The sequence below is a fragment of the Capsicum annuum genome, chromosome 9 (genome assembly GCF_002878395.1).
Source record: "Capsicum annuum cultivar UCD-10X-F1 chromosome 9, UCD10Xv1.1, whole genome shotgun sequence".
Taxonomy (NCBI): Eukaryota; Viridiplantae; Streptophyta; class Magnoliopsida; order Solanales; family Solanaceae; genus Capsicum; species Capsicum annuum.
In genome coordinates, this window is record NC_061119.1 from 5,898,783 (window position 1) to 5,961,291 (window position 62,509).

Sequence of the window (62,509 nt, forward strand, 5' to 3'; positions counted from 1 at the left end):
GGGAAAGAATATGGTGAACCTTATTTACAAACGTTGATCATAAGGGAGATCTAATCCCCTTTGTTGTCTCGTAATAGTTAGGTGCTTATTGATAGTCATTAAGGGAGGTTTAGGGTTTGAAACGCTCTTTGATTGACCTTTTGTTGTCAATTTTGTGTCTATCTTTCAATAGTCGTTATCCTATCCTTCTATCTTTACTTTTCTGCATCTAGATTCGAGCTTCGTGGCTTGGATTGTATGAGCTTTTGTATGTTTAAAGGGCCTATTTGTGAACTCACAAAGTTATAGGTCATAGTTAAAATTACATACCAAGTTAAAGGTCCTATTTATGCTTTATGCCAAAAAGATGGAAATCTTATCAACTGGATGTTAAGTCAGCTTTTCTCAGTGGTCTTCTCTGGGAGAAGATTAATGTTGACCAACCAGATTGTTTTGTCATCAATGGGCAAGAAAATAAGGTTTATTTGCTATAGAAAGATCTCCATGATTTAAAGCAAGCACCAAGAGCTTGGTATAACAGGTTAAATGATCATCTTTTAAGCTTGGGTTTTGAAAAAAGATTATTGGAATTCACTTTTTTTGTAAAACATAAAGGCAATGATATTCTTATCGTGTTTCTTTATATTGATGACCTTCTGGTAACAAGAAATAATACAGGGTTGGTTGAGGAGTTTAAAGAAGAAATAATGCAAGGTTTTCAAATGACAGATCTTAGTCTCATGGCCTATTTTCTTGGGATAGAGATCAAGCCAAGCAAAAGTTTACTGTTTATTTGCCAAAAGAAATACGTAAAGAAAATTACAAAAAAATTTTAAATGGAGGACTGCAAGCCGATGAGCACGCCAATCAATCACAAAGAGAACCTCTGTAAAGAAGATGGAGCCAATAAAGGTGATGAAGGGTATTATAGAAGCTTGATTGAATGCTTAATGTATCTCACTGCGACAAGGCCAGATATTCTATTCGTTTAAGTCCCTTATCTCATTTAATACATTATGCAAGTGAGATGCATTTAAGAGAAACAACAAGAATATTAAGATATATCAAAGGAACTATTTACTATGGTGTAAAGTTTGAGAAGTCTCAAAGCTTCAAGTTGCTTGGGTCCTCGGATAGTGATTGGGCTGGATCGCTGATGATATGAGAAGTACTTCTGAACATTGTTTCAGTCTAGGTTCAGGAATCATTCCATGGTCATCTAAGCAGAAGGAAATTGTTGCACAATCCACTGTAGAGGTTGAATTCATAGCAGCAACTTCAGCATTAAACCAAGACCTATGGCGTGGAAAGATCATGTGTGATTTACATATGGAATAGAAGGACAGTACTAAGATTCTAGTCAACAATCAGGCAGCCATTGCAATCTCAAACAATCCTGCATTTCATAGGAAGACGAAGTATTTCAACATCAAGTTCTATTTCATGAGAGAGAGAAGTGCCGTACACGGGAGAAGTGACTCCAATCTGACACAAGAAAACCAGCTAGCAGACCTATTTACTAAGACATTTCCAATCAGCAAGTTTGCGTTTCTAAGGCAAAGAGTGTTTGCATTTCATAAATCAAGGATGCTTTAAGAATGCATGACTTCTTTTTTCTCCGGTTTTTTTAATATGACTCCTAGTCAAATTGGGATTCCTATTTTTGGTTGGAAACGGTTAGTTTTTTCTATTATTTTTGGTGAAAAATAGGTGTTATTTAATAGCAAGTTTAACCTATTTTTAGTTTTAATAGGGACTATTTATGTTAGGAGCTGATTAATCAATAAATTATGCTGCGTTAACCAGAAAAGGAAAAAGGCTCTTTGTGTTTCTTTTTCTTCTAACTTCATATCTGTTTTCAACCACTAGTTTTTGGCTTTCTTGCTATTTATTTCCCTTAATGTTATAAAACCAACAGATTCATTATAAACATAGGTGCACCATTTAAAATGTGACACATACATGTCAAAATGATAAAATAGCATGTGGTATCATGTGTAACTATGAGCAATAAACACATGGTAATAGCAAAGAATGAAGGAGGAAGTTGTATCTGTTGCGCTATGTGCTTCAAAAGTATGTTTGGCAGAACTCAGCTCCGGTTCATTACCAAAGACATGTGATAAACATCATTGGGAAAAGGTGGGAGCTTGTGGTCGAAAGAAAAAGAAATAACCCGTATCCTGATAGTACAAAATGGAGAAGTATCATTAGATTTATTGCTTGTTTCTGCTGCTCTTTCAGTTTCTGCTGCAAATTATCAGAAGTTACAGACAATATCACTTATTGTCTTTTCACCAGTATCAAGATTCTCAAGCATTACAGCCACCACCATGGCCAAAGTATATAATCGCCGTTGAAATCTTCGGGATTCGTATCAATTTTACTAAAAAATTGATTTTGACATTTTCCCCAATTTCACCTAGTATCCTCCAGATATCCAATTGTACCATCCCTTTAAAAAGGAAGAGGGGGTTTCCACCGTACATAATGTGAATGATTCAAGTGTTAAATACAGTGAGGACATCGTTAAGTATCTTGACATATTAAGGCAATATAGAAGTAAAGGTGGGATTCATCCATTGAAACCACCTATTGTGGTGGATGTAGCCAAAGGATTTGTTGAAGTTGATCAGTGTTAAAGATCTTGGTGTCCAGGTAAAGTCAATTGGCTAAATGATCTAATAGATGAAATTTGTCCAATTTTTTATGAGTTAAAAGACGAAAATGAAGTGATTACAACTTATTGTTCGCAAACATTTGATATAAGTTGTCTCCTGCCATGGCTATCCAAGAACAACACTTGCACCACTTGTAGATCTATCTGTCCTTTGCATTATTCTCCCTCTTTGAATAGTCAATGTTGTAAGAAAAAACATACAATGATGGAGGCTAATGTCTGAACTATGAGATCGTGAGATCAGTACAAATTTGTTATTCGTTTTTGTAGTATCATATTGTATTGAAGTGATTTTTCATTTGTTGGCTTTTCTTGCTACTTATTTCCCTTAATGGTACAAAACTAACAGATTCATCAGAAACGTAGGTGTATTTTGTAAAATGTAAAACACACATGTCAAAATGATAGAAGAGCATGTGGTATCATGTGTAATTGTGGGCAACAAACACATGGTAATAGCAAAGAATGCAGTAGGAAGTTGGATCGGTGGCGCTATGTGCTTCAAAGGTAAGTTTGGTAGAACTCAGCTCCGATTAATTACCAAAGACATGTTATAATCATAATCGGGAAGAAGGATGGAGCTTGTGGCCCAATGATAAAGAAAAAACCCATGTCCCGATAGTACAACATTAATGACAAAAGGAAATACATATACACATGATATCGTTGTACATATACTGTAATCCCTTTGATGTTTCAAAACTACAATACGGAAAAGCATCACTAGTTTCATTGCTTGTTTTTGTTACCCTTCAGATTCTGCCGCAAAATATTAAAAGTTGGCGGACGATATCTCTTACTGAGTTTCAAGATTCTCAAGCTTTTCTGCCACCACCATGGCCGACGTATATCATTACTATTGAAATCTCCAGGATTCATATCAATTTTACTAATAAAATTGATTCTGACGTTTTTCTCAATTTAACATAGTATCCTCCCGATATTCCATTGTATCATCTGTTTGTAAAGAAAGAGGGGGTTTCCACCGTACTTAATGTGTACAATTCATGTGTTAAATACATGGAGGACATCCTCAAGTATCTTGACATATTAAAGGAATATACAAGTGATGGTGGGATTCATCAAACGAAACCACCTACTGTGGTAGATATAGCCAAAGGATTAGTCAAAGTTGAGTAATGTTACAGATGTTGGTGTCCAATTCCAGTTTGAAAAATCCTATCCTCATGAGCTAGATTTTGAGTTTGACTTAGGCCAAAATTCCATATCTTTACATGGTTTGAGTTTGAGTGACTGGTTCTGTCAGCATAGGAGGAGGCAGAGAAGGATTCTTTGGCCGGCGAACTCCATTTTCGTCAACTGCGTGAGCCTTCTGTAAGGGCAGAACTGATTGGTGTTTGTTCCTCCGGCATCACACCCTGTCAAATCCAGTTCATACATTTTAGTTATCTATTTGTGAAACACTGCTTGGAGGCAGTTGTTCACACCAGGTCTGAAATTCGATTCTTTCTCTGATTTGGGTCAAGTTCTTTTTGAATTCTGTGAATGCTGTAATTTGGTCTCTGTTTCACTTACTTTGCTTTGGTTATCCTTCTCAGAGTATTTTGTTTAGTCAACTGGATTAATGAGGTACTTTGGGTATTTTCTTTTTTTGGTATCCACTGTGGTGAATTGGGTTTCAACTTATTGAGAAGGTAATTTTCGTTCCTTTCTTACTTGGTATTTTGGGCTATTGGACTTTGGTCATGTGAACATCTATTGTGCTCTCGTTATGTCTTTTGTTGACCAAATATTTAAAGAAAATGTCTGAAATTGTGCTTCCATCATTGTGTTTTGATAAAATAGTTCTAGTTTCAGCAGCTGAATTTGCAAAATGCTCCCAATATCAAAACTTACTTGTGGTTCCCTTTCCAATCACTACTCTTGATTTAGGAAAAACATGTCTTATTACTTCTTCAAACAAATGGGTAATCGATTTAGGTGCCACAAATCACATGATCAGTAATCCTAATTTGTTTTCTAATTTTCAGTCACATAAAGTTCCTTCTCCTATGACAGTAGCTGATAGCTCAACCAGTAACATTATGGGATCTAGGACTGTAAAACCAAACCTCTCTACTACCCTGTCATCTATCCTAAGTCTACCAAAGTTGACTTTTAATTTTCTTTTTGTAAGCAAGTTACCAGAGATTTTAATTGTTGAATTTGATTCTTTCCCAATTATTGTTTGTTTCGTGATCTTAATACAAATGAGGTTATTGAAAGATGACATACAATTGGCTATCTTTACATCCTTGATGTATGGGAGCCTCACCTTCCCTAGTGCCGTGTCTCCATTTGAAGCAAATTATTGATTGGGACATCCTTCTCTAACTTCATTAAAAAAGCTTTATCCTTAGTTCTATGATATTTCTCCATTGGAAGGTGAGCCTAGTTGATTATCAAAACATCATTACAGCTCATCAAGTCCAACAGTTAATAAGCGGGCTAAGTTAGCTTTTGAGTTAGTTCATTCTGATAGTTTGGGACCGTGTCCCTTCATTTCCAAAATTGGGCATAACCATTTTGACACTTTTGTGGATGATTTCTGTCGAATGACTTGGATCTATTTTATGAAGAGTATCTCTAAAGTGTTTACTAACGTTTCTGCTTTCGGTGCTGAAGTCAAAATGTAATATCTCAAGTTTTTTTGTGCTGCGAATTGAGCTAAAAACAACTCCAAAAAAATTATTTTATTTACCTAATTTCACGAAAAGAATAACGACCACCAAATTGAGCATAAAATATTTAGGGTTTATTCAGACAGATTGGAGACACTTTTAGACAAGAATAGAAGTCAGGCGATGCAAGGGGCCTATTATACGGCCCTGCAACACGAGGGGAGCTGCGAGAGGCTACTACCTCAACTATGCGGAGGGCCCTACACTTTAAGGGGTGCAGCCCACAATGGTGGTCACGCTATGAGGCTTCCCCAGTGCGCTGGGGGTTGTGCCGCGCCCCACCCATGCTTCCCAATGGTTTTTTAACACCCCGTATTTTTGGGCTCGAACTTGAGTAATCGTTCCTATGTATATAAACCCGAACGTGATGATTTTCATTTATATACTAGTGTGAATAACAATTATTTGTCCTGGTAACATATTTGGAGATGATTATAAGTCATAAAAACCTCCTTGCTCAAAGTTAAGTTGAACACTTCCCTACCAGTTGAGTTTTAGTTGGCTATTTTTATTGGGCCAACATATAGCGACCATTACTCCTAGAATATGAGGAGTTATGTGGTCCATTTTAAATCAAATTAGAGCCCTTCGAGTCCTCTTTCAAAGAAACATACCGTTTATCAATTCGAGTGATGGATCAAAAGTTATAAGTGTTTTAGTGAGCCCCAATCTCAGGTCCACATTGGGTCCGCACCATGAACCTTGAGGTTCACTTTGGGTCCTCACTGCAAACCCTCAGGTTCGTAATGGGTCTGCACCGCAAACCCCTTTTTGTGTGTCAAAATGTATTTTGTTTGATTTATTTTAAGGACATTGAGGTCTTTTGACATACCCAAACTGTTCCCAACCCTTTATGGATGAATATAAGGTCTTAAATCATGTTATATCACCTCACAAAATCCCTAATCATCTTTCCTTAAGCAAGAGAGGGGAAACTACCTAGGGTTGAGGATTTTAAGCTTAAAGGGTCAATGTTTCTAACGTTCTCTTCGATTTCAAGGTATGTGGGGCTATCCTAACTCTCATGGGCATAAATTTATTATTTTAGCAAGATTTCAAGATGTATATGTAATGGGTTTTGGAAACTGTTTAAAGAGCATGCATCATGAACCCATTTTGATAAATGTATGATTTATCGTGGGGGTTTTCCATAAAATTGAGTTATAATCATGTACATATATGTTATGAGTTTCAAAAAGTGATATACAAGCAGGATTTATGAAATTCCCTCTCCTATGATGAAATTTATGGTATTAACATGTTATGAATTGTGAAATGGGTTTGAGAGCATGACCTATAAGTCCCCTTTTTTGAGCATGAGATTTATGTTTGACTAGTGTTGGGCTTGTTTTATGAATGATGGTAAATCTTGAGTTTTAAATTCCACTTTAACTATCATGCATTGTTATTTTTCACGTTTTCGAAGAGGTATTTCTAATGCTAAAGGCTCTTGTATCCTAATGAAGAAATTGCATATGATTAATGAAATAATCGGCCACCATGTGTTAAAGACTTGAAAAGAGAGTGTTTTGCATAAATTTTCATATGCTTTTGAAATAAGAACTCTCGTGTGATATGCAAATTTTTGGATGATCATTAACATGTTTTTGAATGAGAAGGGCATGGGTTTGACATAATATGATATGACTTGCATGTTTAGGTATGACGATACCTATTATGAAGTGCACTTAACATGAAAGAAATAAATGTTTTGAGAATAAAGCATGGTTTTAAGAGGTTAAAATTGGGATTTAAGAGTGTTTGATAGTTACCCAAAAATGGTATGAGTTTGGATAACTCATTGTCCTAAACCGTGCTTTGCCTATGTGGGAGTGATACCTGCCCTGAAATATGAATTATCATCGACTACTTGCTTCGCGCAGTTGTATACTCAGAACAGTAACTCCTATCTTTGCGGTAAACTCAGAGAGGGGTCTTGGCCGGCGAGTAAATACGGATCTCATATTGCCCATGGGACAATAGAATTGTAGGATGTACCATATAGCTCAGATGTAAAGCAAAGAGTTGAGTCCATGATTTACCAGAATGTATTGAAGATCTTTAATTATGCCCTTGTGTTTTTATATATATTATGATAAATGGTTTCCACAATGTTTTCAATTATTTTACATGAAATATTTGTTATTTTTGGATTATTCTGCATACCAATGCTTTTTCGAGTACTTACCCCGCATAATATAGGTTTTGAGGCATAGTCTCGTGGTTCATCACATCACAAGAACAATTGGACATAACAGAGTTGGTGAGCCATCCATCTTTCGAAATGCAATTTTATTCATATGTTGACTCTTTCAGTTAATGGTCCAGTCGGAGGCCTGGCCTGGACAGTTAGTTCTCAGTAGAGGCTTCGTAGATGAGATTTAAGTATTGTATTGTCACAACTTATTGACACAGTTGATTATATGTTTCCCTTGAATTTTATTATATCTTCCGCACTTGATTTACATATGGATTATGCTTATGATAGTATGCTAAGGGGACTCTCAAGCCTTTGTGATTTGGGATGCCCATTGTGGCCAGGGCCTCGACTCGGGTCATGAAAAGCTTGGTAGCATAGCACGTGTCACGACTCGAGCTAGAGCCCTAGAGGTGGAATGCACCTGATATAATAGCTAATACAAGCGAACGTTTTGGCGTATCACCCGAGCATACTTCTAATATAAATGGATAAAGCGGAAGTAATATAGAATTCAATAATAATTTTCTCATGAGATAAAGCCTCACCCAAGTTTATTAATATTGTATAATGTCCAACAGTACCAATAGTTGTGATAAATGAAGACTGGAAATTACAAAGTTTGCTTGACAAGTACACCATCTCATGAAGCCTCTATTAATTACCAATACTGAAAGGAAAGAAAATACAAAAGAAAAAATCATCATACTCATCCAGCCTCTTGGTAAGAAAGCGGCTCACTAATAGCAGAAGTTAGGAATCCTAATGAGGTTCCTGACCACGGACTTGAGAGCCAGAACCTACTTCATGAAATTATGTAGTGCCAAAGACAGTCAATACGTGAAATGTATTGGTATGTAAAACCATTGCAAAAGGGTAGTACAACAAGAGATTAGAAGTAACAACAAAATTCAAATATAAGTGATGACAACTAGAAAGGAAGAAGAATGTAATCCAAATTTATAATTGACCAAGTAAAGTAGATTTAATTCCTCTAATTATTTGTGAGAGAAAGTAGTGAACCGTCAAAAACCACCATGTGAGCACATGGAGTCTGATCTCATACCGATCCGCTAAGCTGTCCTATACCTTGCCAGGCATAGGACGTGACATGAAATAATTTTCTAGCAAGTATCCATGGTTAGCCCCTTTTCAGGACACATAAAAAGAAAGAGAATCATCCGACTTGCGAAATGTTCTCCACCCTATGTTGGCAAACATAGTTTCAGGCATTTGTCGTTTGGACCTACGCCATCATGGTTATCTAACCAACTACCTTATGCTTCTGACGTTATCTTATCTACTTAAGTTCGTAGTGTTAGCCATATTAGGCTCATGCTCTTGATTTAACCTTTTTAGGTTCATGCACATAATTTAGCCTTTTTGGATTTAAGTTGGGAATTCAAATACTCTGGGTTCATGAGGTTTCTATTTAATACCATTTCCTAATGTTCTGAATAACTAAAAAAAAACATTCTGTGAAGGTTTCATGAACATGACTCCTACAGCTCTTGAGAGAATATGTTTAGGAGTTAACTGGAAAGATGGTAATTTATAAATTGTATAATGGCTGAGATAACTAAATCTGTCCAGAAATAGTTCTTATATTAAATTGGATTCTAACTTTAAGTTTGGGAAAATCCCTAGAGCATCGCTGTAACTATTGAAGATATTATGAGTTCTTCGCAACTTTGTGGTACTCAACTGAAAAACCTTTACAAAGAGGGAATCATGCTTGCAAATGTTAATCCTTATTGGACCACTATAACCAACAGATGTATATCACAGATAAGAATAAAGAGCCAACATAGTTTCCTGTAGAGTGTCAACCAAACAACATATCACCAGTTTAAGATATGAAATAAAACAGAGCAACCTAAAAGCAATACCTATTAGTTCAATAGCCGTAACAAGATTGCATCTACGTTAGAGAGAAACCCAACATAAGACAAAATTAGTTAACATCAAGGTAGTTAGATTGCAACAACTAAGGACCTTCGAAATCGTAGCAACTACAGAAACTCAGTTTTATAGGGACTGCCCAACATGGGCTTTGACTCTACTGCCAAACTCAAATTTTCAGAATTTCACAAAATTACATAGACAACCAGGGAGAATTCTTTAATATACACAAACACCAAGTTCCTAATCCATGCAATAAATTAGCAGTACTAGACCATGTGGAAGAAGGCAGATTACCAAACATAAAAGAGAACATCCAGGAAAGTGAGAAAGAAACAGTTCTACATACCTCTTTAAACCTCGGAAGAACTCGAGATTGGAAGAAAGAATTTGAACGTATTTTGGCCCAATTTTTTTGTGTTTCTTAGGGGTTGTGATTCAGAGGAGGAAATGGAGCATTTGCTGCTGGAAAACTTATGAAAACAAATGAAGGGAAAAGGGTATTGCTACTGGAAAACTTCTGAAAAACTGATGAAGAGAAAAGGGAGGCTTTTATGGTGTGATTTGGAAGAAAACAAAGGGACCTGTTTTAATGTGTGTAACTGATGGAAACTTGACTAGAAAATAAAGTTCTGTAGAAAAAAATGTATAAAACTCACTACTTAAAAATGATTTTAATTCCATGAAATAAATTATTGAACGAAAAGGCAAAATTACCCTTGAAATACATCACAAAGCAATGGGTCTAAGATGTTACAATATCTCCTCCTTGTGATCATTCATCCTCGAATGAAGGTTATATAATGTAAAATTCTACGCACTAGAATTATGGAATGAGACTGTTACCAAAGAAATTTTCTTATGATTTATAAATATCATTATAACTCAGAAACTTTAAAAAGAAACCCACCAAGAGAAAATATAAGGACAAATTTTGAACAGATTACATTAGACACAAACATGATTCAAGAAAGGCGTACCGTGGGGCTTGAATTAAACAACGAAAAGCAATAATTTATGGAACATCATGAGTATGGATTTACATTATTACATTCATTTCTTTCCTCTTGAGAAGTGAATATGTGAGGACATCTTGCCTTCAGATCTTCCTCTGATTCCCCCAATCTTTTGATTTCTCCATAACACTTTTACCAAAACAATTTCTTTCATTCTCAACTTGCGAACTTGACGATCCAATATCTCAATGGGAACTTCTTCATTTTTTAATGAATCTTTTACACCAACATTCTCCATAGGGAATATAAGAGTAGGGTCACCCACACACTTCCCAAGTAAGAATACATGAAATACCAGCTGAACCAAGGCCAGATCCATGGCAAATCTAACTTGTAGGTAAATTTTCCAACTTTATCAAAATTTGGTAAGGACCAATATAACGGGGACTAATTTTCCCGTTCATTCCAAAATGCAAGACACCCTTCGTTGGTGACACCTTCAAGAACACCCAATCATTTACCTCAAACTCCAAGTTCCTATGCCTCCGATCTGAGTAGGATATTTGGAGACTCTGAGCAGTTTCAAACCTCTCTTGAATAACCTTAACCTTCTCAACAGCTTGATAAAATAAATTTGGGCCTAATAACTTAGTTTCACCAACCTTAAAACACCCAATAGGAGATCTACATCTTCGCTTATATAGAGCTTCGAAAGGAGCAATCTGAATACTTGAGTGGTAAGTATTATTATATGCAAACTCAATAAGAGGTACGCGTTCCTCCCAATTTCCTTTGAAGTCAAGTACACACGCCGTCAACATATCCTCTAGCATCTAAATAGTAAGCTCCACTTGAACATCTGTTTGAGGGTGGAAAGCAGTACAAAGGTTCATCTGCATAGCCAAACCTCTTTAGAAGTACCTCTAAAAATGAGCAATAAACTGGGTGCCTCTGTATGAAATGATAGACACGGGGTTCCATGCAACCTTACTATTTCCCGAATATTCAATCAGGCATAATCTTCAGCTGAGTATGTCGTCTTAATAGTCAAGAAATGAGAAGACTTAGTCATCCAATCCACAATCATCCAAATTGAGTCATGTTGATGCTGAAAACGTGGTAACCCTGTCACAAAATACATATTTATCATATCCCACTTCCATACTGGAAGAGTTATATCTAGCGTAAAACCATTAGGTTTTTGTTGCTCGATCTTAACTTGCTGACAATTTGGGCATTTGAGTACAAAGTCAGCAATGTCCTGCTTTATGTTGTTCCACCAGCAAATTTTCCTCAAATCATGATACATTTGAGTAGATTTTGGGTGAATGTAGTACCTGGAATAATGTGTCTCTTCCATGATCCTTTCTCGCAATCCATCAATATCTGGGAAACAAAGTCTACCCTGGTACCTCAGTACACCATCTCCTCCTTGTTCAAAAGACATAACCTTTTGGTGTTGAACTTTTTCCTTCAATTGCAAAAGAATTGGATCATTATTCTGCTTTTCTTTAAATTCCAACACTAAGGATTATTCTGACATATTCTGAACAATCACCCCACCTTATTCAAAGTCTAGGAGTCAAACTCCTAAATTAGAAAGACAATGAACATCATTTGTGAGTCCTTTCTTCTCTTCATCCTTATGTTAAAGACTCTCCATAGAAAATCTACTAAGAGCATCTACAACCATGTTTGCCTTACCAGGATGATAGAACAAACTTATATGATAGTCCTGAGTAACTCAAGCCACCTTCTTTGCCTGAGATTCACCTCCTTCTGATTTAAAACATATTGGAGGCTCTTATGATCAGTGAAAATATCAATGTGTATCCCGTAAAGGTAATGACGCCAAATCTTCAAACAAAGACCACAAATTTTAATTCAAGACTTTGAGTGGGGTAATTCCTCTCATTATTTTTAAGCTTTATTGAGGCATAGGTTATAACCTTACCGCGTTGCATCAATACAAAACCATTATCGACCCGTGAAGCATCACAATAAACCACGAATCCTTCATTTTTCTCCGATAAAGACAACACTGAGGCGGAGGTCAATCTATCTTTTATCAATTGAAAACTCTTCTCATATGCTTCCGACCATTGAAATTAACCATCTTCTAAGTCAATATAGTTAGAGGAGTAGCAATAGAGAAAAATCCCTCCACAAATCTCCTGTAGTATCTAGTTAGACCCATAAAGCTTCTAATTTCAGAAGGTGTAGTAGGTCTAGGCCAATTTCTCACTGCCTCAATCTTTTAAGAATCAACCAGGATGCCTTCGCCTGAAATAATATGGCCAAAAATGCTACCGACTCCAACAAATATTCACATTTAAAGAAATTAGCATATAGCTCACGGTCCTTATGTGTTTGAAGAACAATCCTAAGATAATCAGCATGCTCCTCCTTACTTTGAGAATAGACAAAAATATTGCCAATGAAGACGATTACAAACATATCCAAAAATGGTTTAAACACCCTATTCATAAAGTATTTAAAAACTACAAGAGTGTTAGTCAAACCAAAGGACATGACTAAAAATTCAATGTGACCATATCGGGTTCGGAAAGTTGTCTTCGGAATATAACATTCTCTAACTTTTAACTGTTCGTAACCAAATCTGAGATCTATTTTAGAAAAATACATGGCACCCTATAGCATATCGAATAAGTCATCTATTTTAGGAAGAGGGTACTTATTCTTTATAATAACTTTATTCAGCTGACGGTAATCACTGCACATCCAAAGTGAACTATCCTTCTTACGCACGAATAACACTGGAGCACCCCAAGGTGAAATCCTAGGCCTAATGAAACCTTTATAAAGAAGATCTTTCAACTGCTCTTTAAACTCTCTTAACTCTGCAGGAGTCATTCTATATTGTGTAATGGAGATAGGTTGAGTGTCAGGAAGAAGATCGATCCTAAAATCTATTTCCCTATCGGGAAGAACTCCTGGAAGATTGTTAGGAAAGACTTCTGGATACATATTGACAGTAGGAATAGACTGGAGTGAAGGTATTTCTAACTTAGAATCTTTGACTCATACAAGGTGGTAAATACACCCCTTGGATATCATTTTTTGGGCCTTAATATATGATATGAACTTTCCTTTAGGCACAACAGGACTACTTTTCCATTTAATAACTGTTTCATTGGGAAACTAAAACTTGACCACCTTCGTTCTACAATCAATGGAAGCATAACATGAATATAACCAGTCCATACCCAATATAACATCAAAGTTCATTATGTCAAACTTAAATAAGTCAAATGTGGTGTGTTTATGAAGGACAGTAACTACACAATCTCTATACACTTTTCTAAAAATAAGAGACTCGCCAACAAGAGTGGAAAAAAAAATTGGCTTTACAAATAATAGACTCGCCAAAGCGTACAGATGATTCTAAACTTTACTGGTCCCAGAGTAGTGCTCTGACCTGCTGTAGAAATTGAAGCAGAAGATTAGGCTTTGTTGCCCCCATTAACTTTCTTTGTTGATGGATAATTCTTTTACATATAACCCAGCTGACCACACCCATAGCTAAAACCTTTGCCGGAACGAAACGCGCCTTGGTGATTCTTTCCACAAATAGTACAAGTAGGATATGATGGATCCCACTGACTTCCACCTTTTTGTGACTGAGAACCTTGAATCCTAAAATTTTGATTTGTATGAACATGCTGCACGATCCTAGGCCTTGGTATAGGTACACTAGCTGAAGATGGGTCAGATCCAGATGACCTCTTGTGAAAGAAACCTTTGTTTCCATTTCCTGACTGTTGTTGAGTAGCCTCATTACCTGCTGACTTGTCCCTCTTATTCTGAAATTATTCCCTATCTTTTTGTTTTTCCTCCTTAACTTGTTGAGCACACACCATCAACTTGGAAATATCCATATCACTAACCGACAATGCCGCTTTGTACTCTTTTCGTACATGTTTTACAAGTCTGAACATAAATTTCAGCATCTTAGCCCTCATTGTAAATACCATCTCCGGAGCATATCGATACAATTTAATGAACCTGAGACCATACTCCTTCACACTTATTTTTTCCTGTTTTAAATTAACAAACTCCAGTACCTTGGCTTCCCTTTGCTCTTGTGGAAAGAAATGTTCAAGGAAAGAATCCATAAAATCATCCCATACTACAGGAGGTGTATTTTCACTATGAGAAAAATCCCACTGATCATACTAGATACTAGCAATATCTTTCAGCTTGTAGGATACAAGCTCAACTCCCTCTATGTCACTAGCATGCATAATCCTTAATATCTTTTGAACTTCCTCAGTAAAATTTTGGGGATCTTCATCGACCTTGGATCCTATGAACGTAGGTAGATTCATCTTGATAAATACATAGATCCTAGAGGTATTGGTGGATTCATGAGAGTTTGAGCTGGTAGGGCCGAACGACTAGACTGAGATGCTACAAGTTGTATGAGAATTTGAATGGTTTGTCTAGACTTGACATTGGCAGCATCAGTGTGAGGGGGATAAATAGAGGATATCCTGGATCCCATGACTGGAGTAGGTGCCACAAGAGGTGTATCAGTAGCACCATTTTGCCAGGAGTGTGAGGTCTATTTCTGGAATGCATCTCATGAGTTGTGGGAATATTGCTAGTATTGGCACCTGAAGAAGCCCGAGTATTAGTAGTGTCCCTCTAGCAGGCAGGTCTTTTTGGAATCCTGATCTAAAATAAGCGACAAGCATGAATTAGAATATCTTGATAGAGTTGAACTTCATCGAACGAACTAGAGTATAAAAGAATAGGAAACATCTCCTAGATGCCCTGTAGCCGTCCAATTTTAAATATGGCACGCTTTACACCCATTAAAGAAACACTAGTAGACACGGCTTCACAGACACCCTAGGACACTTGAACTCTGAGCTCTGATACCAAGTTTTTCATGATCCAAGCCAGGGCTGTGGAAGTGGCACAAACCAGATACTATAGCTAGTATGAGCGAATGTTCTGGTATATCACCCGAGCATACTTCTAATACAAATGGATAAAATGGAAGTAAAATAGAATTCAATTATCATTTTCTCAAGCGATAAAACATCACCCAAGTTTATTAATACTGTAGAATATCCAACAATACAAAGTTTACTTGACAAGTACACCAGCCCATGAAGCCTCTATTAAGTACCAATAATTAAAGGAAAGAAAATACAAAAAAAAGTTATCATACTCATCCAGCTTCCTGGTAAAAAAGAGGCTCACCAATAGCAGAAGTTAGGAATCCTAATGAGGTGCCTGACCGCGAACCTGAGAGCTAGACTCTACATCATAAAGTGTTATAGCACTAAAGACGATCAATACTTGGAATATATTGGTATGTAAAATAATTGCAAAAGGTTTGTACGACAGGAGATTAGAAGTAACAAGAAAATTCAAATATAAGTGAAGGCAACTAGAAAGGAACAAACATGTAAACTAAATTTATAATTTACCAAGCAAAGTAGATTTAATTCCTTTGATTATTTGTGGAAGAACGTAGTGAACCGTTATAAACCACTATGTGAGTGCATGGAGTCTGATCTCGTCTAGGTCAACTCAGTCGTCCTATACCTTACCGAGCATAGGACGTGACATGAAATAATTTTCTAGCAAGTATCCATGGTTAGCCCCTTTTCGAGACACATAAAAAGAAAGAGTGTCATCCACTTTGTTAAATGTTCTCTATCCTATGCCGGCAAACATAGTTTTGGGCATTTATTGTTTGGACCTATGCCTTCAGGGTCAATTAACCAACTCCCTTATGCTCATGACGTTATCTTATTTACTTATGTTCTATGTGTGTGCCATGTTAGGTCATGCTTGTGATTTAGCCTTTTTAGGCTTATGTACATAATTTAGCCATTTTGGCCTTAAGTTTGGAGTTCAATTACTCTGGGCTCATGATGTTTCTATTTGATACCATTTCATAACATTCTAAATAGCTAAAAAATGTTTTGTTAAGGTTTTATTAACATGACTCCCACATCTCTTGAGAGATTATGTTTAGGAGTTAACTGGAAAGATAGTAATTTATACATTGTGTAATCACTGTTTAATCTTTCAGAAAGAGATCTTAAGTATTAAATAGGATTCTAACTTTAAGTTTCGGAAAATCCCTGGAGCATCGCTTTAACTATTGAAGATATGATGAGTGCTTCGCAACTTTGTGGTACTCCAACTAAACAACTTTACAAAGAGGGAATCATGCTTGCGAACGTTAATCCTAATTGGACCTCTATAACTAATAGATGTATATCATAGACAATAATAACAACCCAACATAGTTTACTAAAGAGTGTCAACCAAACAATATATCACCAGTTTAAGATAAGAAATAAAACAGAGCAACCTAAAGTCAATACCTATTAGTTCAGTAGCCTTAACTAGATTGCACAGACATCAGAGAGAAACCCAACATAACACAAAATTCATTAATGTCAAGGTAGTTAGATTGCAACAACCAAGGACCTTTGAAATCGTAGCAACTACAGTAACTCAGTTTTACGGAGACTGCCCAAAAAGGGGTTTGACTCTACTACCAAACTCAAATTTTTAGAATTTCACAAAATTACTTAGACAACCAGGGAAAATTCTTTAATATACACAAATACCATGTTCCTTATTCATGCACCAATTTTACAATACCAGATCATGTGGAGGAAAGCAGATTACAAAACATAAAAGAGAACATCCAGTAAAGTGAGCAAGAAACAGTTCTACATAGCTCTTTAAACGTTTAAAGAACTAAAGATTTGAAGAAAAAATTTGAACGTGGTTCTCACCAATTTTTTTGTGTTTCTTAGGGGTTATGCTTTAGAGGAGGAAAAGGAATATTGGCTGTTGGAAAACTTATGAAAAGTGATAAAGGATAAAGGGTATTGCTACTGGAAAACTTCTGAAAAATTGATGAAGGGAAAAGGGAGGCTTTTATTGTGTGATTTGGAAGAAAACAAAGGGACCTGTTTTAATGTGTGTAACTGGTGGAATTTTGAATGAAAAATAATGTTATGTAGAAAAGAACGTATAAAACTGATGACTTAAAATAGGTTTCAATTTCCTGAAATAAATTATAGAACAATTTAGTCAATAAGTTATGAGTAGAGACTCATTCGTGTTTATGGAATTTTGAAGGTAGTTGTGATGCATACATGGGTAAGTAGATATATTGTGAGAAGATAGAATATTCTAATAGACCGTATGGGTTATGTTATAAGATTAAGATCAACTATCTTCATTATGTGACCTTACCCCCTTTATTCTCTTTCCTCTATTAGTGGTGAACTAGTACAACATGTGAGAAGGTGTGTTTTAGATTCTAATATATGGTAGTAATATTGTGGATAGGATGAGCTTTCAGGCCCTAGTTAAGTGAAATCAGACATTTAGGTTGATTTCTCTATTCGATGAACTAGGGTATGATGTGGGATGTTCTATAGGTGGTACTTGATTGGTGCTAGGTACTACGCTTGAACTTTAGATATGGATGATGGTGACAATAATGTTAACTCAATTTTTGTGATGCAAAATTTGTAGGAATGAATTAGTAGGCTTGATGAAATGTGGGAAAGAGCCTAGGTTGATAACTTATAGAAAGTTTCAGTGGAAAATTCTGATGTATATGTGTATATGGGGATTAGTATTGGAGCAATGAGTTGGTAACAACTCAGGTATTTGTGGAGTCTAAATTGTACTTAAAATGAGCTTATGTGGTCCTTATATTGAGTATAGGATGTCCCAGGATAGGTTCTAATGCATTGGAGAAAGTTTGGGCATGGAAAATAGGTTATGCGTTCCAAGGGGTAAGTTTGCATTGGCTTCGCACAGCGAGGGAACCGTGAAGGCTCACTGCCTTAGCTTTATTGGGCTATGACCCGCAAAGCTGTTACTCTGCATTGGGCTTTGCACTGCAAAGTTGGAGATTTACCTTAGGCTCCACACTGCAAACCTCTCTTCTTTCATTGATGGAACTTCTTTACATGAGTATTCTATGGTTATATTGGTCCTTTTATGTCCTATAGACCGTCAAATATTTTATAACCCATTTTTAACCCTTAGAACTTTTGTATTCTCTCAAAAAGGTCACTATTCATTCCCATATTAAGGGTGAAAGGTAGTGAGGTTAGAGTTCAAGCTTGGAGGATAGAGAAAGTTAAGAGTAGTGCCCCTAGGAGGAATGTCATAAAAAGAAGTTAGTACTTTTCCTATAATAGTGTATTAGGGCTATCCCAGAATTTGTGTGTATAGTGAAACCTTTCCCCGCCCCTTTGTGTTGAGAATTGTAGTTATAAATTTGATGAGAGGTTATGTCCGCAAGTCTATGATTGTGACTTTGATCTAAAGGGGAGATGATGGACTATGGTATTTCTAGAATTTTCTAATGGTGTCAAGTTTCAGGTAAGAGTCATAATAAATCTATTCCAATTCAAGTAAACTCCTCCTACTTCAATTTAATAGGTCATTTTACTACTGTCTTATGTTTTCAAGTTATGCCTATGCCTATGGTCTGAATTATTTATGCAACTTATGTCATGTTCCGACCTCCAAACTAGAAGCAATGGTGTCTCAGTAATCCAACTTTTCAAGTATTTTAGCTTGATGTTATGATGCTCATGATCCATAAATCCATGTCTCATACAGTGCTTAGTTCTAAGGAACTATGCAATCTATATGTTATCAATTCATTTTACGTCAAGTCTTTCCCAAAGCGATAATGTTTATGCAAACTCATGGCCATTTTCAATTCTTTAAATGAGGAGCATTAGCTTCTAGTGAAAATCCTTGTCTCAATCATTAACTACATGAATTTATCCTTTATGTTATACAACTCATGATATATTCACTCATGTTTCATAACTTCCTAGTCCTAAAAACTCATGTTGTGTCTTGTTTATGACATAACGATCCTTTAATTATGATTTAGATATTTGATACATGACGCAGTTCGAGCCTATTGTATCGTATCTTACATATCAGGCCCCCCCTTGAGTAGATCAACTAATTTAGGTTATTATTGAATAGTGTTACTCCCATTCATGATGCTTGTGCTCTAGTCCCCCTCCTTATGTTAAGATGATAGTGGTTAAAGAAGCATAGTAATTTTTTAGTTAAGTGAGTAGATGTTCTTGATTCTGAAAATTATGGCGTGATTACTCGATCTAAGGTTATAGATGTAGAGGGAAGAGAGAGATGAACTTTCGTTATGTGAAAAAAATTAGGAAGGGAATATGTGGCAAAAATATTTTTTAGAGTGATTGAAATTGCTGGTTTTTAGTGGAAAATCCATAAAGTGGGTGTAGTAATAATAGGACTAAATGTTTTGATTGATGAAAACATAAACCAATGTTCTATGTGTTTAGTACTCTTTGATTTAAGACCTGAGGTTATTTAAGTATACTGATAAGGTGAAGTAATATTCTTAATGGTATGTAGAGTATAGGATCCCATAGCATAAGCTAGAACCTTTTGACTTTAGGTTAGGCCTTAACATAGAAGTACTATGCAGTAGGACTTAGAATTTTTTTGTTAGGTGTGTTGTGGGGCAAATTGTAAGCTGGAATGGATGAATTTTGCAATTTATTGTATAGCACATACTCGAGTAGTGTCACTAAATTTAAGGTCTATTAGTTGATCATGTGAGGTGAGGATACCTCTATTCCTTTGTCCTGCCAAACCTTAATTCATGTTAGGTAGCATATAAATCAAGACCCATTATCACAAAATAAACTAATGTCATATGTTGTGATGATTATGATCCATAGAACTCATGTGCAAAGCCATCTCTATGTCAATTCGCATTATTTCATACTTCGTGTTTATATGGTTCACTAGGGGTTATCAAGAAGCTATTTCGATGCCTTTGCATGTTTTGTTGAGGAAAATTCTTAATGGGAGGCTACATCCTTCATTCCATACTTTTAGAGCTTTAAAAAGTTCATACCCATCATTCTAGGATGAATGATGCCAAGGGGGAGATAACATAATACTTCGCATTTTGGGCTAGAACTTGAATCATCCTTTCTATGTATATAGACCCAAACCTAATGATTTTTATTTATATACTAGTACAAATAACAATTATTTGTCTTGGTAACATCTTTGGAGATGACTATAAGTTATAAAAACCTTGTAGCTTAAAGATAAGTTGAACACTTTCCTATCGGTTAAGTTTTAGTTGACGATTTTTCTTTGGTCAACTTCTAGCAACCATTACTCTTAGAATATAGGAGTTATGTGGCCCATTATACATCAAATTAAATCCCTTTGAGTCCTTCCTGTAATACAACTAATCATTCATCAATTCTAGTACTGGATCAAAAGTTATGAGTGTTTTAATTAGACCCTATTCAGGTTCACATTGTGTCCCCGCTGCAAACCCTCAGGTTCGTGATGGGTTCCACCACAAACACCCTTCTGTATGTCAAAAAGTATTTTATTTTGATTTATTTGAAGACAATTGAGGTCTTTTCACATACCTAAACCGTTCCCAATACTTTATGGATGAATATAATATTTTAAAACATTTTATATCACCTCACAAAATCCCTAATCCTCTTTTCTTAAGTAAGAGAGTGGAAAGAACCTAGAGTTGAGGATTTTAAGCTACAACGGTTAATTTATCCAACGTTCTCTTTGATTTTAAGGTATGTGGGACTATCCTAACTCTCATGGGCATAAATTTATCATTTTAACAAGATTTAAAGATGTATACGTATGTATATGTAATAGCTTTTAGAAACTGTTTGAAGATCATACATCATGAACGCATTTTGATGAAAGTATGTATTTATCAAGGGGTTTTATCATAAACTTGAGTTATAATCATGTGCATATATGATGTGAGTTTTGAAAAGTGATTTATGAGCATGATTTATGAAATTCCCTCTCCTATGATGTGATTTATGCTCTTAAGATGTTATGTATTGTGAAATGGGTTTGAAAGCATGAACTATAAGTCCACTTTTTTTAGTATGAGATTTATGTGTGACTAGTGTTGGTGCTATTTTATGATTGATGGTAAATCTTGAGTTTTAAATTCCTCTTTAACTATTATCTTTTTTTAGTTTTCACCTTTTTTGATGAGGTATTACTCATGCTAAAGGCTCTTGTGTCCTAATGAAGAAATTGCATCTGATTAATGAAAGAATTGGCCACCATATGTTTAAGACTTGAAAAGAAAGTGTTTTGCATAAGTTTTCATATGATTTTGAAATAAGAACTATCATGTGATAAGTAAATTTTTTGGTGGTCATTAACATATTTTTTGAATGAGAAGGGCATATTTTTTGAATGAGAAGGGCTATGGCTTTGATATGATATAATATGGATTGCAAGTCTAGGTATGACGACACCTATTATGAAGTGCCCTTAGCATAATTGAAATAAATGTTTTGAGAATGAAGCATGGTTTTAAGAGGTTAAAATTGGGCTTAAATATGGTTTAATGGTTACCCGAAGAAGGCATGAGTTCAGATAACTCATTACTCAAAATCGTATTTTGTGGATGTGGGAGTGATGTCTGTCCTGATATATGGATTATAACCGTATATTTTCGACGCACAGTTGTATAGTCAGAATAAAACCTCCTATCCTTGTAGCAAACTTGAAGAAGGGGCTTGGCCGGTGAGTTAATGTGGATCCCATATAGCCCATGGGATAACAGACTTGTAGGGTGTACCATCTAGCTCAAAAGTAAGGTAACACAAAGAGTTGAGCCCATGATTTACTAAAATGTTTTGAAGCTCTTTCATTATGCCCATGTGTTTTTATATATATTATGATAAATGGTCTTCATAATGCTCTCAATTATTTTACATGAAATATTCATTATTTTTGGATTGTTTTACATACCAATACTTTTTTGAGTATTAACCCCCCATAATACAGGTTCTGAGGCATAGTCCCATGGTCCATCACTTCAGTAGAACAACCGGACATAATAGAGTTGGTGAGCCATCCATCTTTCAGTAGGTAATTTTATTCATATGTCCAGCCGGGGGCCTTGTCTCTACCTAAAGAGTTAGTACTAAGTAGAGGCTTTGTAGTTGAGATTTAAGTATTGTATTGTCACAACTTGTTGACACAGTTGATTATAAGTTTTCCTTTAATTTCATTATATCTTCTGCACTTGACTTACGTATGAATTACACTTATGATAGTATGCTAAGGGGTCTCTCGGGCTTTTGTGGTTCGGGATGTCCATTGTGACCAGGGCATCGGCTCGGGTCATGACAGGTTTCTATTTTATTAATATACATGGGATTATTTTGGATCTTTTACCACCAGAAAGCATTTCCCACTCACTCAAAGTGTACATAAGTTGTCAAGTACAGTTTATAACCCTCTAATAACAATCCAACTCTCCTAATTGTCAAAAAAGGGGAAATTGTGTAGGGTTCAAAGCTTTAAGGTCCTATGGGTGAAGTGTTCTTCAAATTCTCATCATTAAAAAGTTATGTAGAATGACTTAAGAATTTATGGGGTTTTAAATTATATTCTCTTAAATTCCTTCAGGGATAAAATTTATGAAATTCCATTTAATAATGCAAGCATGTTTTGAATCCACACTCATGTCTTATGAATTTTTATTAAACTTACTCATATCATATTTTGATTGATGAAACGAATGGAGTTTTAACTATTGTTTTCCCTTGATTTATTTATTCTAATGCATACAGTTTGAAGAACATGATTTGTATTGTAAATTTTACTTACTACTTGTGATGTCTATTTGCGTGCAACTTAATGTGGGAGTTCTCTTATGTTTTCACAAGAATCATGAATAAGAAATGTATTAACCTAAACCGCCATATATATTTGAAAAGCCATAATTTACTTTTGGTATATTTTACGGTGGTTAATGATTCATGGAATACAAGGGATGAAATAGAACATGTAATATGACTTATGTGACTTGCAAGTCTTGGTATGACAATACAAAATCAGGAAAATGCCATTTAAAACTACAAACTATGTTTTAAGAAAGATGCATGTTTTAAATGTCTAAAATATGGTTTTAAAGAGAGTTCGGTGGCTAACTGAGAATGCATATGTCTGAGAAAGGGCAATAGCCCAAAATTATATTTTACGATGCGGGATTGATCTTGTCTTGAAATATGGATGATCATATATACTTTCCTTATGATTTGGTATACCTGACCAAAAACTCCAATCCTTACGGCAAACTTGGATTGGGGGCTTGACTGACAAGTCAATGTCAGACCCTACATAGCCCGTGGGGTATGCCCCTAGCTTAGAACTAAAGAACCTCAAAATTTTGTCTTAGAAACAAGCTTTTGAATAGAAGTTTATGTTTACAAGTTGAATTGATATTTTTGTAACCCCATATTATGATTTGTACGATGTCTCTTTTCTTCACTGTTCATGTTATTTTATTTTTTCACTCTACATTCCAAGTATTGACCATCCTCGAGAGGCTACATTGTTTCATAATGTAGGTTTTGAGGCTCAGTCCCATGGTCCATTGCAGCACTAGGCCCTTCTGAAGCGTCAGAGTTGGTGATCCAACCATCTCTCGAATGGTGTTCTATTATATTCATATGTTTCCTTTATCAATTCATGGTTCGGCTTAGGACCTTGACCTGGCCTAGACAATTATTCAAATAGTAAAGGCTTTGTAGACTGGATTTGGTTAATGTTTCTATTATGACTTGATTTCAAGAGTTTGATTATGAGATTTCTTGAACGTCATTACATCTTCCGTATTTCATATGAATTTATGCTTATGATAATATGATAAGGGGTCTCTCATGCCTTCGTAGTTTGGGATACCCATCACAGCCATGGCCTCGGCTCGGATTATGACACAAAACTCAATTCAATGCTTCAGTGCATATTCTAAGGAGTGATTATGCTAAGAATACATGGCAGAATTATTTTAGTCATACATGAGACAACACAGTATTCTCTATTAGTCATAATGTGTTGATACACCTTGTAAAAATGGAGTTGGAAAGAGGAAGAAAAGACATATAGTTGAACAAACTTGGGCACTTTGGTACCCAATGAAGGTTCCTAGATAATTTTGACTGACATAGTCTCTACAAGTTGTTTTCTAATTAATTGAATGACATATTTTGTTTTGGAAGACAATATTTTTTATTGTGTTCTTTTTCTAAATAAGTCATTATTTTAGGTGGACCCTATGGTGTTTGGAAGCATATGCTATGTTCGAGATGTCCGACAGTTTATTACCAAGTTAGATTTTAAGGCACTAAAGTCTGTTTTCCTGGGTTATTCTCATCTTCAAAAGGGATATCAACATTATTCTACTGACCTTGGCAAGTATTTATTGTCAACTGATGTGGTATTTTCTGAGGCTACACAATATGTCTATGCATCTCTTGTTTCTATGTGTCAAGAAGAAGAAGATGAGTGGCTAGTCTATAATGTTACTCATAATCAAACAGAACAATCAGACAATGTTGCTCCTTTGTCTTCCAGTTTTCCTATTGAGCATCAATCTATTATTGTGGCTTCAGCACACCATCAATTATTCAGGTTTAGTAAAGAAAGACAAAATGCTAATAATATGTCTCCCATAGTAGTTTCATCCGATCCTCTTCCAGATGCTCCTTCAAAAAATCTTAACCTTCCTATTGCTCTTTGCGAAGGTACACATAATTTCAAGTCCATACATTCTATTACTAATTTTCTTATATCCATTTATCCTCTACGTCTAGATCTTTTATTGCTTCTCTAAACTCCATCTCTGCACCAAAAATAATGAAGGATGCTTTAAATCATCTTAGATAGTCTGATGTAATGCTTGAAAAAAATACATGCCTTAGAGGAAAACCACTCATGGGATTTGTTAGATTCACCCAAAGGAAAGAAAGCAGTAGGATATAAGTGGATTTTTACAGTTAAAGTTGATCCAGATAGTTCTGTAGAAGGACTTAAGGCTTTTAAGGACAGACTTGTGGATAAAGGATATGCTCAGATGTATGGGGTATATTATTCAGAAACTTTCTTCCCAGTGGCCAAACTTACTTTTATACATTTGTTTATTTCACTAGCTAATTCTGAGAGTTAGACTTTACGTCAGTTGGATATCAAGAATGCATTTCTTCATGGTGATCTTCAGGAGGAAGTTTATATAGAGCAACCACTCAGTTTTATTACTCGTGGAGAGTATGAGAAAGTCTGTCATTTGAAGATGTCTTTATATGGCTTGAAGATTCTATGGGCTTGCTTTAGCAAGTTCACTGAGGTAGTTTGAGATTTTAGGCTTAAAAATGAGGAAATGTGATCACTCAGTCTTCTATCGGAAGTCACCAGCTGGTACTATCCTCCTTGTTATATATATTGATGACATTGTCATCACAAGATGTGATTATGAGGGAATCTCTTCCCTAAAATCTTTCCTGCATACTAGGTTTTATACGAAAGACTTAGGTCAATTGAAATACCTTTTGGGAGTGGATGTTAATGGAAGAAGGGAATTTTTCTATATTAGATAAAGTATATTCTTGATCTACTTGTAGACATTGGAAAGTTATCTGTCATACCGTGTAGTAATCCAATATTTCCCAGTGTACATCTTGTGAAAGACGATTGTGATCCTTCTGATAATCCTAAGAGATATAAAAGGTTTGTTTGGAAGCTAACTACCTCACTGTAACTCATTTAGATATCCTAAGAGATATAAAAGGTTTGTTTGGAAGCTAAATACCTTACTGTGACTCATTTAGATATTGCTTTTCTGGTAAGTATTGTCAGTCAGTTCATGTACGCACCTACAATCAAGCATTAGGAAGTTTAAGAATAGATTCTATGTTAGTTGAAAGGAGCTCATGGACTTTGCATATTGTATTGCAATCGCGGTCATACTTATGTTGAGTGGTTTGTAAATGGTGATCGGGATGGATCCAAAATTAACAGAAGTTTCTACTACAGGCTATTGTTTGTTTGTTGGATGAAACCTGGTACCATGGAAGATTAAGAAGCCCAATATTGTATTGCGATCCAGTGCAGAATCAAAATACAGAGCTGTATCACAATCTACATATGAGATTATGTGGATAGATCATCTTTTAACTAAAATTGGGTTGAAGTATCCTAATCCATCAAAACTTTGGTGTGATAATAAAATAGCACTCCATATTGCCTCGAATCTAGTGTGTCATAAAAGAGAAAAACATATTGAAGTTGACTATCATTTTATGCATAAGAAGATTCAGGTGAATTTCATTTCCACAGGGTACATGAAGATGGGAGAGCAACTTCCTAATTTGTTCACAAAAGCATTAAATAGCACTTGAGTTGATTACCTTTGTAACAAGCTGGGTGTAATCAAAATATATGCTCCATCTTGAGGGCGTTTTATAGAATGCATGTAGACTATTTCCTAGGAATATACATAATACATACATACTATACATACATACATATATATATATAGCAGATTTTCAGGAATCACTTTTATTTCTTTCCTTAGTTAGAACCTTGTCTACAGGTATTTATATTGCTTACCTCTAGGAATAAGATATCAAGTTATTCTTAATACCTTGGGAAATGCATGGTATCATAGCCAGGTCTATCCCTATTTAGTCTCCTGATCCATGCGGCAGTTGGGCCCTAGGCATGAGGGGGGTTTAGATTGGGTAAAAGTCCCACATTTGTTGCGGAATGCACTGATGGTTTTCTTGTATGGACTTCAGCAATCCTCCCCTCAAGATCTAGCTTTTGGGGTTAAGTTAGGCCTAGATACCATATCATTACAATTGGGCTTGTTTTTAGTGAGGTTGTATGTAAACTAGAATTTATCTCAAAGGCCAGAAGTATATCTTTTAAGAAAAATAATTGATCTTCATTTTTCCCCATCTATCACAATTGTATCATCTTCTTAAAGAATGTGAATTATTTCAACATAATTTCCACCCCTTCAAGTTTTTTTAGCTTAGCCATATCAATAAACACAATTGCAGTAGTCGATAGGAAATAGTTCAACTCATGTACTTTTCGTTCTATCCAAGACTATCATTCAAGGATGAATGTTTTAAAGGAGAGAGAGTGTAACACCTTGAACTTGAAAGCCAAAAATTTGGATTGAGCTATATATAGAGTTAGACCCGAATATAGTAAATTTATTTGTATCTAGGTATAGCTATCATGTCGTAAGTGTTGGTGGGGCATTGGATATGAATTAAGAGCCTAAGAAATATTGAGTGCGAATTTGAGTTGAAAGGTCCTTTAGCGATTAAGTTTTCATATAGGTTCATACATTGGTCAATCTCAAACAAACATTCATCCTACAATAGTAGAGTTTCATGACCTATTACTATCAGATTAAGGTTTTTCAAGTCTTCTCCCCAATTCCACCAACTGTTCATTAATCCAAGATTTAGGGTATTGCACAGGCTGCACGACCGCACTTAAGGCAAATGTATTAGAAAGGGTGTTATGGTCATTTTAACCTATTGGGAACCGTTTCTTTTCTGGGGTTAATTGTGGGAATTGGGTCTATTACCTCGAAAAAACTCCAATCATCCAGTTACTTAGGGGCATTAATTAAAAATCATCTTCCTCTTCTCAAGACTCAGTTCTCCAGAATCCAAAGGAAGTTAATTCAAGAATCAAACTTAATTCTTTCTTTTTGGGTTATAATCTTTCTAGTGTTTCAAGGTATGTAGAACTACTTCTTCTATGTAATTATTCAAGTTCCATTCTCCTCCTATTTCAGATTATCCGCCGAATCTGTAGTCTTTTGATTGAATTTCTATAACTGTGTCAATTAATAGAATCCTTTAACTAAATAGTCTGAGATATCTATGATGAACTCCTTATGTCATGATTTCCCCCATATTATGTGAATTATTACTCCCCTTATGATTTGATTCCTCAATTAGGGATTTTATTACTATATGAAGTTATGTAATCTCTGAAATTCATGAACTTGTGAAATACTGATTAAAAGATTAAATTTTATCATGAACCCTATACAATTCTCGAATTTTCTGCAAATTTTGAATTTTCTAAATAATGGAACTTTCATAGTCTTATAAAATGACCTTTCTTAACTATATTTTATAGATGGTCATACGATCTCCTTAACCATAACTGTGTTAAAATAACTTGAATTTCCAAAATCTCCATAACCTCCAAAATGTCAAGAAGTCTCTTCCTTATGAACTATGACCTAACAAATAATCCATGCAACTTCTAACACTATAAAATTTCATTGAGAATGAGTTTATTAGAATGAGTTCTGGCCTTATCATAGGATCTCTCCTGAAGTTTTTTCTCCATATAGTGATGAGAATCTATATCTTATGAACCATGGCTGAAAATATATTTTTTCGTATAGGATAGAGATCATTCTATAAGTCGGATAACTCTTTTTCATGAGTCCCAAAAAGTACTAGTTATGGATCCTTGTTATCAAATATGTCATGTCATGTTGTATGCCCGGGGAGGTATAGGATGGCTTAGTTGCACAGATGTCAGACACCATGCTCTTACATAGAGGTTTATGTCAGTTCACCACTTCCATAAATAACTAAAACTATTAATTCACATTACATCACCATTTATTATTTCATTTTTTACCATTGTCCCTTTACATTATCATTTCTTGGAGTGTACCCATTATGTTTCCATTTGCATGTTTTACCATTTTGTTTATGTGGTTTTTCATACCTATACATTCCATGTATTGACAATCTCAGAAGCTGCATCATTTCATGATGATGCAGGTTTTGAGATGTATATTCATGATTTCATGCAGTACTAGATCCATTCATATCAACTGTTAGTGAGCCCTCCTTCATTCAAAAAGGCATTGTTTGTACTTTGGTGGACTAGTTCCATGTTTTGAGGTATATCGGAATCTTGTCTTCATTGACATTGATTAATGTGTTTTGAGGCTTTGGACACACTAGTAGATGCCAGATTCACTTAAGTATAGTTTATTCTTATGTTTTAAAATTTTCATTATTATGGTTTAAGACCTTTCTCCATTTATGAATTAATTGGATTTTTCTTCGGTATATTACTCATGATATAAAATCATTTCTTTCGTACTTATGAATTGTAACACCCCAGGTGTTATGGGGTTTAGAAAAACCTAAAACAAGCCTACATAACCCATATCTTGAGCGTGAAACATTAAGGGAAGATTGTGTACATTGGGGGAGGTTTGGGAACTAAAATTAGGTCGTGTATCAAGAAAACAGTTGTGCGGGATCGCTTAGCAATACAAGGGGGTCCTCAAAGGCTCACTGCCTCTCCCCCGCATTGATCCTCGTGTCGTAAAGCTGCTACTTCACGTTGTGCTTCACGTTGTAGGGCTGGGGGTTCACCTTGGTATTTGCACCGCAACCCCTATTCTTTTATCAATGGTACTTCGTTGTAAAGGTGTTTTAAAATAATTTTGGTCCTTTTACGTTCAATAAACTGTCCTATCTTTACATAACTCAATTCTAAGCCTTAAAACTTCCATATTCTCTAAAAAAGGGTCATTCTTTGGGTTGAAAAGCATTAAGGTTAGGGTTCTAGCTTGGGGATTTTCTTCTTCCTATTTCTGTGAAATTTCTCTTCAAATAAGGCATGTTGCTCATTCCCTAACTTGTATTTTACATTATGTCATAAATTTACTCAATATTCTTGTGTTTTGGATGATGTGTTTGAAATTGAGTTGAGGATTTTTGGTTGTTATCACTTACATTACCTTTTTCATGTTTTTAATCATTCATTCTTTGTTTAATTAATAGCTTTTGAAACTGAATTCGTGCATTATTGTAATGGTTGAAATAGGTAACATAGGTTTTGCCAAATTGATGATTTTTTGGCATAGTAATAGCACTAACCTCAACCCACAATGTGATCTTGGTTTTGAATATGTATTGTTACATAATTTAACTTATCATTTGAAACCTTACATTGTATTAAAGGATAAATGGATAAAAAGGATTTGGATATCCTTGGTGGCTATGGTTTGGATTTTTGTAATTGGTGTCAGTAACTTTGAACTACTGGAATTCAGAAATAAATAACTCTGTCCTCAAAATATGAAGAGTCAGCATTATATATGCTACTGATAACCTGAGCTGCTAAGTACGGTCAGGAACCTGAGCGTCCGAACCTATCATATGAGACATCATAGTGCAAAGAAAGAGTATGTTTCAGTACTTTCAATGTAATGGTATGCTAAGTGAGATAGGATGATATACATGAGTTCATATACATGAGATGTTAGCTGACTGAATTAACATCATGAAACAACTGAATAAGAGTTCATCCAAAAATTCTAACTACTAATCATACTAAATATGCAATACTGTGCATATAACGTTTGCCTGAATTTGACTGAACTAAAGTACTGAATTCTAATGGCTAGATAACTGATAGCCATGGTTCTGTAGAACTATCTGAGTTCACTGAATTCTAAAACTGAATACTGATTACTGAGTACTGAATACTGAGACTGCAACTGTGGGAGTGTTCATCTAACTTAAAAAGCCCAATTATAAACTAAGTTGGTGTAAAACCTGTGACTCCAATTAGAAGGGTGTTAGAAACATGCCATGGGTACTAACAATGACTATGTGGATCCACTAAATAATCACCCTGATCTAGCAGGTGAGATATATGTTACCCTCAATGGGCAGGTGAACTCTTTACCAACCCTTAACTGGCAGGTTGATATGTTTTAACTTATGCTCGCTACGTAGTTCTGAAACTAAGGAATTGCTACTAAAGATCACACCCTCAACTGGCAGGTGAGACCCCTCCCTAGGTTAGCTTAATACTAAATCCTACTCCCAACTGAATAGACACCACTAGACTGCACTAGGCTTGACTGAACTGTTACTGATCGTGTTGACTGACTGAACTGGATTGAGTTCACCGAGTTCTATAATAGACTGAGTACTATTGTTCATGACATTACTGATACCATTTTGCAGCTATTGTAATTCTAGGTAAACAACTAGATTATCAGGTATTGAATACCCCAGAACTCTATTAAATCAATAGTAAAACATGACAAAATCTTGAAGGCATTACATTAATTACTATTCACCATGCATTCATTTAGAAATTTTGTCAAACACTTGAGGGGCATAACATGTACATGCATGGGACCGCATGATAACATGTCATGAACTCACTCTTTAATTTACACAGGCATTCTAGCAAACACTTGGGGAGCATAATTAGTGCACATAGAAATCATCAAGATATAAGCATCACGTCTACAACATTCAACTTGCAAATTGAAGGGTTTAACATGGAATCACATAATTCTACATACATGCTAATTAATTCACTTGAAACTTGTATAAATCTTGATTTGAGGACCATACAACAATGCATACATGAACACAATCCAATTCAACCATGTAAATCATAAAATCAATAAACTTACAGTTTCAAAAAGGGTTTTCGAACACCAAAGGTGGAAGGAAACCCAAGGATGAACACCTAACATACCTTAATTGTGAAATTATTTAGAATTGGAGTGAATTCTTGGGACTTGAATCTTGAGCTTGATGAACTAGGGTTTGTTCTGGAGAGGATTTTGAGAATAAAAAATGAATTTTGCCCTTTTTAAAGTTAATTCTCATGTTTTAGTTGAATTGGGTGAGGGAAAAATGACCTAAATTCCCTTGGAAACTCAGAATTTAATGCACAAAAACTGCCCAGGGATGTAATTGGCAACGCGCTGCGTCGACGGGATTGGCGTAATCACTGATACATCATTTTGATGGGTGCAACACCGAAGCCAATGCAATGTGTCAAGATCGTGTTGGCTCGTTGTTTTGCCCATCCAAACATGAGCCAAATATTAGCTGAATTTTTCTAAGTCTTGGACCCCTTTTTGGCTTTCTATAAAGGACCGAAATCACTAGGATTTACGGGGTCTTACAATATCACCCACTTGGAACATTCATCCTCGAATGAGACTGACTAAACTGAGAATACTGATACATTAAGTTTACATGTTGAACATGCATAACTTAAGCATGATTACATGACTTAGACTAATTTATGAATGCATGACTATCATGAGAATGATATGCAATGGTAATTGATACCAAGTTTGTAAAGTTAATTTGATCATGGAACTGACTAAATTTAAGGAAGGCTATTACCTCAAGCAGAGTCTGAGCTTGGAGAGAAGCACTGAGGATAATTGGTTCATATGTTTGCCTCTACTTCTCAAGTAGCTCTCTCAATAGACTAATTCCGCCAAAGAACTTTGACCAAAGGAACTTCTTTGTTCCTCAATCTGTGAATCTTACGAATAATGACTTGAACTGGGACTTCCTCATAAGAGAGATTGTTCTAAATATCTATACTCTCTATAGGGACTACAACTGCTGGGTCACATATGCACTTCTTTATCAAGGAGACGTGAAATGCTTGGTGTACTGAAGCTAAGTCTGAAGGAAACTCAAGCTCGTAAGCTACCTTTCTAAATTGGCTAAGAATTCTATACGGACCGATATATCGGGGACTAAGCTTCCCTTTCTTTCCAAATCTCTTTACTCCCTTCATGGGAGATATTTTCAAATACATACAATCACCAATATCAAACTCGAGATGTTTTTTTCTCACATCAGTATATGATTTCTATAGGCTCTGAGTGTCTTAAGCCTCTCCCTAATCTATTGAACCTTAAGGAATGAAATACTAAGTCACACCCTGCCAACGCAGTCTGAGCTACCTCAAACCAACCAATGGGAGACCTACATCTCCTACAATAACGTGCATCAAATGGAGCAACCTGAATACTAAAGTGATTGTTGTTATTATACGTAAACTCAATCATAGGCAAGTGGTCATCCCAACTACCCTTAAAGTCAATGACACACACTCTTAACATATCTTTTAGAGTCTGAATGATCCTATCTTCTTAACCATCTATCTAAGGGTGGAAGGTTGTACTGAGATGGATTTAGGTACCAATACCCTTTTGGAAGGCTTTCCAAATAAGAGAGGTGAACTACGGACCTCTATATCAAATGATAGAGAACAGAACACCATGCAACCTGACCAACTCTCTAATATAGAGCCTGGCATGGTTCTATATTAAATAAGAGGTATGAACTGGTAAGAAATGAGTGGATTTGGTTATCCTATGTACAATGACCCAAATCAAATTATGCTGACGACGATTACGAGGCAAACCTATCACAAAGTCCATGTTCACTTTCTCCCACTTCCATGTGGGAATATTGAAATCCTGCATAGACCCACTAGGCTTCTGATGCTCAATCTTAACCTACTGCCACGTAGAGCACTAAGCCACAAACTCTGCAATGTTTATCTTTATCACACTCTACCAATAGAATTTCCATAAATTGTGATACATCTTAGTGGCCCCTGGATGAATTGAGTAACGCACACCATACGCTTCTGCAAGAATCCATTATCTCATGCCATCCACACATGGCATACACAATCTATCCTAGCAAAAGAACACAACATCTCTCCCTTAGGAGAAAACCTCTACCTTCTGATATCTGACTGACTCTTTTTAACTTAACTAAAATTGGATCCCTGTCCTATTTTACTTTCACCCTGAAAACCAAGGAAGATTCCGAACTATTCTGCACCTATACACTACTCTCAGCTGAATCACTCAAAGGAATACCCAACCTGGTAAGTTGATGAACTTCCTGAACTAACATCATCTTACCATCCTCAACATGAACAACATTACCCATGGACAACCTACTGATTGCATCTGCCACTATATTGGCCTTGCCTAGGTGGTATAGAACACTCATGTCATAATTTTTTAATAACTCTAACCACCTTCCCTGACGTAAGTTCAATTCTTTCTAAAAAAATACATACTGCAGGCTTTTATGGTCTGTGAACACATCAATATGTAACCCATACAAATAGTGCATCCAAAGTTTTAAGGCAAACACTACAGCTGCTAACTCAAGATCATGGGTAGGGTAATTCTTTCCATGGGACTTAAGCTGTCTAGAGGCATAGGATACAACCTTACCCTTCAGCATCAAAACACAACCCAAACCAACTCTGGAAGCATCACAATAAACAACAAATCTATCTGAACTGTCGGGAAAAGTTAGAATTGTGGTTGTAGTGAGTTGGATCTTGAACTCGTGAAAACTCTTCTCACAAGAATCTGACCATTAGAATTCGGGCTTCTTCTGAGTAAATCTGGACATAGGGATGCAATAGATGAAAATCCTTCAACAAACCATTGGTAATAGCTAGCTAAACCTAAGAACTTCCTGATATCTGATGAAGAGATAGGTTTGAGCCAGTTTCTCACTTCTTTAGTGTTTTGAGGATCAAATCTAATGCCATCACCGGAAACTATATGACCAAGGAAAGCTACTGACCTTAGCCAAAATTCACATTTACTAAATTTGGAGAATAACTGATGGGCTCGGAGAGTCTGTCATAAAATTTTGAGGTCGTATACGTGATCATTTTTACTATGGGAGTAGACAAAAATGTCATCAATAAAGACTATGAAAAACATGTCCAAGTACTTCTTGAACACACGGTTCTTCAAGTCCAGGAAAATTTCTAGGCCATTGGTAAAACGAAATAACATGACTAGAAATTTGAAGTGACCATACCAAGTTTTGAAAGCTATTTTCAGAAAGTCACATTCTTTAACTGTGAGCGATGATAGCCTAATCTGAGATCTACCTTAGAAAAGTAACTGGCACCCTGAAGTTGGTCATACAAGTCATCGATTTTGGGAAGTGGTTACTTTTTCTTGACTGTGACTTTGTCCAACTAATAGTAGATAATACACAATTTGAGAGAACCGTCTGTCTTACACATGAATAGAACTGGTGCACTCCACGAGGAAATACTAAACCTAATGAACCCCTTATTTAGGAGATCTTTCAACTATTCTTTTAATTCTTAAGTTCTACTGGAGCTATTTTGTATGACAAAATAGAGGTAGGTTGAGTATCTGGAAAAAAGTCTATTCCGAAGTCAATTTTCATCTCGGGAAGAACTCTGAAAAGATCTTGGGGAAACATATTTGGAAATTCACATGCTACTAAAACTGATTGAAGTTTAAGGGTCTCAAAACTAGAGTCTTTGACTCAAACGAGATGATAGACACACCCCTTGGATATCATTTTTCTAGCTCAAAGGTAGGAAATAAGCTGACCTCTATGTGCTGATGTTCTATTCCTCTATTCTAGGATAGGTTCATTTAAGAACTGAAAAGAGACAACTCTATTTCTGCCGTCAACTGAAGCATAGCATAAATGAAGCCAATCCATGCTGAGAATGATGTCAAAATCTATCATCTCTAACTCTACTAAGTCTACTGAAGTAACTTTCTAAGATATCATAATTGGAAAGTTCCTGTATAGCCACCGAGCAATGATAGACTCACCCACTGGGGTAGAGACTGAGAAGGTCTCTGCAAGGATTTCGAGACTGACTTCAAAGTCAATAGTTATATAAGGAGTTACAAAAAACAAAGATGCTCCTGGATCAAGCAAATCATAAAGATGTAAATGGTAAAATTTTAATGTATTAGTGACCACATAAGGAAAATATTCCTGATCCTGTCGAGAGTAAAGTACATAGAGTCTGTTTGGGTGCTACCCACTAGTGGCACTGAAATAGGCACCCTATTGAGATGGGTGACTAGACTGAGCTGGGGGGGATTATACTGACCCTGTGAACCTGATTAAGGACAATCTCTGATCTATAACCTGACTTGCCACACCCAAAACACATATCACTACTAGCTCTGTAGAAACCCTAATGGTTTTTACCACACTTCTATCAAAGAGGATTTGTTCATGCACTGCTAACGCTACCCTGAGATTTAGATCCTCCTGCCCTATCCTTATTACCATATCTTAACTTAGGCACTGGAGCACTGGCTGAGGGTAGAGTTAGAACCAAAGATTTCAGGAAGCACTGAGGATAATTACCACCCTCTAACTTAGGCTAAGTAAAGATGAAGGTACCTGTTCTAGCCCTCTTGTTTTCCCTCTCTTTCTCCTTAGTCTTTTGCTCCTCAATCTATTGAGCATGGACCATCAATCTAGGCAAGTCTATCACATTAATAAGCATTGCGGTCTAACACCCTTGACCACACTATCGAATACCCCAAACACAAACTTACTCATCATAGACCTACTATCAGCTACCACATGCTGAGCATATCTAGTTAAATGAGTAAACATAAGAGAATTCTCCTTCAGTATCATGCTAACCTACTTCAAGTTAATGAATTCCAACACCTTAGCTTCCTTTAACTCGAATAGGAAGAACCTATCTAGAAAGGCAGTAGCAAACTTCTCACATTCAATAGGTCCTGGATCTACGGCCCTATCTATGTTCCATTAGTTAAAAGATGTATGAGCCACATCATGCAACTAATATGCAGCTAACTTAGCACTCTCACTAGCAGTTACCTCCATAATTTCTATGACCTTCTACGTCATGTCAAGGAATTTATTTGGGTCCTCTTCAGACTTAGACCCTGAAAAATGATAGAGGATTCAATCAGGTGAAGTCCTAAATTCTAGCTTCGATAGTATTGGCCACTGGGTTAACCTGAATAGCAGTTGGGCATTCATTCTATGCTGCTACAGAATGAGCTAGACTTGTAAAAGCTGCTCCAAATTCTGCGTAAGAGACATGCTTATCCAGGGGTTCTTCCTTAATGGGCAGAGATACTGGCTGGTTTCAAGTTTTTCTTCCATTAGTCTTTTTTGGAGGCATAAGTATTAAACAAAAGGAAAACTTGGATTAGACAGAGAGTTTAACTTGAGATCATGTTCACTCGCACGACATGAATTCTGAAAGAAGGGAACTCTTCCTAAAAATGCCTCATAGCCTTTAGTCCATAAGTGTGGCATGCTACACACCCATGGACAAGACTCTACTTGATGATACTTTCAAACTCCCTAGGACTCTTTAAAATCGTAGGATCTGATACCAAGTTTGAAATGCCACGAGATTGCACCATGGGCAACACATAATGCTTACAATCTCAAAAAAACACAAGCTAACCCATGACTGGTACCTACTAAGATTTCCATAAGGTTCATAAACTAAAAAAAAATACCGAATACTGATAATAATACTGAAAAAAAATAAAAATTGGTCTAAAATAGTCTAGTTCGAAAGCCTCTAACTATCTGAATATGGAGTTGACGGGACAAGTCCCCAACTAACTCCGACTACTGGACATACTGAACTACTATAATGCTAAAATAATTAACTCTATCCTTAAAATAAGAGGACTGAGCTTTATAATTGTTGCTGATAACATGAGATACTATGTATGATCAGGAACCTAATCGTCTGAACCTATGATATGAGACATCATAGCACAAAGAAAGAGTATGCACTAGTACTTTGAATATATTGGTATGCTAAGTAAGGTACGTTGATATACATGGTTTCATATGCATGAGATGATAGTTGATTGAATGAACATCATGAAATAACTGAATAAGAATACATGATAAAACTGTAACCACTGATCATGCTGACTATGAATATTATGCATATAACCTCTGCCTGAATTTGATTGACCTAAAGTGCTGAATTGCGATTGATAACTGATAGCCACAGTTTATATAATTATCTTATTTCTTTACTGAATTTTGAGCCTGAATACTGATTACTGAATACTGAGATTATAATTGTGGGACTATTTATCTAACCAACTATAACACCCCAAAATCTGGTTCTGAGAAATCACACGGTGCTCAAGACTATGAGTAGCTTAAGCTAACCCTGTCTACCTGTTATTAAATCTGAATCTCATAATAAAGGAAATATAAACATAAAATTCATGCTAAATGCAAAAACTGTCTGAATGTAGTATCTGAAATAATGTCTAAAATCTCAATACTGAATAAATTGAATCAAAAGTAGTAGTCTAACAAGCCTCAACTACTAATGCTTAGAGAGTCACTGAGATAGACCCCCAGCTAACTCAAACTGTTTGAAAACAATACTGAATCATGTAAAACTACTAAGTTGTAGATCCTGAATGAATAAGTCCCCGAACTATGAGGACTCACCAACTGTCAGATGTAGATGAAGATGCTCGAACTACTCACGCTGCTGATGCTGACCACCTGAACCTACATTATGAGACAATGTGGCACATAGACATATATGTGGATCAGTACTTTGAGGATGTATTGAGTTTATGGGGGTAAATGCATAAGTAAAATATCATTTCATAATCATCATTTATAAAACAATGTATGCTAAATGTAAATGACTCGCATGAGCTCGAATATCTAAAATACTGAGATCAGGAATAAGAAATCAATCATACTTTATAAATCTAGTAGGTAATAACATTTAGTTTTGAAAGTTGTACTTGTAATCTCTCTTTAAATCATACTATATATGTGTAAAAAGGAGCCACTCTTAAATGTAATCTCTAAAAACTAGAAAATTGTTGGTAAATTCTTTCTGTATAGCGTAGTCTGAATAAATTCTCTAAATCGACATAAACCATGGGAGTTACATGGAGTCTAATATCTCTTCCTCCTAAGGAAGAAACCTCATGTTAGGGAGAGGTGTCATACTCTTACCTGGGAGTATAACCTTAGCTTAAGTGATCACTATCTCAGCCCACTCTGGCCCTTTACTCTTAAATCTTTGGTGGCACGTAGTTTTGGGGTATGAGACCCTTAATTCATACCCAACTCGATGTTAAATACTACTCCCATTTTATTTTCTACATAAATCTTTCTGTAAATGCACTTTAAAACTAGCTTAGGGTTTAATATGAAACCAGTTATGCATTTATCTGAATTAATATGTAAATGAAGCTATTTTGCTTTTTGTACTATATAATAAATCTGTAAAGTGGATTCCAAAACTTATCTAAGGATCAAAAGATCAAAACTCTATTGTAAATCTGATATAATCAGATCATAAGTTGCTTAAAGCATCATTTTTCGCAAAGTCTCAACATATAAACTTGGGGCTTAATAACCCATGTATCAAACTCATGTCAAAACATCAGAATAATCATGCTTGATAATGGAAACAACGATAATTCATCTCAAAATTAGTAATTAACTGCAATAGGCATGAAAATATAAAAATAGACATGCAATTCATCTTCAAAATATCTCAAAAATTCATGACTTTGCAAATAGCAATAATGGTTATGAACCCTAACTCAAAACTCATGTAATATCATTAAAACTCATATGAATTTAATGTAAAAGCTTGGTTTTGGGCACAAGGATGGAAGAAGATTCTTGTTCATAAACCCCATATACCTTGATTGATGATTAGATGGAGAAACTTGAATTTTTAATTCTTATTTTAGTTCTTGAAGATGGATTCTTTCTTATCTTGCCTTGGGAATCCTTGATCTTAAGCTTTCTTGGAGAATCAATTGAGTATTTTGATTTCTTGGAGAAGAGATTTTAGAGCTCTAGGATTTTGCTTTTGAAGAGAATGATGAATAATAACCACAAACTGCTTTGAATATGATTAATCTTGTCTTTTTGACAGATTGGGGCCTTGTGAATTGACCAAAACACCCTTTTCAAACTTCTAAATAGAAGTGGGAAAGAGAAACATTTTTCAATTTGGCTGGCCACTGCGTTGCGCCACTGTCACAATAGTTTATAGAAAAATGGATGAGTGGAAACTGTACATTCTCAGCGATGCAGCACCATCGTGGTGCCACATTGAAATTCCATTTTGGCCACTAGTGCAATGCCCCAATATCGCGTTGAGCTATTTGAAATCAATAATAGGTAATTGGCCCTCTCTACGATGCGCCAATATCACACCAGTTTGCTAGAATAGGACAATTGGGAATTTGGGCTTCTCCGCAATGCGGGCCTATCATGGAGGGCCACTAGAATTTGACAATTATCATTTTACCCTTCTCTGTGATGAGCCGAGTGCCCATGTGGAACACTGTCAACTTAAAAACATCATAACTCCTTAACCGAGTGTCTGTATTGGGCGGATTTGGTATCAATGGAAAGCTTATTCAACTTTCCACACAATGGGAGGTCTAAATCTAAAAAATTCTACACAAAATAAATATTATTCATTTTAGAAACTATCTCTTAACATTTTTTGAATGAATTTAAGCTAGGAAAAATGCGGGGTGTTACACCGACATACCCCGATTATAAACTGGGTTGCAGTCCAACCTGTGACCCCAGTTGGAAGTGTGTCAGTTCCATGCCATGGGTACTAACAATGGCTATGTGGATCAACTAAAGAATATCCCTAATCTCTTAGGTTAGATATGTGTTACCCTCAACTAGCAGGAGAACACTGTACCAACCCTAAATTGGCAGGTTGATATATTTTAACCTACGCTGGCTACATAGTTTAGGAACTAAGGGACTGCTACTAAAGATCACACCGTTAACTGGCCGGTGAAACCAAATCCCTAGGATCTCTCGATGCTGAATCCTACTCAAAACTTAATAGACACTGAATAGATCACTAGAATATACTAGTCTTGACTGAACTGTTACTGATCGTATTGACTGACTGAACGGTACTGAGTTCACTTAGTTCTCTAACTGGCTAAATACTACTGTTCATAATGTTACTAAGACAATTTTATGGATACTGTGATTCTAGGAAAATAGCTAGATTATCGGGTATTGAATATCCCCATGACTAGATAACATCAATAGTAAAACATGGTAAAATCTTGAAGGCATTTGATTAATTACTATTCACAATGCATTCATTTAGACATTTTATCAAACACTTGAGGGGCATGAATTTGTACATGAATGGGACCACATTATAAAATGACATGAATTCACTCTTTAATTTACATAGGCATTCTATCAAACACGTGGGAAGCATAATAGGTGCACGTAAAAAAGATCAAGATATAAACATCATGACTACAACGTTCAACTTGCAAATTCAAGGGTTTAATATGAGAATCACATAATTCTAAATACATGTTAATTAATTCTCTTGAAACTAGTATAAATCTTGATTTGAATACCATGCAACAGGACATACATGAACACAATCCAATTCAAACCTATAAATCATGAAATTAATAAACTTAGAGTTTTAAAAAAATGTTTTGAACTCGAAGTGTGGAAGGAAACCCAAGGATGAACACCTAACATACCTTAACTGTTGAATTCTTGAGAATTGTGGAGAATTCTTGGGACTTTAATCTTGAGCATGATGAACTAGGGTTTCTTCTTGACAGTATTTTGAGAATAAAGAATGAATTTTGCCCTTCTTAGAGTTAAATCTTGTGTTTTAGCTGAATTTGGTGAGGGGAAAAGGATTTAAATGCCCTAGGAAACTCGGAATTTAATGCACAAAAACTACCCAGCGATGCGATTGGCGACGCGCCACATCAATGGGATCAACATTACCACTGACGTGTCTCATCAATGCATGCAATGCGTTAGCCAAAGCGACACATTAAGATGGCATTTGCTTGCAATTTTTCCCATCCAAACATGACCCAAACGAAGTCCAAAAATTTTGAAAATAACCCAATATGACCTATTGACATCCCTAATCATGAATCAACTTAAAATCGACATCCGAAGGTCGGAAAGATCAAATATAAGATCATCAAATTTCAAAGGCTAAAAATGCTTCTAAGTCTTAACACTTAGCTGAATTTTTCTAAGTCTGGGACCCCTTTTTGCCATGCTATAAAGGACCGAAATGACTAGTATTTATGGGGTCTTACAATTGTTTATGCTAATGTTTTAAGCTATCATGTTTTATGACCTTTGTCCCTATGCCGGCATCCTTTATATATGTGTAAATATTTTGCATGTGGTTTATGACTAGATTTTGTTAAATCTATTGTTTATCCCTTTTCCCTTGGGTTACATGCCAGTGCTCCCTATATGCTACATTATTTTATGATGTAGGTTTCTATGACTTTTCAATTGATTCAGTGAAGCATTAGCTGGTTTGGTACTCCTACAGTGAAGTTGTCACAACTTGAGTAGGGCCCTGGCTGTAACAGGCATACGGAACCATGAAAGCCGAGAGCCATCTTAACTTGAAATCATATGCAACATTCATCTATTATCAAAATGTGGAAAACAAATGGAAACATGGTCGTTGTGCTATTTTAACTGAGCAATGCGGACATAAGTTCAATAAAACTCAAACCATCTAATACAAGTCTGCGAAATCTCTACTATAAATGAAAACAACAATCTTTTTGAAATGGGGTCAAGGCCCCTGATTGGACTATGAACTAAAACCAAATGAGATAAACATAAGTGAATAATCCGCCTTCCAAAGTAAGGGAGGCTCACCAACTCTGAATGTCTGACAACAATCCACGGTTTCGCAGGACCGCTAGACTAGGCCTTAGAACTTGAAATATAGGGGGTCAATACAAATGTACTGGTATGTGGAACAACCCAGAATAGAATGTTTCTATACAAAACAGGTGAGAGCATTTTATAATAACAGTGATACATACTTTTCGAAACAATATCTGAACCTTTCTTTTAAATAGTTATATTTAAATTTCATGAAAATTAGTTCAACACAAACGTATGCTTTCATCAAAAGGATTCCATGATACATACTTTTTGAAACAATATCTGAATCCTTCTTTATAAACATGATTAAGGATCTTTATTCTTAATAAAACAGTAAATCTTATGCCCATGAAGTTTAGGGTAGTCCCACATACCTTAGTTGAAGAAGAAAACGTGAAAAGATTGACCCTTTCATCTTTAATATACAAATCCTAGGTTACTTTTCTCTTCTTATATTTAAGAAAGATAAGCTAGGGATTTATGAGGGTTAATGCATATTTAAGGGCCTTTATTTCGTTGATAGATGTTTTGGGATGGTTATGGAACATGAAAGAATTGGTTTCCCTTGAAATAATTCAAAGACGGAGCCCCTATACTATAAAACATTAGGTGGGCGACGCCCAGCCCATGGCCTAACACCAAGTGGGAGGTACCAAGCCCATGGCCTAGCTTAAGATGAGCGATGCCCAGGCTATATCCTAGCTTGGACAGTGTCTCATTCACACTCTCATAACTTTGACTCCGGACTCGGATTAGTGAATGGTCAGAGGCTTTGGAAAGAAAACTCAAAGGGATTTCATTTGATATATAGTAGGCCTCATGTATCTATATATACTAGGAGAAATTTTCGCTGGAAGTTGACCCATGATAAATCGTCAACTAAAAATCAATCGATGGGAATGTGCTCAACTTAACTTTTGAGCTAGAAGATTCTTATGGTGTATATCCATATACAAGGATGTTTCTAAACTATAGAAATATAAGTAACACTTATTTCTAACTAGACACCATTATGTTTGGGTCCATATACATTGGAAAGATGGTTAAACTTTAGCCCAAAAGTGTGGGATGTTACATTATCTCCTCCTTAGGATCATTCATCCCCGAATGATGGGTAGGGACTTGTTGGAGATCTAAAAATATGGAATAAGGAACGTTACCTCGCATTGAACATTTTTCCCCAATAAAATATATAAATGCATCAAAGATATTCATGATAACCCTTAGTGAAAAGTGTAGCACGAAGCGTGAGATAATAAGGATTGACATAGAAGTGACCTTGCACATGTGTTCTAGAGATCATAATCATTACAAGATATGTATGGGTTTATTTGTTGATCAAGGGCTTAATTTACAGTGGTACTAATCAGAAAATAAGATTTTACGGAAGATAAGAAATAGAAGCATTCTCTACCTTACAAGATACAATGAATAGACCTAAAACCTAGAGACACTACTCAATTATGTCCCGAACAACAAATATCATACTATATTATTTCCAACTTAAAATTCTCCCAAAGAACTTCCAACTACAAGAGTTTGAGTCCCACTATATAATCCTTCTATCTAGCACCTAACTCGGAGAAAAGAGGTGCTAGCTTAAGCTATGGGATCCTGCACTTTACATCCCATTAAGAAAACTACTTCACCATATCACTACCATTGAAAACACTATAGTTTAAAATCTAGGAATACCGACCACATAATACATTGGTTTGCATTTTCATCAATCACAACATTCAAACCTATCGTTACTACACCCACTTCACGGATCTCTCCACTAAGACTTGAAAATTCAATCACCCTCACAAATATTTTCACCACAGATCTCCTTTCTAATTATCTCATGTACCCCCTTCTCCTATAACCTTAGCTAAAGAAATCACATCAAAATTCAAACCTTCAAGAACATCTACTCCCTTACCTAAAACATTACTATACTTCTACAACCACCATAATACTAACATAAGGAGTGTCATTGAGGGACTCAAGCATAAGAATTATGAAAAGGAGTAACAATATTCGATTATAACATATGCCTATAGCACTACTCAAGGTAGGATATGAGATAAAGATACAATAAAGTAGGCTCGAAGTTCTTCATACATCAGATATCACGATAATAAATAGAGAGTAGTTCAGGCATAAAAATAACACAACATGAGTTCTTAGGACAGACCATAGTGAGAAACATGAGCGTTTATATCATGAGTCATATAACATTAGGTCGGAATTCATGATAATTAAAAATATTGTTTCTCATTTTCAGAGTTGAGATAGTCATGAGTTTGCATGAACCTTATCACTTTGGCTAATCTTGACGTAAAATGAATCGGTAACATATAGAAATTATAGTTTCTTCGAACCAAGAATTATATGAGACATGGATTTTTTCTTGGATCATGAGCAACATAACATAGAGCTTGGATACTTGGAATATTTAATCATTGAGGGAAGCTATTGCTGCTAGCTTGGAGATCGAAACATGACATGAATTATATAGAGAGCTCAAACCTGGGACATAGGCAGGACTTGAATGGACAAGACATTGGTAGATGTCCGTTCAAATTGACATAGGAGGATCTTGATTGAATATGAATTGATTTATCATGATTCCTACTTTAAACTTGAAACAACAAGAAGATTTGGGAACTACCTTAATTCATCATCTCCCTCTTAAATCAAAGTCACAGTCCTATACTTAAGGACATAACCTCACATCAAAGCTATAGCCACAACTCTCAACTCAAGGATACATCATATATATAAATGTTAAACTCTCCCTGATGAACTATACTCTAATGGACTTTCTTTCCAAAAATTCTACTCTTAACTTTCACTAGCCTCTATAGCTATCACTTTACAACTCCCACTCTCATGAGCGTACACATCTATACTTCTTATAACAAAGGGGGTATCGGTATACATATGAATACAAACTCCCCTCAATAAATATTAATACAAAAACACCAAATTTTTTCTAGGACATCCCCTTCAGCAACACTAATCCTAACAACCTCAACCGTCAAAGTCATCGACTTATGACTAACATTATCATGGGCATGGAAATCCATGCTTCTTAAAACATACCTCTAATCATATAACTTACAACTTAACAAAATTTGTAAGACAACACCAAAGGCGCATATTTCCCACTTATATTTTCTCAATTCAATTCTATATAATGCTATACAAAAACTCCCCAGACTTTTCCATACTACAAGATAAAAGAATGAAATCTAGGTACATGTGACACTCATACACATCACACCTTATCTTTCAACATGCTACCTCGGGGTTCAACTTATTACTTTATACTTACGCACTTATCTACTTAATGACTCAACCACAGTTCATCATCCTTAATACTAATATTCATGATTATATATATATATATCACACTTTCCCACTCCTTATTCCGCAAGTTGCCAACCTAGGATATTTCAAACATTATATCAAGTTAACTTATTCCACAGAACATGCACTATCAATCTTGAGCTTTTATTCTTGCCACTACACTTCACAACTAACGTTCAAGCCTATTGTCTAAGAACACAAATCATATGAAGCATGCCACACACTATACTAATCAATTAAATAGAAATGTTAGCCTAAGTCTCTTATTTCACTTAAATATGGCCCATAAGTTCTTGCTCTCCACGACATTACTACTACGCCTCAAAATCTACTACATACCTTCTCACATGTACTACTAATTTACAACTACTAGAGAAAAGACAATCAAGCAGGGGTAAAGTCATATAATAAGGACAGTTGCTATTAATCTTATAATATAACCCATTACGATCTTATCTACAAATTCCACTTTCTCACATTATTTTTTATACCATGCATACATTTTGAATATCTCCAAATTCAATTTTCACCAATGAGTATCTACCCATAACTTATTGACTAATCTACCCTTTCCATTCATAGCCTATAAATGATTTCTAAAACAATCATAACTATTCATTCTAGGATCCTTCCCTATTTTGAATAAATAATAATCATAGTCAACCACTTTCTTCACAGACTAACATACAATCTCCAAATATTACTACCATATTAGTATATCACTATAAAATTACAATCCATCCCTCAATCAATAGTTATACAACTAAACTAGATTCTTTATGCAAAAGTCACCCTCGTTCTTACTTCTAAGCTTGTGACTGTGTATCACTAACTTTTGGACCATCTTACAAGCTCATAGGTTATGACACTTTATCACATACTACTACTCAGGTGGAAATATTGTTCCAACATTCTGATACATCTCATTACCCTTAAGCTTGACATTTGCAACATAGATTTTAGAAAAGGGAATGAATACACCTCATACCTCAGGCTGAAAAGCGTGATTTCATCAGGATAAAGTATACACTTAAATTAATACACCATGAAGCACTAATGGACTACTCTCAAGTCCTTGTACTATTCTATAATCTTTTATGACTCAATTAGAAAAGATCACATCATTTAGACTCTAAGCTTTTGCACTTGAAATAACTTGACAATGAACTCGCACTCTAAACTCAAATTAATAAATGGTAAAAGGCTTTTGAAAGAAGACTCGAAGGTATTTAATTTGATATATAGTAGGCCATATAAATATATATATACTAGGAGAAATAGTTGCTGGAATTCGAGTCATGAAAAATCATCAACTAAACCAATTGATTGAAAAGTACTCAACTTAACTTTTGAACTATGAGATTATTATGGTGTATATTCATATCCAAGTATGTTTCCACACTAAGTAAATATAAGTCAAACTTATTTATAACTAGACACCATTCGATTTAGGTTCATATACGTTGGAAATATGGTTCAACTTTAGCTTGAAAGTGCGGGTATTACAAAAGTGGTAAGCTTCCATCCTTTTGAATGACATATAATTTCATTAGGTTTCCTTTATCATTATAGTTTGATGTATTTCTTTTGTCATCGTTGGAGGCATATCCAAACTTAGTTGGTATTCATGGATTAGAGGTTTTTGTGGACACTATTGGGATGTTATAGTGATTTTATTTTGATGCTCGAATTCTTGTTTAAAGTATCTTTCCCTCTTATTAGTTTTGTTGTATTTTTCTATTTTCTTTTTACTGATCTATTAATGTAAGGCTAAGGAGGTTGTCTATGGCTCATGGAGGGTTTGAGATGCCTATTATGGCCAGCCCTGGGTTCAGGTCATAATAAGATTGGCATTAGAGCATGATTTAGGGTCACTGGGTATCCATAAATTCATGTCGTAGAGAGTCCCTTTTATGGGTGTTTAGCATGCCACACATATAAAGGCGATGGTACAAGGTATTTAGGAATGTTTCCCTTTTTTGTGTTTTATTTTGGGCTATAGAGTCTAGATATCATGAAACTTCTCTATCTCATAGCTTACTCACATTTTAGATCATGCCTCCCCAATGATCTGGCGGTCATAGGGACTCAGCTAGAACCTCTATCCTACCTGAGGCAAATACGGAGGAAATTTGCCCTGCTTATGGGATTTTAAATCAGCCTAGGGTCTCTATTCTATACTACACTTATCCATACGGGGTTCCACTAGTCCCTACTAGTCCTACTTGGTCATACTAAGCTAGTGATACTTATGCTCAGCCAACTTAGGGAGATATTTCATATGCAGAGTTCCATCAATCTATCTATATGCTTTCTCAGATTGTGGTATCATAGTCTCGTTGATCTGATTTTGTTGGTCTTATTGCTAGTTTATCTGAGGTCACTCAAGTTAGCTAATTTATAAGGTTAAGTCTCTAAACCTTTATAGGCTTTATAGTTGTGAAGGATTCTCAGGGTTCTATTAATGAGATAAAGAAGATCTTTAGAGTGATGTATGCTACTAATTTGGAAGGAATGAAGTTTACTTCTTATCAGTTAAATTATGTGGCTTACTAGTGGTATCAGGAGTAAGAAGATTAGAGGGGTGATGATGCTGAGCCAACCGAGTGGGATGAGTTTTCAAGTGCCTTTGTTGATTACTTTTTTCCTCCTGATTTGAGGAAGGCTAAGGTAAATAGTTTGTGAACTTAAATTAGGGTAAGTTTAGTATTAAGGAGTATTCAATAAAGTTCCAATAGTTATCCCATTATTCTTCAGAGTTGGTATCTAATATAAGGTCCAGAATGAGAAAGTTCACGTCTGGTTTGTCCCATAATTATGTGTTAGAGTGTAAGGTTGCTTTGATAAATAATGATGTAGACATACCCAGGCTAGTGGTTTATATGCAGAAGGTGCAGGATTAGATAAGGAAGCAATTAGCAATAGATAAAAGGCATAGCTAGAAATTCAGGTATATAGAGCAGGGTGTAAATTAGTAGAATAGTAGGAAAGATGGTAGGCAATGGACTTAGATGAAAATCTGGGTAAATTCTAATTTATTAGCTCGTGATCCTTGTCCTCAGACTTTAAGTGATCAGCATTTTTAGAATAGTAGTGGTCCTAAGGAATAGGGTGCCTAGTCTTAGGTTAGTGAAGCTCAGTCAAACCCACCTTATCCGCCTTTCAATTTTTTTGGATAGCTTCACCATGGATATTATGAGGAGGACAGGAATTTGTGTCTTAATTATGATCAGCCTAGTCATCTATCGAGAAAATTATCCTACAGCTAGAGTTTCCACTGGAGCTAATAAGCTCCCAGTTGCCACATCTTATATCCTACACCTAAGGGCTCCACTTTAGGTATCGGCAATGGCTGAAATCTCCTCTATGCACTTACTACTAATCAGGAATCTGAGGCATCCACAAATATTATCACAACTATGTTACAGCTCTTTTCCCATGATGTTTTTTTGTTTGCTTGATCTAGGTTTTACCTTATCTCATATAACCCCTTATGTTGTTGTAAACTTTGGTTTTGGTAGAGAAAATATTTTCAACCCCTTTTTGTTTCTACTCCTGTGGAAGATTCTATTATTGCTAAAATAATCTATAGGGGTTGTGTGGTATTTATTCACCATAGGTAGACGTTGGTGGATTTGATAAAACTTGATATGGTGGATGTTGATGTAATCTTGGGGATGGATTATCTCCATTCATGCTATGCTTCTCTAGATTATTGGACCCAAAAGGTTAATTTTTATTTTCGTAATGAATCTGTGATTAAATGGGAGTGGAGTTCATTAGTACCCAAAGAGGAGTTTATTTCTTATCTTAGAGCTCAAAAAATAATATCCAAAGGGTGTCTGTATCATCTAGTTTGGGTTAAGGATTCTAACTCTGAGAGCCCCTCTTTACAATTTGTCCAAGGGTTAGTGAATTTCCTATAGTGTTTCCTGATGATATTCCTAGAATTCCTCCGAATAGGGAAATATATTTTAGGATTGATATCCTACCTAATACCTGTCCCATTTTCATTCCTCCTTGTAGGATGGCTCCAGTTGAACTAAAGGAACTAAATGAGTAATAGAAGGATCTTCTTGATATAGGTTTTATTCATCCTAGTCTTTCTCTTTGGGGTGCTCCTATACTTTTTGTATGAAAGAAAGATAGTCCTCATCAAATGTGTACAAATTATCGCCAGTTAAATAAGGTTACAATAAAAAATAAGTACCCTTGTCCTAGGATTGATAACCTCTTCTATCAGTTTTGGGGTGCTAGGCTTCATTGACCTATCATAATTTGAATTTAGGAAGGTCGATATTCCTAAGACTAATTTTCAGACCCAGTATGGCCTTAATGAGTTTTTGGTTATGTCATTTCGGTTGACTAATGCCCTGACTGCTTTCATGGATCTTATGAAATGGGTGTTCAGAAAGTTTTTAGATTTAATTGTTATAGTCTTCTTGATAACATCCTGCTGTTCTATAAAGGTGTGAAGGATTATGCTAATCACCTTTGAATTGTGTTACAAAATCTTAATGACCAAAAATTATATGTAAGATTTCTAAGTGTAAATTTCGATCAAGTGCTGTGACTATCTCGAGCATGTTGTTTCTAGTGAGGGTATCAAGGTGGGTTCTCAAAAGATTAAGGTGGTTAAGAAGTGGCCTAGACCTATGACTCCAACCTGCATTAGGAGCTTCTTGGGTTTGGTCAGGTACTATAGGAGGTTTGTCAAAATTTTCTCATCTATTGTTGCTCTACTAATGAGGTTAACCTAGAAAAAGGTTAAACTTTTGTGTGCTTGTGAAGGCAGTTTTGAGAACTTAAAGGATGAGTTATCTTTTGCGCCAGTTTTGACCTTACCCGAGAGTACTGATGGGTTTGCTATATATTGTGATGCATCTTGTGTAGGACTGCGTTGTGTTTTAATGCATCATGAGAAGGTTGTAGCCTCTTTTCCCAGGTAGCTTAAGGCTTATGAGAGAAATTATCTACCCATAATTTAAAGTTGGCAATTGCGGTCTTTGCTTTGAAGATTTGATGCCATTATTTGTATAGGGTATATGTAGACATATATTCAGACCAAAATATCTTATAGTATGTGTTTAACTAGAAGGAATTAAATGTCACCAAGAGGTGGTGTCTTTAATTGCTTAAGGATTATGACATGACCTTGCACTGCTATCCAAGTAAAGTTAATGTTATTGCTGATGCTCGTAGCAGATTTTCCATAGGGAGTCTGTCTCACGTTGAAGAGGAGAAAAGAGGATTAGTGAAGGATATTCACCATCCAATTTAGGAGTTTGCCTCTTAGACTCTAAAGATGGTGTGGCGATCAATTAAGAAATGGTTAAATCATCTCTTGGTGTTGAGGGCAAGGAGAAATAGGTTTTGGATCCTATACTTATGTAAATCAAAGATTATGTGGGTCAGCAAAAGGTTGTGGCTTTTGTAATTGGGGGAGATAGCATCTTAAGATATCAATAATAGTTATCTGTTCCTGATGTAGATAGGCTATGGAACAGAATTTTGATCAAAGCTTATAAGTTCAGATATAAAGTACATCTAGGTTTGACCAAAATATATCATCACTTGAAGGAAATCTATTGGTGGAATATTATGAAGAAGGATGTGGTAAATTTTGTTACTAAGTGTAGGGTTTATCATCAAGTAAAGATTGAATAGTTAAGTTCTGGTGTCATGTCCCAAGAGATAGAATTAACCATATGGAAGTGGGAGATAATTAATATGGATTTCATTATGGGTCTTCCACGATCTCAAAATCAATATGATTCTATTTGGGTCATTGTAGATAAAATGACCAAGTCTGCTCATTTCTTGCCTATAAGGTCTAACTACCTAGGGGAGGATTATGCCAAGTTGTTCATTCAGTAGATTGATAAGTTTTATGGAGTGCCAGTGTCCATCATTTCAGACTGAGGTACGCAGTTCTCTTCATATTTTTGGTATTAGTTTTAGAAAGGTTTAGGTACTCAAGTCAACCTTAGATTGCTTTGATCCACTCAAATGGATAGACAAGTGGAGCGTACTGTTCAAACCTTAGAAGATATGTCAAGGGTTGATGTGATTGATTTTAAAGGTAGTTAGGTTGACCATTTGCCTCTTATTAAGTTTGCTTACAATAATATTTATCATTCTAGTATCGAAATGACCTCTTTTGAGGCTCTTTATGGTAGGAGGTGCATGTCTCATATTGGATGGTTTGAGGTAGGTAAAACTAGGTTTTTTGGCCCTGACTTGGTTCACCAAGCCATGCAAAAGGTGAAGGTGATTAGGGAAAGACTTAAGACTACACAAAGTCACAAGAAGTCTTATATGGATGCAAGGGGGAGAGAGTTAGAGTTTGAAATTGGAGATTGGGTATTCTTGAAGGTTTCTCTTATGAAAGAAGTCATGAGATTTTTTATGAAAGGGAAACTTAGTCCCCATTACATTAGTCCATCTTAGATTTTAACGAAGATTGGGAATGACAATTATGAATTAGATTTACCAACAAGTTTGGCCTTGATTCATCCTATTTTCAGTGTGTCCATGCATAAAAAGTGTGTGGGTGACCCTTCTTTAATAGTGTTTGTTGAGGATGTTGGTGTTAAGGATTCTTTGTTTTATAAGAAAGTCCCAGTTGAAATATTAGATAGGTAATTTCGCAGGTTAAGGATAAAGAATATAACTTCGGTGAAGCTTTTTCAAAGAAATCAAAAGTTGGAAGAGGCTACATGAGAGTCGGAAGTAGATATGAAAACAAAGTATCGATTCTTATTTCCTATATCGAATGAATGTGCTTAAGGTATGAGACTTGCTTCTTATCATGTTGAATTTCAAGTTGTTCTTGGGTCCGTTTGTGTTTTTCCTTATATCATACTATAGGTATCCTAATCGCTTATTCGGGGATGAATGATCCTATGGGGGGATAATGTAACACTCTGAGTCTTATGAGGTCTAAAATAAGCTAAAACGATCGTACATAACCCCTATCTTGAGCGTAAAATACTTTGGGCAGAGTTTACGTATGTTGGAGGAGGTTTGGGACCTAAAATAAGGTCGTGCATCATAAAAGCTACAACAAGCCTCCATAACTCCTATCTTGAGCGTAAAACACTTATAGATTTTAGTAAATGTTTTATTTTATCTATTTTCCTTGGGGTACATGCTAGTGCTCGCCCTGTTGATCGTCCCCAAATGCAGTACAATTTCATGATTAGGTCCTAAGGACTTTTCTTTTGCTCCTACGCAAAGTTAGGTAGTTTGGTACTCCTATTGATTAGTGGTGAAGTGGTGTACCTCCATCTTTCGAAAGGCCGTGTCATTTTATTAGGTTTTCTTTATAATTCTAATATTGATGGATTTTCTTTGTCATAGTCGGGGGGTATTTCCCAACTTAGTTGGTATTCATGGATTAGAGGCTTTTTTGGACAGTATTAGGATGTTATAGTGGTTTTGTTTTGACTCTCAAATTCTCATTTGACTTATTTATCATTTTTATTACTTTGGTTCACTTCTGCTATTTAATTTTATTGTGATCTTGAGGTAAGGCTAAGGGGGGTGTCTCTTAACCATGGTGGATTTGAAATGCCCATCACAGCTAGACGCGGGTTTGGGTCATGACATAAATGGATGTTCATGATGTAAGCTATGTGGTTATCTCAGGCCAGTAATGGTTTTGAGTACTCATTATATTTAGGGCCTAGGATAGGTTAGGGACAATTTGAGATTAAAGAAGTGATGTTAGTAAGATAAGAAGAGGATGTTAGATTGTGTAAGTGTTACAGGAGTGGATATGTTTGCTAACAAAAGTGTAAGTTAGAGGTTGATGATTATAGATGCTAGAGATAGTTTAAAGTAATATCCTTGAAAAGGTGTCCTAAAAATGAAATTAGTATCTTCCTATTATAGTTTATCAAAATTGAGTTTAGATTTTATATGTATAGTGCCAACAACAGTATTGAGTGTTGTGTATGTAACTTCATTTATAGTATAGGTCTACGGATCCAAGAAGGAAACCTTTGAGCTAAGAGGGAGATGATTAGGAGTTGAAACTAAGGTTGCTCTTAAGTTTCTAAAGGCGTTGAGCTTAGAAAAGAAAAAGTTATGATACATACTATAAAATCCCATTCCCGTCCTAGCATATTACTCATACTTCATCTTAAGAGGACACTCTACCCATTTCTTATGCCTTTGAGTCATTCATATGTTTGAGGATAGAACCTTCTTGTTAAACTCATGTACATGCTCTGTCCCTTCAGCTGGAGGGAATAGTACCTTTGAATGGTCCAAACTCTTCTCTTAGATTATAGGGAGCTAATTTCTAAGTTATGATGCTCATGATCTATGAACCCATGCGTCACATTATACTTAGTACAAAGAAACTATGCTTTTCTATATGTTACCGACTCATATTGTGTGGTGTCTAAGCCCATACTACACTCTCTATGCAAAATTCATAACCATTCTTAGCAACTAGAATGAGAAGTAATAGCTTCAAGCAGTGATCCTAGTCATATTCCTTGAATTTATGAATTTCAGCCTTATGATATGCAACTTATGATATATGCACTCATGTTTCTCAGTAGGCCCAGATCTAGGAACTTATATTATGTTATGATTATGCTAAAATAACCCTTTATTCATGATCTATGTTTTTGATATATGAAGTACTTTGTGTCTATTGTACCATATCTTACTTTGCGGGGCCCATCTTAAATAATGCGACAAATATGAGTCATAATTGAGAAATAGCACTCATATTCCAAATGCTCATACTCTAGTCCCTTAGTGTCCTTTTTATGAAAATTGTGGTGTTTGCAACAGAGTAATGATTTGTATAAGAGAGTAGTTATTCCTTATTGTGAAATGGTGGTGTGACAACTCGAGCTAAGGTTATAGGTAAAAAAGGATGAGTGATATGAACTATCGTTATGTGAAATGGTTAGAAAGAGTATATATGGTGTAAATCTTGGCAAAAGAGATTGAAGTTACTGATTTTAGGTGTGGAAATCCATAAAGAAGGGGTAGTAATGGTAGACTAGAATATTGTGATTGATAGATATGTAAATCATTGTATCTTATGGCTAGTACTCCTTGATCGAAGCTTGAAGTTGTTTGATTATAGTGATAATATGCAAGAGTATTCTTGGAAAGATATGGAGCATAGAGTCACCTAACTTAGGTTAGCACGATCACACTATATGTAGCACCTATTAACTCTAGGTTAAGCTAGAAAATGGTAGCACTATGTAAGTAGACTCTGGCTCTTGTGGTCATGTATTCCACAGGGGAATTCTAAGTTTGAAATGACTAAGTGTTGTCTTGATAGTAGGGAACATAGTTGAGAGTTGTTGCCAATCTCAAGGGCTTTTAGTCTTATCTTTTGAGGCAGGGGAAGTACTCTCATTCTTATATTCAACACAACCATATTAAATATTATGTATCCATCTTAATACATGGTTATGATACCCTGGAATTCATGCTTTACGTCACTATGACCAAGTTTGTAGAACTCCTGTCTTGGAGCATATCGATATTAAGTCTTTGGTATTTCATGATTCATGCTTACCCAATTGCTCGGCGATGTCATAAAGTCTCTCTTGAAGTACGTGAGATAGAAGTAGAGTCTTGATGTGACATTTCTACCCTTATGTTCATATGTATAGAGTTTCAATAAGATCCTAGCCATTATTCGAGGACAAATGATACCAAGGGGAAGATATTGTAACACTCCAAAAAACATTAATCTAAGATTTGAACGATTCTTCATGTGTGTATAGGCCTAAACCTGATGATCCTCAATAATACATAAGTTTCATGATCAATTCCTTTGTGTGGTGAGTGCTTTGAATGTAAATCTTGATCATAAGAAATACCTCACATAGAGTTAACTTGAGCGCATTCCTACCGATTGAGTTTTAGTATTAGATTTACCAAGGACAATTTAAAATAAGCATATTTGCTAGAATATGAAGATTTTTGAGACCCAAGATCTTTGAGTATTTTTCCAACGCCGCCAATTGATTGTCAATTCGAGTTTCAAATAAAAATATATGTATGTTTGTTGAGACATCTGCAGGATGGCATATTGAGTGGGTGGTGCGCCAGATCCCAAACTCCTATCGGCCATGTTTGGTGCATTGAGTAGCATAGTGCGGCAGCTGCTACCCCGATGAGAAGTTCAATTTTTTCTTGTCTTTTTACGTCTCAAGAGGTGTGTTCTCATTATTTAACCTCCCCAAACCTATTTTTATAACTTAGAAATGTCCAAAATCTCTCGCTCTCTTTTCCCCAAATTTTCACACTCAAAATCCTCTCTTCTACTTCTTCTTCTCAAAACTCCCAACCCTAAAGTTTCAAGAATGATCAGATATTGAAGTTGTTTTTTCAAGGTTCCTCCTCGAATTTGTCATCAAGTGTATGTGGAACTAATCCAAGTCAAGTCATCAAAGGGGTTCTATAAATTTCAAGCTAGGGTTCCCAATTTCAATTGTTATTACCAAATTCCTATCTAAGGTATGTAGAGCAACCCCTTCTAAAATTTAATTTCAAATCTATGATTTATAAATCCTTACATACAACTATGTATTCTAAATTATTGATTTCGGGTTACAAATTATATATATTGTACTTACGAAAGAAGAATGAAATTGTGATGAAATATCTTTTCTTAAAATTGTTCTTAACACTTGGTGAATTAAACTTTGAAGAGGTTAATAGAACCTATTTTACTTTCCTCCATATTAAATTACTTGTTATATTAGTTAGGTCTAATGACATTCCGATTTGAAGATTTCTGAGGGTATATTAACGTTTTAAAGAAACAAGGATTAATTGACCCATAATAAATTGTTATTATAAGACTTGAGGAAATTGTGACTCATGATTGGTAAATGGATTTTCAAAATGATTTGATTGATTGTCAAGGATTATCTAATATTTGATTTTGATGCGATGGGCATAGAAATTGATGATACACCCTATGGTTAATTGAAGAATGGAATATATGACTAGCAAGTCTTGGTATGCCGATATCAACTGTGGTCTATGCCCTAAATGAAAATGGAATGTGTTCTAATGATGTTTGATGATATGAAAATGCTAAAATAAGGGCTTAAAGAAAATTAAATAGTTAACTGAGAAAGTGTGAGTCCTAATGGTTCAAACACCCGAAACTTGTATTTCGCCGACCTAGGGCTGATTCGATCCATAACTAGACGACCTTATGTTTTCCTCTAGGAGGATGATTTTTCTAGCCAAAATTATTTAATCTCGATGCATACGAGAAGCATAGTTTGGGGCTTAGCCGATTGAGCATTGATCAGACCCACATAGCCCGTGATGTTTAAACAGATGTCGGTGATACCATCTAGTTCAGAATTATAGAATAGAAAGTCTATGGTTTAACTCTAGAGTCACTATATATATATATATATATATATATATATATATATATATATATATATATTGATTTCACTTTCATAGCTATTTTTATGTGAAGCATTCCACATACCAATACATTTCACGTATTGACCGTCTCCGGCTGCTAAATTATTTCATGAAGTAGGTTAAGAGACACATTCTCGTGATTCTGTGCAGCACTAGGTTCATTCAGGACAGCTTTAGCTTTGGTGATCCGTATTCACATATTTCAGTATTTATGTTATGGTATCGCAGGGCCATTGTCCCGACATAGACACTTTTTCATTTAAAGTTTAGAGGCATTATAGACATTAATGTTGGATAGGAGTTCAGTATTTTCTTATGGTTCTTAGAGATTTATAAAAGTGTTTTAAGGGTTTTCAGACAAGCTTGATATAAGTTCTTTTATTAGTGTTTTCTTCCGCAAACTTTAATAGAATGCTCATAATGAATGCTAAGAGGTTCTCTCGAGGCTTAATTGGTTCCATGTGCCTGTTACGTCCAGGACCTAGTCTTGGATCGTGACACATAAAATGTGGATGCTAATGTTTGAAATATGTACTTTTTAGCTGTTTTCAATTTTTTTCATGTGCTAAATAATGTATCGGCTATTGTTAAATATGAAAGCACGCTAAAATTTTAATGTTCTAAAAAGCATTCGATTGCTGGTTGTTCTGTTTCTTTCAAATTCCTAACTTGCCAAGATAGTATAGGGGCTAGGTTACTCAGCATAATTGATATAAGCATTATTAATTCTTCTTGTTTTCCTTTTCTCAAGGTCTAGTGAAAGTTGGAAACAACCAACTTATGGGAAGATCAGTCACTCATATGAGATGAAAGTGAATGTGACATGCAAAAGTTTCATGTGTTAAAACAAGTTCCTATCTTCATATGCATAAGGTTCGCATCTCGTTTCCATACTTTATCTCTGCGTGAAGAGTGTTCCACTGATCGTATGTTCTAAATTACCTACATTTGTTTATGGAACCTTTAATGGCTGCAGACCAGTATTAGTGTTGCTAATAATGAACTGACACTCTGAACGCCCTGTAGTAGGAACTTTAACATCTCTAGATTTCTAAAGACGGTCTACTTCATTTAGCTTTCCAAAATATATAGTGCTTGTAAACTTTTTAATGCCTTATATATCGGAAAAAAGTGCAGTCTATCATTTTTCTTGTCAACACAAGTTTCTCGTTGTTTATAACTACAGTAACTCCTTCTGTTTCAATTTGTTTGTATGGTTTTGATGTAGTACTAGAGTTTATGAAAGTAAAAAAGGCTTTAGAATTTTGTACTTTAAACTTTAGATAGGTGGAATGTACTAAAATGCACTTTAATCTTGTGATCTTAAATATGACATCTGGAAAGTTTGATCTAAGCATTGCTAAAAAAAGAAAAAACATTCTTTTTTAAACGAACTAAAAAGGAAAAGTAAGAGAAACTAACTGAAACGGAAAGCGTATTATTTACTAATTGCCTAGTCCCACATCCTCGTAGCATCATAAACTGTATCCTATTTTAAAATGTTCCAACTGAACTTTTTGGAAAGGTTAGGTAAGTTGTATATTTGAAAGATGAACTTTTGGCAGTTAATGCTATTGCATCTTTTGGAATCTACCAAATTATATTTCTGGTAACTATCTTATCTTCCAATAAGAGATTCATCCAATTATTCAAACTCAATATTTATATCAAACCATATTAACTTATTATAATTAATTTTAAAAAATGAGATAGAGTGATGCACATAACTAAAGGAAAGGACTATTTTGTGTGGTCTTAACTACAAAATAGGCCATTGAAAACACATGAATTTAATATTTTAAAATTTAAACAGAAAGCGTTTAATTAAATATTTTATTTAAGAATTGATGTGTTCGTTTAAAACATGACTTAGTTTATGTGCCAAGATAAAATATTTTACATGTTTAAAAGGGATTGCTATGTATTTATGCTAATATATATGATGCGCCATCCCAGTTGGCATAGAACAACTTAATCTTTTTTTAGGGAAGTTGGATTAGAATAACATTAGGATTACTTTGGTTGTGCAGGTGATTTTAGGTAACTTCATCACGTTAAGAGCATCATAAATATTTAGTCATTAGGGCTTTTCTCTACATTTTGATAAGCAAAAGCAGCAAATTTCAATGGAGAGTGTCAAAGAATCCGCTGAATGCCACTCACTTCGGCTTTTCTTATGGAACGAAAAGCTAACAAGGAATCAGATTATACAGTCCGAAGGGTTATGTGTGTTCATAATCGGAAGTAAATTTATGACAATTGATTCTAACTGCGGCTACACAATTGAGGAGAAAAAGCGTTCTACTGTTATCCCCTTCGATCTGTTGAAACTACGAAACAGAGAAGCATCATTAGGTTCATTGCTTGTTTCTTCTACTCTTCAGTTTCTGCCGGAAACTATCAAAGAGTTGGCTGACGATATCTCTTATCGCCTTTTTACTGAGTTTCAAGATTCTCAAGCTTTATTGCCACCACCACGGCCAACATATGTAATTATTGTTGAAATTTCCGGGATTCGTATCAATTTTACTGATCATGTTTCCCCTGATTTCACATGGTATCCTCCCGATATCCCATTGTATCGTCGGTTTGAAAAGGAAGAGGAGGCTTCCAACATACACAATGTGAATGATTCATGTGTTAAATACAGTGAGGACACCCTCAAGTATCTAGACATATTAAGGGAATATACAGGTGAAGGTGGGATTTGTCCAACGGAACAACCTATTGCTGTGGATGTAGCCAAAGGATTTGTCGAAGTCAAGAGATGTAAAAGATCTTGGTGTCCAAGTCCAGGCAATAGACTCAATGATCTAACACATGAAACTTGTCCAATTTGTTATGACAAGTTTAAAGACGAGAATGAAGTGATTACAACTTATTGTTCGCACATGTTTGATATAAGGTGTCTCCTGCCATGGCTATCCAGGAATAACACTTGCCCAACTTGTCGAGCTGTCTATCCGCTGCATTATTCTCCCTCTTTGGACCGTCAATGTCATAAGCGCAAACATAACATGATGGAGGATAATGTTTGAAATCTGTGCTCTTGAGATCAGTACAAATTTGTTATTAGTTTTGGTAATATCATATTGTAGTGAAGTGATTTATCATGTGTTGACTAATGTTACTATGAAAGCAAAGTAATTATTTAATGTGGTAGAGAACATTCAATTGTGGGTTGTTCTGTTTCTTTCAAATTTGCTAAGTGCAATGATATAATCATTCTAATTCCTATTGTTTTCCTTTTATCAAGGGATAGTGAAGTTGGAAAAAACCAACTTATGTGAAGACCAGTCTCCACATATGAGATGCATCAGAATGTGAAATGCAAAACTTCATGTGTTAAAACAAGTTCCAATCTTCATATGCAAAGGGAATGTTCCACAGCATTATGCTTGCATCTTCTTTTCATACTTCAACTTCATGTGTAGTGTATTCACTGATCGTGTATTCCAAGTTACCTATATTCGTTTATTGGAACAGGTAATGATTGAAGACCAGTACTAGTGTTGCTAATATGAACTGACATTCTCAACCCCTTGAGTTGGACCCTTAAGCTTAAATATAATATTTCTTGATTTCTAAAGTCCAAGACTTCTCTAAATCCGCTTGAGTTGGACCCTTCTCTATCAGTTATACACGTATGTGTGATGTATTGTCTAGGTGTACTTCAGGACAAATATTCTTTATATCGAAGATAAATATAGTGGATGGCTATAACAACACTCAATAGGAATGGCGAACACTTCCAAGTCTTTTATGTCGTGATATGCTTGTCGGCATATAGTCAGTGCTGGCAAGATTCAAATGGATGAGGAAAGTGAAAAAGAGCTTAGTGATTCCAGGACTTCTCTTAATCCTCTTGCTGACGCAGCTCAACCTTCATGTCAACATTTTATAGAAATATCATCAAATTATTCTGGAAATTCATCAGGTCCCATGGAGACACAGAAGAGAGTGATAATCATACACGGAAGGAATCTAGGATGAAAGGTGTACAGGTGGTCAACTGGATGCAAAGACGGTACTAAAAATAAATGGTAGTTGGTTCTCCAGTTTATTCTAGTAAAATTTCATTTTTGCTAATTATCATAGGAAGATTTAACTGCAGATATGATCTCTCTGTTCTGTAGAATCATTGATTTTTTCTTCTTCCTAAGATAAGCTACTTTTCTTTTTCAAAAAGTGCTAACGTTCCGTACAAATCCAAACTGCATTGGCATAGCAACCAATCAGTTAGCCAACTATTAACCATAACGTTAAAGGCAATAATGATTGGAAAAACAAAATACCACTAAGGATAGTAGTTGACATCTACTAATTTGTTATTGTGCTGAGGCTTCAAAGACCCTCTGAAAGATCTCCTACACTACTCTTCTGGTTATCACGCGTGGATCAATGGACTTGGCTTGGAATTTCCTCTGATTCCTCTCTATCCAAACGTTGTAAACTACAGTTGCAATGCTCATTCTGAATATAGTTGTTGCTGGTCCTTTCCATCGTGCATTTCGTTGGCCCAGTCCAGCTCCTCTTGCCATGTTGTAGCTACTCTGTGACACCTTGCCAATTTAAGAGTTCTGTCCATATTGAGTTTCAAGTAATCGCAAATAAAGAAGAGATGTTCACTAGATTCAATGCCTCCACCGCATAGGACCGCAGTTGGTTATCTGTGATGCCCTGCTTCATTAGCCCATCCTTACTGTGCAATCTATTCAGGATAGCAGATTTTGAGATGAAGATCCATTCAGTTGCCCTCGTATAGTTACAAATGATCCTGCTCCAAGGAACTTTGTGGAAATCACCCCTCATTACAATGTACAGCTTTTTGATGGAGCATTGATGCATTCATTCAGCTTCTTGCACTGTGTACGTCCTTACTGTGCAATCTATTCAGGATCGCTAATCTTGTGATGAAGATCCACTCAGCTGTCCGCGTGTAGTTACAAATGATACTGCTCCTAGGAACTTTCTAGAAATCAGCCGTCATTACAATGTACAGCTTTTTGATGGAGTATTGATGCATTCATTCA

The 62,509-nt window shown here is 35.6% G+C and overlaps 1 protein-coding gene across 8 annotated transcripts; it reads left to right on the top strand.

Moving 5' to 3' along the window:
- Nucleotides 1–27,723: 27,723 nt before the first annotated feature.
- Nucleotides 27,724–60,711, top strand: LOC107853760. 8 transcript variants are annotated; one of them, XM_016698750.2, is made up of 7 exons: nucleotides 27,724–28,047; nucleotides 29,118–29,240; nucleotides 47,493–47,553; nucleotides 56,107–56,241; nucleotides 56,420–56,543; nucleotides 58,228–58,349; nucleotides 59,507–60,711. In XM_016698750.2, exon 7 carries the CDS (start codon nucleotides 59,603–59,605, stop codon nucleotides 60,512–60,514), a length of 912 nt encoding a protein of 303 aa, XP_016554236.1. In that variant the 5' UTR covers nucleotides 27,724–28,047; nucleotides 29,118–29,240; nucleotides 47,493–47,553; nucleotides 56,107–56,241; nucleotides 56,420–56,543; nucleotides 58,228–58,349; nucleotides 59,507–59,602; the 3' UTR covers nucleotides 60,515–60,711. The 8 variants fall into 8 exon arrangements, with proteins under 8 accessions (XP_016554236.1, XP_016554237.1, XP_016554235.1 ...); XM_016698751.2 differs by lacking the exon at nucleotides 47,493–47,553 and having other exon boundaries at nucleotides 56,097–56,241; XM_016698749.2 differs by lacking the exon at nucleotides 47,493–47,553.
- The last annotated feature ends 1,798 nt before the right edge of the window (nucleotides 60,712–62,509 follow it).

What these genes read in the sequence shown, in the direction of transcription:
- LOC107853760 (XM_016698750.2), top strand. Translation starts at nt 59,603, where the DNA reads ATGGAGAGTGTCAAAGAATCCGCTGAATGCCACTCACTTCGGCTTTTC.